At 33.0% G+C, this 72,089-nt stretch overlaps 5 protein-coding genes across 5 annotated transcripts; 2 read left to right on the forward strand and 3 right to left on the reverse strand.

The window, feature by feature from the left end:
• The first annotated feature begins 14,419 nt into the window (after positions 1 to 14,419).
• LOC133036695 (uncharacterized) lies at positions 14,420 to 14,841 on the forward strand. Its single transcript, XM_061113370.1, has 2 exons — positions 14,420 to 14,656; positions 14,764 to 14,841. Exons 1-2 carry the CDS (start codon positions 14,420 to 14,422, stop codon positions 14,839 to 14,841), a joined length of 315 nt encoding a protein of 104 aa, XP_060969353.1.
• A 348-nt stretch (positions 14,842 to 15,189) lies between these two features.
• LOC115711291 (uncharacterized) lies at positions 15,190 to 19,495 on the forward strand. Its single transcript, XM_061113577.1, has 11 exons — positions 15,190 to 15,198; positions 15,468 to 15,530; positions 15,636 to 16,493; positions 16,601 to 16,939; positions 17,019 to 17,249; positions 17,594 to 17,677; positions 17,769 to 17,861; positions 17,959 to 18,257; positions 18,352 to 18,484; positions 18,628 to 19,118; positions 19,219 to 19,495. Exons 1-11 carry the CDS (start codon positions 15,190 to 15,192, stop codon positions 19,493 to 19,495), a joined length of 2,877 nt encoding a protein of 958 aa, XP_060969560.1.
• Positions 19,496 to 19,616: 121 nt separating this feature from the next.
• On the reverse strand, positions 19,617 to 21,625 carry LOC115712562 (uncharacterized). Its single transcript, XM_061113369.1, has 4 exons — positions 21,473 to 21,625; positions 20,785 to 21,355; positions 20,435 to 20,651; positions 19,617 to 20,341 (listed from the first exon to the last, which is right to left on the reverse strand). Exons 1-4 carry the CDS (start codon positions 21,615 to 21,617, stop codon positions 19,916 to 19,918), a joined length of 1,359 nt encoding a protein of 452 aa, XP_060969352.1. The 5' UTR covers positions 21,618 to 21,625; the 3' UTR covers positions 19,617 to 19,915.
• On the reverse strand, positions 21,626 to 23,385 carry LOC115713408 (uncharacterized). Its single transcript, XM_030641891.2, has 2 exons — positions 23,111 to 23,385; positions 21,626 to 22,648 (listed from the first exon to the last, which is right to left on the reverse strand). The coding sequence occupies exons 1-2, from the start codon at positions 23,135 to 23,137 to the stop codon at positions 21,626 to 21,628; spliced, it is 1,050 nt and encodes a 349-aa protein (XP_030497751.2). The 5' UTR covers positions 23,138 to 23,385.
• Positions 23,386 to 28,286: 4,901 nt separating this feature from the next.
• Positions 28,287 to 34,531, reverse strand: LOC115714220 (cell division control protein 2 homolog). The gene is made up of 11 exons (XM_030642813.2): positions 34,225 to 34,531; positions 34,057 to 34,116; positions 33,179 to 33,272; positions 32,898 to 32,952; positions 32,612 to 32,796; positions 31,903 to 32,023; positions 31,480 to 31,653; positions 30,729 to 30,892; positions 29,192 to 29,279; positions 29,038 to 29,091; positions 28,287 to 28,697 (listed from the first exon to the last, which is right to left on the reverse strand). The coding sequence occupies exons 4-11, from the start codon at positions 32,904 to 32,906 to the stop codon at positions 28,608 to 28,610; spliced, it is 885 nt and encodes a 294-aa protein (XP_030498673.1). The 5' UTR covers positions 32,907 to 32,952; positions 33,179 to 33,272; positions 34,057 to 34,116; positions 34,225 to 34,531; the 3' UTR covers positions 28,287 to 28,607.
• Between the last annotated feature and the right edge of the window lie 37,558 nt (positions 34,532 to 72,089).

A 72,089-nucleotide genomic window follows, 5' to 3' on the forward strand; every position in this document is an offset into this window, starting at 1 on the left:
TCAGATTTGCCCATACAAGTAGGAGATTTCTAAGATTGAGGATTTATATCAATTGGGAATAGAATTTCGGGATTATAATCATATACATCATTTAATTTCTTAAGAGAAAATATAATGACATGAAATGATTTATAGACCATTCATCCAATGATATGTTTTGAAGCTAATTCGAAATGAATAAGCTAAGAGGAATTAGGATAATTTCGTTTATAAATAAGAATCCAACGATGCTTCGATTAGAGAAAGACAAAGTAATCTTATTTATGTAATCTTCTTGTTTCATATTGTAAAAATACTAGTCTAATGTGTCATCAATTGATGAACAGTTAGATGTCGCATATACAATACTTATCTTTCGAGATCTTACACTATTATGTATGTCTAATGGTGAAAATCCATTAGGGATTTATCTCATTAGAAAAACAAACATGTTAGACCAACAATGAAGATTCGAAATCAAACTACAACTTAATAACAGAAATAAACATGTTCAATATAAATCCATACACAATTCAGAAATTATAAGCATATAGCAAGTAGGAATGACTAGTGAAAATACTAAAACCTACAATCCTAAATAATTTCCAAGGTTTTCAACAACCGATACAGTGTCCCAGTAGGCGAGAGTCAAAGCATCATTTATTGAATAGAGTTGTCAGCTCTTCTAAAATAGAAACCATTCTAGCAACCTTTTATTCGATCAAAATAAGAATCCAACGTTGTCCCGGTAGGCGAGAGTCAAGGTTATTCTCATTTTATGAGCTTCCACCATTGTTTCATGTTTCATAAGTTTATCTCTAAGTAGTCACCGTAGGGGAGAGTCTAATAGAGACGAAAACTTACAAAACACTTATCAAATGAAATCTTACGGTGTTAAATGCGTTCAACGAATAACCATCCATAGGGGGACGAAGTCTAGCGTCTCGAGGTTATATTGAAAACATTTAACTTTTGTAAGACCAACAATGGAGATCGAATATCTTAATAATAATCAAGCTCATTATTTAAAGTGAGTTGTATTTTCTTTGATTCTCTTTATTTAATCTATTTATTTTAAATATATATTTATTTAAAATTTCCAATTTAGAATGAAAAATTCTAAATATAAATTTTAATTTAATATTTATAAATTTTACTTAGATGGATATGAAAATAATATGAATTATTTCCATCTTAGTAATAATTTCCAATAAATATTTAGAAAAATATTCAATTTAAGTTGTTACAAAATTAATTTAAATTAATTTACAACTCAAATTTAATTTTCTATAAATATATATTGCATTTCGAAAAATTAAAGTATTTAAGAATACAATTTTCGAAAAATGCATATTAAAATAAAAAATTAATCTGGAAAAATTATTCTAATTTAATGTTGGCCCAAAATTAATTAATAAAATTAATTTACAACAAAAAATATAATTTTCCTATTTAATTAAATATATAAGAAAAATTTCAAATATTTAAGTATGATGATGAAAATCAACTTAAATATTAATTTTCTATTTAATTAAATACACTAGAAAAATACTTCAAGCAAAAATATCATCTATCTAGATTTTTCTTTGACTAATTAATTCAATTTCTAATAATATACTTTAATTCAATTTATTTTAAATTAATCAATAAATGAAAAAATCATTGATTTAAGTTGATCCAAGAATTAATTAAAATAATTAATTTACAACTTAATCTATTTTTTAAATAAAATTCGAAATTCTAGCATTTAAGAAATGCAATTTCGAAATTTGATTAATAAAATAAAAAAAATATTTTGAAAATTATTTAAATTTAGTTGAAAAAAATAAATTTCAACTAAAAATAATTTTCTATTTAATTAAATGTCATGAAAAAGAAATATTTAAGTATGATAATAAAAATCAACTTAGATATTTAATTTTCAAATTAATTAAATGTATTAAATTCAAGAAATAAATAATTAAGTTTAGAGAAGGCTTAATTATTAATCTCTAGTTTAATACTAGGAAAAATATACTTAAAATAAATTGTACCAAAATTAATTAAATAATTAATTTCACAATTTATAATATTTTCCTATTTAATATTAGAAATAATAAGTAGTCTAGAAATAACTATCTAGAAAATATCTTATTTGACTAAGTATCTTTTCCACAAAATTTGAAAAAATATCTAATTTAAGTTGTATTAGAAAAAATCTAGAACTTAAATATTTTTTAAATTTAAATTTAATTAAATATCAAAAATTAAGTTGTAACCACTTAATTTGAAAATATTCCATTTTAAGTTAATATTCGAAAAGATATTAACTTAAAAAATATCTAAAGAATCTTAATAACCAATGCCTAAAATTCCTCAACTTAATTTTGAAATTTTGAATTCAAAAGATATTCAGATTTAAGTTGGTTAGTTGTAGATAACTAAATATCAACTTAAATAAGAATATTTAATGAAAAATTTAAATTAAGTTCCAGAAAGAATCTAGATGGTTATAATTCTATATTTAATTAAATACAAGAAAATACATATAGTTTAGCTTAGAATAAAAAATAATTCTTTAAACTATATTTTTCTTAAATTAATTTCAAAATAAATGAAATTAATTATGTTGCTAATCAATTTTAATTAGGTTAAACTAGTGTAATTAACCTAGTACAGTCATTCAAATTAGGCAAATGGGCCTTCACAATTGGGGTGGTTTGTGTGAGGGTGCGGGTTCAAGATGTCGTACCCACTTCTATGGCTCCCAACTCTCACACAAGGCCCAAAAGAGAGGAATTTAACCTTAATAAGAACAACTGTTATTAATTGAATAGGCCCAAAAACTAAATGGGCCTAAATAAATTCTATCAATAACTATGATAATTTATTTTAGCAACATTAACCTATATGCATCTATAATAAAATTAAACACATAGGCTCACACAGGCACACTTTGGATGGGTCCTATCATGTTGCTAGGTCATACACAGATGAAAGAAGATTGTAAATATACCTGTTACAAATTATTATCTTGACCAAGGGAGCCATCAGATCATTAGATCTGGCAAAAAGTAACCATGGCTATTTGCAATCAAGTAATAATAGGTTTTAAAAAAAAACTTACACATAAGCTAAAACACATACTCCTGCAACAAGGTTAGCTGGATAGTTGGATGTAGGATTTATTTAATTTTAAATAAATATTTAATTTCGAAAATAATTAATTAAATAAAAAAAATAAAAAATTTCGAAAATTTTTAAAAAATTTTAAAAAAAAATTCGAAATTTAAAAATTTAAAATTAAACCTACAATTTTTTTGAAAAATTAGGTTTCAACCAACCTAAATATCATTTCAAAAATTTGCTAACTACTTTTAAATTTTAAATGTTATTTTATAAATAAAAATTAAATAAAAAATTAGAAAAGATAAATAAATATCTTTTTCAACTTTTTAAATGTAATTTAAATAAATAAAATAACAAAATTTAAAAAAAAAATAGCAAAATATCTTATATCTATTTAAAATTACATGATTATAAATATCTTATTTTAAATTTAAATATGGTCAAAATATCTAAAAAGATTTAATTAAAAAATCTTAAAAGATAAGATATTTTTAAAATATCTTAAAAGATATTATAAATATCTTTAAAAGATATTATAAATATCTTAAAAGATAAGATATTTTTAAATATCTTAAAAGATATTATAAATATCTTAAAAGATATTATAAATATCTTAAAATATCTGACCTTAAATTTAAAAAAAAATATAATCAAATTTAAAAATAAGATAGATTTTTTAAGCAAAAAGATAAATACTAATTCTATTCAAATTCAAATTACACTAATATCTTGAATTAAATTAAAAAAAATTTAAATTAATTCAAAATGATAATTAGAATTGAATTAGGAATAGTAATAGTATATATGCAAAACCATACAAAAAATTGGAAGTTAATTCCATGAAAAAGTATGAAAAATTGAAGAAAATTGAAAAAATTCGAAACTGTACGGACAGTTCTGCGATCGCAGAAAACTATCAGCACAGCCCCGATTTTGTCAAATCTTCAAAAAATCATAACTAATTCAAATAAAATCCAAATTGAGTTCTGTAAAAGGCTAACTTGCTTAATTTTTTCCATACTATCCAATAAAAATAATTCCAGAAACGAAATCACAATTATTTTTCACGAAAATTTCACAAACATCAATCAATCATCAAATAACACTCAATACAACATGATACCATCCAAAGAACATACAAACAATCGTTTTAAAGTCCAAATTTCTTGCAAGTAAATCAATTACCATGGCTCTGATACCAGTTGTTGGAAATTATTTTACCAGGATCTTAGATCTACTCACAAGTATGTTTATTAACATCCTAAATATGAACTTTCTAAAACGAAGAAATAAACATATATAAAGTTTAGGAAACCTTACATTGGGTGCAGCGGAATAATATGACTCCTTCCGTTCAGATATCTAGCCCTTGATTCCTTTCTGTAGCAGAGCATTATCAATATCTGAACCTGGATCTCTTTCTCTGAATCTTTTATGCTGAAACTCCTTTGCTGATGATCTTTCTTCACGATCTTCCTCACTATGATTGAGGTATCACTTGATGTGTGTGGGCACTACTCTAATCACTAAGGATTTCGAAATTCTCAAGAGGGAAGAGAAGAAGTGACAGCTAAAGATAGGGAGAGAGAAGGCTCAGGTTTTTCTCTGAAGGAAAAATAGAAAATTTAAGTGTAATTTTCCTGAAGCCTTCACTATCTATTTATAGCATTCCACTAGGGTTAGGTTTGAATTATTTGGCATTAAAATAATGAAAAAATCAGTTTAAATTTCCTACAAAAGTGGCTGGCCCTACACTTAGTGGATTGGGCCTTGCTTTTTGCAATTTTGCAATTTTAACACCTTTTGTATCTGATTTTCTCAAAAATGCCAATTTCCTAATTCAACCATTTAAATGCCAATTCTAACTATTTAATAACTATAAATAATTATTAAATAATATTGTCATTTATCATATTTATTAATTGAACCATACAAAGTATCATAATTAACAAATATGCCCCTATAAACTCTTTCTTTACAATTTCGCCCTTACTTAGTGAAAAATTCACAAATAGACATAGTCTAATTTGAGAATTATAATTGATTAATCAAAACCAATTACATGAGTCTTACAAGCAATATTATCTCAACTAGTGGGGGGACCATGGGTCTATATAACCGAGCTTCCAATAAGTAGATCAAGAATTTAGCACTAAAATTCACTAACTTATTAATTCTTCGTTGAATCCACACATAGAACTTAGAATTGCACTCTCAGTATATAGAATGCTCTATATGTTCCACCATATAGACACATCATTAGTTATCCATTGTTATAATCCTAATTTGATCAATGATCCTCTATATGAATGATCTACACTGTAAAGGGATTAAATTACCGTTACACCCTACAATGTATTTATTCCTTAAAACACTTGACCCCGTATAAATGATATTTCAACTTATGTGAAATGAGTACTCCACCATTTATGTTCGTTTGGTCAAGCTCGAAGGAGATCATCCTTTGCTTACTATTCGCCAGATAGAAGCTATAGATTCCATGTTTATGATAGCGCTCCCACTCAATTGAACTACCGTGTTCCCAAAATGTACGTATCACCCTGACCTAAAAGTAGGCTTAACTAACAAATCAAAGAACACGAATAGCCTTTCAAGATTGAGCCTAATCATAACAGGATTAAGATCATTTGATCTAGGATCAACTAGGCGATATTGACTTGAATAGATATTACGGTAAGTTTAATAAATCTAAGTCAAAGTTCAATATCGGTCCCTTCCGATGCATACTCCATGCATCCAACCTGAGCTTTACTTTAACCAATGCTCTGGAAAGAACATAGCACTTCTCCAAATGCAAGTAAACTCTTGTTGTAGATTATCATATCAGTAAAACCCTGTGTCTGATAAATCTAGGAAACTTTATTCACATAGTCATGTTTACTTTCCAATGTGTTGACGGCACAATAAACAGGATCAAGTATGTGAAAAGGGTTTCAGATGAATTTATACATTATGTACATATAATCATGAAATAAATCATGTGAACCATGCAACATTAAATGTTATTTCTGATCTATATTAATAAGTAAATCTGATTATATTGAAATGAGTTTTATTTAGGGCATAAAACCCAACACTCAGGGCCTAAGTATTTCCGTTCTCCTGTTTCGTCCCAATGAATTGGGGAACGAAACTTTCTGCCATAGAGCAACTCATAAGGAGCCATTCCTATGGTACTTTGATAGCTATTATTATAGGAGAACTCAATCAGAGGCAAATATCTGCTCCATGACCCTCCAAAATCCATGACACAAGCTCGTAACAAGTCTTCAAGTATCTGAATAGTTCGCTCAGATTGCCCATCTGTTTGAGGATGAAAGGCCGTGCTGAATTTTAGACTAGTTCCCATGGCCTTCTGCAAACTTCCCCAAAACTTTGAGGTAAATTTAGGGTCTCTATCTGAAACGATAGATTTCGGTACCCTATGAAGACAAAAAATCTCTTTCACATACAAGTCAGCATACTAATCCACAGTATAGGTTACCTTAACAGGCAAGAAATGTGCTGACTTTGTAAAGCGATCTACCACGACCCAAACTGAGTCGTACATTCCTATGGTTCTAGGCAAACCAACCACAAAATCCATTGCAATGTCTTCCCACTTCCATTCTGGAAGTGTTAGTGGCTGAAGTAATCCTGCAGGTCGCTGATGTTCTGCTTTAATTTGTTGACAAGTTAAGCACTTAGTGACATAGTCTACCACATCCCTTTTCATCCCATACCACCAGAAATAGGGTTTCAGGTCTTGATACATCTTGGTGGTTCCTGGATGCAATGAGTAAGGGGTTGTATGAGCTTCATCCAAAATTTCTCTCTTAAGCTCGGTGTTATTAGGGACACATACTCGTGCTTTGAACAACAGCATTCCACTGTCGGAGATTGAAAAGTCCTTAGCTTTGCCCACTAAGACATCTTCTCAAATCTTAACTAATTCAGGATCTTCTAACTGAGCCACTTTGTTTCTTTCCAACAAGTCTGACTGAAGTGTCAGATTATACAATTTCTCAGTCACCAACTCAATGTTTGCCCTAGACATTTCTGAGGCTAACTGAGGAGAAATCATGATCATATTGAGTATCTGATCAGGTCCTTTTCGGCTTAAGGCATCTGCTACAACATTTTCCTTTCTAGGATGATACAGGATTTCACAGTCATAGTCTTTCACCATCTCCAACCACCTCCTTTGTCTCATGTTCAGATCCTTCTGAGTGAAAAAGTACTTGAGACTCTTGTGGTCAGTATAGATCTCACACCTTTCACCATATAAGTAATGTCGCCAAATTTTCAAGGCAAACACCACTGCTGCAAGTTCCAGGTCGTGAGTTGGGTAACGCTGCTCATAATCTTTCAATTGTCGAGAAGCATAAGCTATGACTTTATCTGCCTGCATTAACACACAGCCCAAACCCTGCCTTGATGCATCACAATACACCACAAACTTCTCTTGATCAGATGGCAGGGCCAATACATGAGCTGTAATCAGTCGTTGCTTCAGCTCTTGGAAACTTTTCTCACACTTATCTGACCATATAAACCGTTGGTTCTTCCTAGTTAACTCGGATAATGGCATTGCAATCTTGGAAAAACCTTCCACAAAATGTCGATAATAACCCGCTAAACCGAGAAAACTTCGAATTTCAGTGACTGTTTTGGGTCTAGGCCAATTCTTCACTGCCTCAATCTTCCCTGGATCAACCATAATCCCGTCTTTTCCAACAATATGTCCCAGAAAGGACACTTGTGACAGCCAAAACTCACACTTTTTGAACTTTGCATAGAGTTTATGATCTCTCAATCGCTGCAGAACCATTCGAAGATGTTGCTCGTGTTCTGCTTCTGACCGAGAGTACACAAGGATATCGTCGATAAATACAATTACAAAATTATCGAGGAAATCCTTGAATACCCTATTCATGAGATCCATAAAGGCTGCCGGTGCATTTGTTAACCCGAATGACATAACCAGGAACTCATAATGACCATACCTGGTTCGGAAGGCTGTCTTCGGAATATCCTCTTCTCGAATTCTCAACTGATGATATCCTGACCTCAAATCAATCTTAGAGAATACCGTCTTGCCCTGAAGTTGATTAAACAAATCGTCAATTCTAGGCAAAGGATATTTATTTTTAATAGTTAGCTTATTCAACTCTCGATAATCAATACACATCCGAAGAGTTCCATCCTTTTTCTTTACAAACAGAACCGGAGCTCCCCAAGGTGACACACTAGGCCGTGTGAACCCTAGATCCAACATCCCTTGGAGTTGTATCTTCAGTTCTTTTAATTCAGCAGGTGCCATTCGATAGGGTGCTTTTGAAACAGGTTCTGCTCCAGGAATTAAATCAATGATAAAATCTATCTCCCGCTGAGGTGGTAACCCAGGTAATTCCTCTGGAAATACATCCAAGAATTCCTTAACCACTTTAACCTCTTCAGGTCCAGGTAACACAAGTTTTCGGGAATCCACTGCAACTGCCAGAAATCCAACACATCCACAACATAACAAATCCCTAGCCTTCAACGCTGAGATTCTTGGAACACGAGAACCTTGAACCGAACCAACAAAGACAAATGGTTCCTCATTCTCTGGTTCAAAAGTCAGCATTTTCCGTTTACAATCAATACTAGCAGAGTATTTGGACAAAAAGTCCATACCGAGTATAATGTCGAACTCGGCCAATGGTAACTCCACAAGATCAGCGCTCAACTCTCTATCTTCAATTCTAATTAACACTGATCTAACCCACTTTCTTGAAATAATTAGTTCCCCATTAGGCAATAGGGTTCCAAATCCCGTCTCAAAATCATCACTAGGTCTATCAAATTGATTAAGAACTCTCGATGACACATAAGATCGAGTGGCACCCGAATCAAATAAAACAGTATAAATAAAACCGTTAATTAGAAGCTAACCTGTAACTACTGAAGGGCTGGCGACAGCATCAGCCTGAGTGATAGCAAATACACTGGCAGGTGCAGGTTTGGCTTCAGGCTTAGGTTCCTCTTTCTTCAACTGGGGACAATCTTTCTTGAGATGCCCCACTGATCCACATTGAAAGCAAGCTCTCCGGTTACAAGTCCCGGGATGATGTTTCTTACAGCGCGGGCACTCAGGATAGGAGTAAGTCTGACGGCCCCCTCTATTCTGGTTTCCTCGAAATCTTTTTCCTTGCCCTGAACTTCCCAAAGATGGGAAAGTTCTCTTCTTTTGCTCAAAAGTAGAATCACCACTCTCTTTCCCAGGGCCAGATATAGGGAGAGTAGTGGTCCCACCGACACTAGGAGTCTCTCGAGTTTTTTGCAAAAACTTAACTCCTCCTTTAGCTCGAAGAGCCTTGTCAACCATTTCAGCATAGGTTGTAGTGTCATTGGTAGTGATAACCAAATCATGCTTAATCTTGGCATTCAACCCTGCCAAATACTTCTCCTTCTTACTGAAATTTGTGGGTACAATCCGATAAGCTAATTTAGCGAAGCGATCAAACTTCGTTGTGTATTCGGTTACTGACATACCTTCGCCTTGTACCAACTCAACAAAATCTTTCCGCTTTGCACTGCGGACCGTTTCATTGTAATATTTAGCATTAAATAAATCACGGAATTCCTCCCAGGTCATTCTGGTAACATCCTTGGTGAGGGATACCATCTCCCACCATACCAAGGCATCCTCTTAGAATTGAAATGTGGCACATGCCACTCTGTCATTTCCGACCACTCCCATGAAATTCAATATTCTTTCGATAACGGTCAACCACTGTTCAGCTACGGTTACCAGCAACATGTTGCTCAGCTGGCACCGCAGGGGCTGCAGGAACCGCAGCAGGCGGTTGCGGGGGAAGCTCAACAGGAGCATCCCGCTGCCTAAGTCTTCGAATCTCATCCTCTTGTTGTTCAATTCTGGCTTGCATTTCAGCAAACCTTTGCTCCCAGTCAACTGGAGCCTGAGGTGGGTTCTCCTGGCCACCTCTCGGGGCACGACCGCGGCCTCTACCGCGTCCACAGGGATTTTGGGGATTTCTATCACCCCGACCACCTCCAGTCTCAACCAATTCACCCTGCCTTCTAACGTTTCGCTGGGCGTCCATTAGTTAGGACTTAGCCTGCAAACCCCCAAGGCACGTAGGTCGGACAGTGGTTAAATTTTTTTTTTCAAGACCGCAATTAGGGTATTATAACATCCATTTAATCATATATGCAACATATCTTACAACAGTTTGCAAAAAGAAATAAAGCTTGCGGAACCGTGAGTTGTGCTCGACACTAGCCTAGATTGTACGTATCTTGACGGTCTTCAGTGGACAACCTGGTGGCTCTGATACCAAACTGTAACGCCCGTATTTAAAAATTTACTAAACTCAAAAGATAATCTTAATATATTATAATTATTTAAACATATAGGTCGGGATCCCGAGTATCAAAATATGACTTAAAAGTATCTTATTAGCATATGTATATGTATATATTTTTTTTTTTACAAATTCACGATCAGGCAACTCAAAACACGTACTCAAAATAATAAAAGACTGAAACCCTCCAGGTTGCACTGCCGCGATATGTACAATCTTCGCCGAGCTCCATCTCACTGTTCCTCCATCTTCGCTTTTCCTTTACCTACACCAGGTAGCAAACTGATGAGTCAACAAACTCAGTAAGATAGGCAAGAGATATATATACAATTAATGCAATGCCAGCTTTCTGCTTAAGCCGCCATGAGCTCAATAATTGAGCTCACCAAATGAATAAGAACGTTCTTAAGGGAAGTACGACCTCTGTACCAAATGAACCATAGTACCAACTCTGTACTCGTGTTGGTAGAGTCATCAATGTACTCTCGGGAATTACTAAGTGTTGTACCACTTGCACGACGTACCCCGTGGTACTCGTGTTGGTAACACTGTAATCACACCGATAGCCTACACTATACTAACACTCTTAAAATCATATAAACATTTAGTGTTAGTAGTGTAGATAGTTAAAACAAGCATATATTCATATATACATTCTTATGCTATCTTACCTCGTTCCGTGCTCAAGTGTATCGGTCAGCCTGAATGAAAACGCAGCTCGACGCTTTATAGGGCCCTAAACCATAACGTTCAAAATTCGATGAGAGACACGCTAAAACTCTTATCGGGGATTTAAAATCAAACTAAGGATAACCCTATCGATAAATAGGAGGCTAACACCTTAAATAACACAAAAACAAGGAAAACTAGGGTTCGGGAAAAAGCCCCAACCGGCAGACTGGTTTCCAACCGGAAGTCCGGTTCCTGGCACCGACCGGTCGACCGGTTGCTACAGGCCCCCAGGAACTGGAATTCCGGTTCTGAGCTGGGAACCCGAAAATTGCTCCCCTAATTCCAAAACAACCCCAAACTTAACCAAACTCTCCAGAATACCTGTAAACACTATAGTGAAGCATATTCAAGCACCAATTCACAATAATTCACTTAAATTATAAAAACACCATTAAATACCCAATTAAGGTTCTCTAACTTAAAGCTTGAACAAAACTCAACACCAACCTCCATCCCAGCTCAAAACAACAAGAATAAATCACTCCTAACTACAGAATTACACAACATATCAACTTAAAACATACAGCCAACCAGAAACACAATCTCACATCAAAAACCTAACCTAAAACACAAAACTCAAGAAGGAAAGAAAATAGAAAGAATTACCTTGGCCAAAGCTCTCTAAAATCACTAAAACTCCTTGATTCAATTTCAAAATACCAATCCCCAGCTGCTGCCCAAGGAAATCGAGAGAGAGAGAGAGAGAGAGAGGGTTGAAGAAAGAGAGATGAACACTTTTTCTCTAAATTTTCTTTGTTTCTTCTAACTTAAGTAAATAGATATTTTCTTCTTTTCTTTTCTTTTAAAACACTATCCTATAGTCAGCCTTAATTAATTCAAATAAGAAAAAATAAATCTTGCCAAAAGACCTTCTTGCCCCTCAAGCCAATTAAATAATTACAAACTCCCAAGGGTAAATTGGTCATTTACCAAACCCCAAAAATTCTAACACCTCTAATATCTAACAATGATATCCCTATAATAAAATTTTAAACATATAAAATGTGACTCTCTAAAGGCCCAACGTCATTTTCCACAGCTTCCGAACACCAACATAGAGATTGAGAAGTTAAGTAATTTACATAAAATAGCATAATAAACATATACGAACTTAATTATATTTCCACAACATGCATTTTATAAATATTAATTAAATCTCATATATAAACCCTAATTAATTAATAATCCAATTTGTTAATCTCAAGCGATCTTTACAGATAGCACCCTTTATAGCAATTCATATCAATTGTATGAGATTGAATTGCTAACCTGGTTATTGAAGGGTTACTATCAAAGTTGTTGCAAGGGTTGCTATAATGATTGTTGTATGAGATTAAGTTGTTATAAAAATTGATAACATAGTTGTTGTAAGTGTTGTTGACTTGGTTGCAGTATAAGATTAAATTGCTAATATGGTCTTGATATGAGATTGGGTTGCTAATATGATTGTTGTAAGGATTGTTAAATTGGTTGTTTTATGCGATTGAGTTGTTGTAAGAGTTGTTGCATGAGATTGGGTTGTTATAAGGGTTATAAGAGTTGCTAAAATGTTTGTCGTGTAAGCTTGAGTAGCTAACATGATTGTTGTAAGGATTACTAATATCAAGTAATGGCCTTTAGAGGAATATATATTAATTTATACATGTTTCCACATTAGATAGTGTAGTGATTATGAGCACACACAACCTTACTTATCAAATACTTACATTAATATAATCAACCTTAATGATTATTAGATCTAAAAATATGTGTTTATATATGATAATATAAAGTCATACTAATTTATAAAGAATATCATCACTAAAAATCAAACCATATCACTAGCAAAGAAAGTAACAAACTAAAACATAACTCAAAATATATATCGTAAATTGCACTATAATCAATTAGTATAATAAAATAGCAAGAGATCACAAGGTCCTTATATATATGTCCCAACAACCTCAAATATGGCTAGTTATCTTGAACAAGTACACTATGAGCACTAATATCTCCATACTCATCAAGTAATTTGTTCTATGCAAAGTTAAATGTATCTTTGTATAAAAAAGTTTAAACGTATCTTATAATCTTTGACGCATACAATCTTCAATTCTAAATGAATATTATTGAACACATAACATTAAGGTTCACTGAGGCAATTCAACAAACATATAATGATTCATAATATCAAATACATTCATTATTACAGTTTTAATAATGTCTATCTAATCTAAAAGTCAGACCTATAAGAAGAAAGATACAAATAAATGAACTTAATTCATATTTTCAACATTATCTATTGATATGTAGAAATCCTCCATTATTCAATTAAAATATGAAATGAAATTACACAAACACAAATTTATTTTCAAGAGACATGCAAGCCAACATTGTTATGCATAACTACTCAAACTAGCATTTGAACTACTTAAATGTAAATGCTAATTCGAAGAGTGAGTGGAAAGCCATGATTAAAGCTCGTAATCGACAAATGGGAGTGACTTCAAATAGTCTTCAGCTATACCTTCTCATCATTAGAAATTTAAAAAATGCAAATGAAAGTCTGTACTACAAAAGAAGAACAAGAGGAAAGGATGATAGGAGCTCAGAATCAGAACAAATGCGAGAAACATAATAATAGTCTCACCTTAATGTTGAGGGGAATAGGAGGAAAACCAAAACTGAAATAGTTTGGAAGAAGAAAGTAAAATAAAATAAGAGAAAAGGAAATTAGTGAGGAAACGTAAAAAATAAAATTAAAATTATGTTTAATGTAGAAATAAAAAAAATGAGAATACAAAAGTGAAAATAAAATAAAAGAAACGTAAAAATGAATAAAAAAAAGTATAAAACTCTGTACTAAGGGTCATTTCCCTATATAATTTTGAGATTTTTACACCTCATGTTAAAATTGACACATTTTTTACATTTTTATCCTTACACGGTTTTTTAAACATTTTTAACTTTTACATTTTTCAATTTTACTTTTCAAAAAGTTTAATAATTACAATTTTACCTTTTCCCTTCTTCCTTACACACGTACACGCACGCCACCTCATAAATCCTTTCTTTTTTTTTTTTTTGAATTTTTCATCTACCTTATTCAGCCACTCTTCAAACAGAGCTTCCCACGATCACCATTATCAAGCCCTAACCAATTTTTTCTTCCCACGATCACCTTCTCCAAGCCCTCACCCACGTTTTCCTCAACCTACATTGTCTTCCTCCTCTATTTTTTCTCTATATAAATGGCAACCACTAGAAGTGGTTCGAAATCACCATCTCCGGCGAAGAAAGTTTCTAAAAAATCGAAGAAGGCTCCAGCTGTTACTTCCAAAGTCGAACCTAAAATGGGGTTAAAAAAAATTGCTAAAAATTTAGTGGCTGATGTTCCAGAGACATCGGCCTCTAAGAAAAGAGCCCTTCCTGTTAAAGTAGATGCTCCTAAGACTAAGAGAGCAAAAATTTCCAAGTCTGCACGCGATGTAAGTTTCTCTTTGTTGTTTTTAAATTTTTCTTTAGTTTTTTCCTGGTTGTTTTATTTCTGGTGTTACATTTGATGATTTAAAGTTTTCCCCATTTTTTGTTCTAGGTTTCCTCAGATTCCGATTTTGAGGATGAAGTGCATGGTGAGGACCAAAAGCCCAAAGTTGAATCAAAGGTAATTTAAATTTGCTTGGTTTCATTTTATTGTGTTAATTTTTACATGAGCTTTTTAGGTCACTGGTTTAGGTGTTTATTAGGATGTTTTTATGTTTTTTTGGTGTTCTTTATGTATTTCTGTCATGTATTGTGGTTGATGTTGTTTTGTTGTTTTTATTCAGTTGTTGTTTGGTTGTTGAAAAAAAACCCAGTTCAATTCGTATTTTGTCACAGTTTTGAATTGCTTTTCCCCATTGGTTGGTTATATGTTTTTTGTGAATTTGTTTTCGGTTGTTTTACACACTATTGGTATTGAAAAGCATTTTACTAATTTCAATTGCAACCAGATCTTTCAGTTTATTCTTTAGTTTTGTATATGTTTATTGTCAGTTTTTTCTCGGTTGTTTGTCACACTACTATTATCGACTACCATTTTCGAAATTTCATAACAACGAGTTTGTACAGTGTTGTTTTTATTTTAGTTGTTTATATTTTTTTGAAAGTTGTTTATCTCTTACATTTATCATACTGTAAGGGTTTAGGAAAACGTTGTTTTTAGGTTTTTTATTGGCTGTAATTTGGTTACTACATTTTCATATATTCATTGTTATTGTATCTAAGATTTGTTGCTTTTGTTTTTCTTTTTTGTTGCAGGTCCATGCTAGGACCTCAGTGAAGGTTGAAGGATTTGACCTACCAAAGAAAAATCCTGCTAAGGTGTCTTTTTTTTAAAAAAAAAATATTATTTTTATTATTTGTTTTCTATTTTTTTTTTAGTTTTTTTTGTTTTTGTCCTGATTTATTTTGTTTATATTGCTACAGGAATGGGATTATATATATGACCAGAAGAATCTGTTCATTGCTAAAGCCTTTTCCACTGCTACTTTCCAGGTGATAGAGAACATTAAATCTTGTCTTTCAGATGTACAGCTTGAAATCTTTTCAAAAACCTGTTTTGGTCATTTCCTTGACCTTCCCGATTTTAAAGTTCAACCCCAAGTGTTTCATGGGTTGTTGCTCCGAGAGGTTCAGCAACCTAATGATGCTGAGTTGTGGGTTATGATACGCGGTGTTAGGCTTAGGTTTAGCATTGAGGAATTTGCATTGATTACTGGGTTAGACTGTGAAGGTGACTGTAGTGTCTTAGATTTTAAGCAAGAGGTTAATAGTCTTTGTGAAAGATATTGGCCAACTTCGTCCTCTATCACTAAGGAATCTGTTAGGGAATGTTTTACCACCAAGAGGTGGGGTGATTCTGATGAGGATGCTGTGAAGTTGGCAGTTTTGTATTTCGTGGAGTGGTTCTTGCTTAGTGGCACTAAGCATAAAAATGTACCCAAGTCTATTTTAGATGTTGTAGATAGTGGGAGGTACAATGAATTTGCTTGGGGCCGGAGTTCTTTTGAATTGACTATTTCCTCATTGAAGGGTAAGCTTGATAGTTGGGTTGAGGGGGTTAGGAAGGCAAAGAGTTCGGGAAAGAGGCCGAGTGTTTTTTACACTTTGATTGGTTGTCCTCATGTTCTTCAAGTTTGGTTCTACGAGTGTTGTAAGTACATGAAAGGTAAGTACTGCCAAAAGGAAAGCTCTCGTATTCCAAGGATCACTCAGTGGACATGCAATAGTCAACCTACTTTCAAAGTTTTGAAGACTACTATCTTTGATGTTTCCAAAGATAAGGTATATCTGTTTGTTGTAATTTGGTTTTTCAGTAGTTGTTTTTGTGTTGTTTTTTATTATTATTAATCTTTATAATTGAAATTTTAATTTTGGTGTTTTTTGGTCAGCTGCAACTTTCAAATATGAGGCCCACGGCTGGTGAGTTCAAAGCTTTGAAACTGAGCAGTTTCAAGTTCGACACCGACTTCAACTCTTACAAGAGTCTTCCTGTCCCCGAAGAGCCAACTGTTGCTCAGAGTGACATTTCTGTCAAGCTTGAGGCCTTTTCTGAGAAATTTCATGGGTTGGAGGTCAAGATCGATTCGTTGCATACTTCCCAACAGAAGATTTCATCTGATTTGGTTGAGTTGAAAGAGTTTGTGTCTGCACAGTTTGTTTCTTTTGGTGCTCAGATGGCTTCAATGCAGACACAGTTTTCTACTGTTTTTGCCGATTCCTATGCCAAGGTATTTTAGTTTTTCAATAGTTGTTTTTCGGTTTTTTTTAAGTTGTTTTATACTAATTTAATATGTAATTTCAATATAGGAAAAAGGCAGTGACTCTTCCAATGATGATGATGGAGGTGGTGATGAAGCAGATTTTGATTTAAATGAATCTGAAGAAACTGATGAAAATGAAGAAGAGAATGTTATGGGTGATGACGAAGGGGAGGGTAGTGAAGGTGAAGAGAAGGATGATCAAGCCGATGAAGATTCTGACTCAAAAGAAAAAAATGATAATGGCAGTGATGATGATGCCACTGATAGTGAGGAGAAGGTAGATAAGTAGACAATGTAACTAGGTTTTAGTTACTTTGTGTGGTTTATTTTGTTGTAAGTCCGTTTTAGGTAGTGCTCTTGTAATTCTATGTTATTGTTATGTCTCTTGTTATGTTTTATTTTTCAGAAATTTGCAACTATTTTCAGACTATTTATTTGTATTTATTATGTTATTTATATGGCTGTGTTTGTAGATTTTGTTGTTCGGAATTTATTGTTGGTCTTATTATTTTACTTGTTGTTTTTATTTTGTTATGTAGTTTTTTTTTAGTTGTTGAAGTATTTCACAAAAAATAACTTCACTTTTTTCCATTTTCTTTTTCCTTTATTTTCTGTATCAAGAATTTCGTTGATTTCAATGACGGCCCTACTCAAATAGATGTTGAGGCTACTGTTCAGTCCGGGGTAAAAGCAGTTGAGCTTATGGTAATGTTGCTTTTGTGTTGTTTTTTGGTTGTGTAAAGGTTGTTATTTTTTAACCATGCTCTAATTCCTTTTTAATACCATATATAAACAGATGTCTTCAGATGGAATTGGTGGTGATCCTTGTAAACAGATTTCAGTTTCTGAAAATGTTGAGGTTACGGATCGTCGTCTTGTTTGTTTTGAGGTATATTTTTTTTTTTTTGGTTGTTTTTTAGTTTCTTCATACTTTTTGTGTTTAACACTGTCTATTTTCTTTCATTTTTGTGGAAAAAATATATTAGATGGGTGCAACAGGTCTCAATGTTGATTCTAACATTGAACTTGAAGATGACCCAATTCCCGTTGAAGAAACTCCTCTTGTTGACAAGAGGAAATCTAAGAAACCCATAGCGCTGACGTCTCCGTTTATGGAGTATGACTCTTCCATTTCTAGTTCTAAAGATGGTTCTGGTTATGGAGTTGTTAAGTATGTGGCTGGGTTGTGTCCTCTCGATGATAAGATTGGTGAAGATGTAGAACATAAAGACGAGATTGATTTTGACTTGTGGCTTGGTGAAGGACGCCGATCGAAGAAAGATCCGTAAGTGTTTATTTTCAGCATTTTTGTTGTGTTTTTGTATTTTTTGTTTTTTACTTTACTATTTATGTTTCACTTTTTTTTTAAAAAATGTTAGGCATGATAAGGAGAAGGTTTACTTGAAGGGTAAGGATAAGATTGTTCCCCCTTTTCGTTTTGGCGTGGAAGATGTTGCAACCAAGATGTGGTTCCACAAGCTTGCATATCCTGGCCAATGTTTGACTAATTCTGTAAGTTAATTTATTTTTTCTTTTGATTTTTTTCAAAAATTTCAGTCTATAGTTTTATTCATGTTGTTTGTTGGTTGTTTTTTAGTTGTTGAAATATAATTCATTTTCTGATTTTCGAACATTTCTCATTTTTTATTGTTCAGCATCTGGACATCATTTTTTACTATCTACGTAAAAAAGGAAAGTATGCAAAGGAGCCAAAGGTTAAGTTCACAACCACCGATTGCTTATTCTTCAAAACCATTCATGCTTTGTATGAAAAAATTATTGCACAGAAAAAAAATCTTTCTTTGATAACTGCCCAGCATGCCATTGCTGATTATATAAGAGGTAGAAAAATGTTATGTGGTTCCCCTTGGCATTTGTGCGATCATGTTTTCTTTATCATCCATATGGAGACTGAATCACATTGGATTCTTGGTCGATTGAATATTGAGGAAAGGCGTGTGTACATGTACAACTCCTTGTCGACTGCTATGAAAGATAGTCTCGCTATCAAAGCTTGTCAGCCATTTGCGGTGTTGTTGCCCCACTTTTTTGCTTTGTTTGATGAGTTCAAAAAGGAAAACAAACCGGTTTGTTTAGACCCTTTCGAAGTTGTTAAGGTTGATGGTTTGCCTCAACAAACCTCGAAGTAAGTTGTTTTTATTTTTTATTTTCAAATGTTTTTAAAATTTGTAATGTTATTTTCCTTTTCTAAGTTTTTCTGCTGTTGTTTTTTGGTTGTTTTGCAGTGACTGTGGTTGTTTCGTTGCATCGTTCGCCGAATACTTTATTGATATGAAACCGATTCCTCCCATATTTGATGTTGAGAAACACCGTGATAGGCTTGTCGTGTTGTTCTATAAGTATGCTCGCATGAAAGAAGTGGAATTTATTGATAAAGTGAAGATGAGGCTCCTCCAAAGGGTCCAAAGAAGAATTTGTCTTAGTTATCTATTGGTTGTTGTTGGAAATACTACTTTTTTTTATGTAGCTTTTGTTTTTTCTATTACCAGATTATGTTCATAATCATAGACAAGTTGTTGTTTCTATCATGTTTTTTTCTTAATTGGAATTGGTTTTTAATTTGTTCATATTTTTGGATTTTTAATCTTTATATTTACTCTTACTCATGACAAAAGATACTATTAACAACCTTATTACAACCATCTGATAAACAACTAAATTGCATTTGTAATCACTTTATGTAGTTTATTTTTCCTTCTTATTAATTTCAACCTTCTTCCACTCATTTAATTAGTTATCTATAATATTTGATGTTCTTTTGTATATTAATGATAATAATACCAATTCCCTATTATCAATATCTCTCCACATAAAAAATCACAATAAAAAAATGTATGTAACAACCAATCGTAATATGCAGTATGTGTTTTCTAAATGTTTTAATATAGTTGTTTTTTGGTTGATGTGTAGTTGTTTCCACTTCTATGCTGTAATTCTTCTGCAGGTCTTTTTGTTATGTCCCTTTTGTCCACACTTGCCACACTTGTTTTGTTTCTTTGTTTCCCAAGCTGCTGCCATTCTTCTTTTCCTCGGCCTTCCAGACTTGATTCTCTCCTTTGGAGGCAACACTATGATTTCTTCAAAAAAATCTGGAAGTTCCCATTCTCTTACGTTTCCAACTGGGTATACTGTTTCTTCATATGTTTGCAGCCATGCTTTTGATGTGTAGTATTGTGCACAGTAGTTGTATGTGTTTATGTTCAAGTCCTTCATGACGGCGACTGCATGGTTACATGGCATTTCATCTTTTTGAAATCTATTGCATGTGCACGTCTTCTCCTTCAAGTTTACTATTCTTGTTCTGTCTTCATCTATCACCTCAAACAGGTTCTGGTTTGCTGGTTTCACCTGCAAGTTTTAAACCAACTTTAAAACAACCAAAAAACTATGCAAACACAACTGTTTTAATTTTACTTTATGCGAACGATAATCTGAACTTACTGTTAGTCGCAATGACTGTACATAGTTCCCTATGAGTTTTTTCTCAGATGATGGTGTCAGCCTTGTTGTGCATTTTTGTGCCTCCTTTCTATTATTGTATGTCCACTCTTGCATTTGTGCCCTCAAGCACTCCATTAATGTTGTCACTGGTGTTTCCCTTGCTGCTAAATTTGCTGAGTTCAGTGCCTCAGCTATGTTTGATGTCATGGTAGAGTACCTACAATTTGGACAGTTTCTGTCATAGTTCTACTTTTGGAAAAAAAACTCAAACGCAACGCAAAAACAACGCAAATACAACGCTATAAATAGGTGAACATATCATTAATTTTATCCTCCTTATTAGTTTTCACCTGTTGTTTTCTGAATGATACCTTGACCATTTTTCATGGCCAATTTTCTCCAGGTACGGTCTTATGCGCTTATCCAAGTTGTCTAGCTCCCTCATATGGAATTCAAACTCCATTTCTGTGTAAGCTTTTGCAGCTGCAAAGAATGGCACTCTGAAATGCTTTGCATTTTTCTTGAATTTTGTTTTGAGGTTCGACAAGAGGTGGAAGATGCAGTAGCCATGTGTTATTTCAGGGAACACTTTCCTAGTTGCTTTGATGATGCTTTCATGTCTGTCTGATATTAGGCATTGACATTCTCGAACCCCGAATGCTTCTCTTATTTTTTTTAAGAACCACTCCCACGATTTATCGTTCTCAGAATCAACTATGCAGTATGCTAGTGGAAAAATTTTAGATTCTGCATCTTGTGTGTTGGCAGTGAGCAACGTGCCTCCATACGCGGCCTTTAGGAATGTACCGTCTACCACGATGATTGGTTTGCAGTTTGGCCAACCTTTTATAGCAGCATTCAATGCAACAAATGCATATTTGAAACTGTCATCATCATCTTTCTCTATGTCTATTAATGTTCCTGAATTTTAATCAAACAGGATTGTTTCAAACAACATGTACTCAACGAAATAACAACTCAAAAACAACTGTTTTTCCACAAATATTATCAAAGTAAAATTTTTAAATTTTTTTTTACCTGGATTTGTTTTCTGTAGCATGTACAGGTATCTAGGCAAGAGATTGTACGACTCTTTAGCATTTCCATGTAGCTGGGTTTGTGCTCGCTCTTTACTACGCCATGCTTTCATGTAATTCATCTTTATTCCGTATTTGTCTTTCATTTCTGTCTTTATGTACGCAGGGCTGCACTTTGTTTTCGGTGTTCAAGAATTTTGGTTTTACAAAGTCTTGCTATCAACTTTGATGTAGCTTGTCGTTGATCTCCAAATCTTATTGTAACTGCACATGTGTGTTCTTCTTCGTAGCTCCTTATTATGAATGTTTCGTGTTTCCATTTTTTGTAGCCTTTAAACTCCATTTGCGGTTTGTTGTCCAAACACACTATGTTGTATTCTTTTGTGCAAGATTTCACTACTTTGTATTGAAATGTCTTCTTGATTGCAAAGTAGCATAGTGTACTTATCAATGTTTCTTTGTCCTTGTAAATTTGCCCCTTCTCTATTGTTTCATGTCGTTTGTCATTGATGATCATCATTTCTGTGTTGTCCACTTCCTCTTCTTCTTCCTGGTTGTTTTCTAGTTGCTGTACCATTTCTGCAGCCACAAGCTTTGCATAGTCGGTGAAGTCAAAATCTTCATCTACTGCTGTAGTTTTTTCTCTGTTGTTGTCTGGTTGTTGTATGGTTGATTCTGATGACACTGTTACTGTTTCTAGGAAAAATGCATCAACTTCACCAGATCCCATCGTCTGCGCAGATAGTTGTTGCTTGGAAGTTGTTGCCGTGTTGTTTCCAGGTTGCTGCAAGTCTTCCTGTGCTGCGTTGTTCTCATACGATTCCATGATCATATTGTTCCACACCATTGTTTGGTTAGGTGGTGCCGTGTTACTGGTTTTGTTCACACACAATGGGTACCTTGTGAAATCAACCTCCTTCGTTAATAGCTTTATGTAGAACAACAGACTTTTGTCATCCTTGATTTGTAGTGGTTGGCCTCCTTCCTTCAGTTGATATTTCAGTTGTAGTTGTGTTGATTCATGGTTGCATTGGAGTTCTTCCATCATTATTCTCATTAGTTCCTCAAAAGTGCACTTGGTCGAAATTAATTCTCCACTTGATTCATAATCAACATAGTTTCTGTTGTCATCCCAATGCCCATTGCTCTGCACCAATATTTGTAATGGTTCCGTTTCCTGAAATAATGTAAATTATTTACTTGGTTCAGTTTTTGTAGTTGCAAACAACTATTTTAATCTGTCAAAACAACCAATAAACAACTATTTCCAACAATAACTTATGCATCTAACACTTTCATCTGACCGACTATTTATATAGGTTAAATCAACTATCAAACAACTATTTCAAAACTGATCACCAATTAATAACAGTAGATTCATATTTTCCAGTTTCTAGATCCCAAACAACTATTATTCCACTGTAAAACAACTTGTAAACAACAGTTTCAGAATAAAACACTGTAGCAACTATTTATATGCCTTAATGTTTATTTTCATGCAAACCGTTGTTGTTTTTTTCTCAGATTCATCAATATTTCATTATTTTTTCAATTTAATCCGGTTTTCATCAATTAATATCAAATTTCTATTCATCTACACTAAAATTTTTTTTGCACGTTCATGAAAAAATTTGTTTACCTTCAATTCTCCTTCTGATTCAATCATGGGTGAGTTTCTTTGATTTCCAGCTCTCCTTCTACTCGGTTCTTCTCCTCTGATCGCGATTTCTTTGTTCAATGATTGTTGTTTTTGAGTTTTTTTTGTACATCAATGGAGGTTTCCTGGTTTTTTTTTTCCCTTTTCGTTTTTGATTTTGGATTTTCGGGATTCAGCTGGTTTCCTAGGAGTTCTACATTTTTTTAGATTTTGATTTTGCTGGATTTGGAAGAAAAATGGTTGAGATTGGGTTGTTGGGGTTGGATCGCTGGGTCACGAAGAAATTTCTTGGTACATTTGGAAGAAAAATGGTTGAGAATGGTGGTTTCCGTTTTCTCAGCCGGTATTTTTGTAATTACCAACTTTTTAGTTTCCACTTTTGTTTATTTCCTTTTTTAGGGCCATAAATGTAAATTTCATCTATTTTTGGTCTATAATAGAAAAAATCTCAATAATTTTATTATTACAATATATATTCAATGCTACGATATATCAATTATCAAATATTATTGTATATATTTGATGATATAATATATTTATTCGTTATAGTTATAATATATTAATATGCAATACTAGCAAATTTGTATAATTTAATTTTACTTATATAATTTTTTTAAAAAAAATGACGTGTAATAAAAGTATTTTTATAATTTTTAATTACTTATTTATTACATTAGGTCATCTTGCTAAACTTTTTTTAAAAAAATAGATATTTACTTAACTAATCTAATCAATGAAAATCCTTAGTTGGAATGTCCAAAGAATCGAGAATCCTTGGACATTACGGGCTCTTCAATCCCATGTGAAGGAGCTTAGTCTGAGTATTATTTTTCTTTCTGAAAGTAAATTAAATAGGGGCCAGGCAGAACAGGTTAGTAGAAGTTTACAGTTCGAACACTATTTCTCTGTTGATAGGGTGGGTTTGAGTGGTGGGTTGTTATTGTTGTGGCGTAATGAAGTGAATTTACGAGTTGATTCTAGTTCTCACGGTCACATTGTGGTGGGAGTAGCTGGCCAGGGGTTTTTACCATGGGTGTTTACGGGTTTTTATGGTCATCCGGAGGCCTCGCAAAGACAATTTTCCTAGCAACTGCTGAGGAGAATCAAGGATGAGGTTTTGGGACCTTGGTTGTGTGTTGGAGACTTTAATGAGATTGTCTCATCTTCTGAGAAACTGGGAGGCCGTCAGCGACTTCCTCGTGCTATGGAGAACTTTAGGGAGGCAATTGATGATTGTCGGCTTATTGATTTTTGCTCTAATAAAACTGAACTTACTTGGTGTAATGGACAACAAGTAAATGGGGTAATGGAGAGGCTGGATAGGGGTCTTTGCAATGCTGAATGGTTAACAGAATTTGAGGGTGCGAATATTACTATTCTTGATTGGTTTGAATCAGACCATAGGGCCCTTGTGGTGGATGTTCCAATTAGACAGTTGGATGATTTGTATGGACCGACTAGAAGAAAGGGTAGGTTTCACTTTGAGGAAGCTTAGTGTGAGGAGAAGGAGAGTGTGGACATTGTTGATAAGTTTTGGTATGATGGTATGGAAGTACACTCCATGGGAAATTTTAGGGCAAGGGTGAATAATTGTGGGACAACTCTCCACTGTTGGAATAGGAAGAAGAAGAAGGAGAATGATGAGAGGGTTTCTAAGGTGCGACATTTATTGAATGAATTGAAGGTGGCGCAAAATCAAGGCAATTGGCTAGCTATCAAAAATACTGAGAAAACATTGAATGGGTTGTTGGATAAGGATGAGAAGTACTGGCGTCAAAGGAGTCGGGCAATGTGGCTGGATAGTGGAGATCAAAATACGAGGTTTTTTCATCACAAGGCATCTGCTCGTAAAAAGAAAAACGAGATTAAGCAGTTGTTTAATAGTATGGGAGTTTGGCACAGTGATCGGGTCTTGGTGCAGAAGATTATTGGGGATTTCAGTACTTTATTCAAGGCTTTAGAGGAACATGATGAAGTTATGGATGCGGTATTGGATGCAGTGCTGCATAGAGTTACAGCTGAGATGAATAGCGAGTTCGTGTGAGGTTTTACGGAGGAGGAGGTCACTTCAGCAATGAAGCAGATGAACCCGGCTAAAGCACCAGGTAAAGATGGGCTTCCTGTTCTTTTTTATCAACGGTTTTGGTCTAAGATTAAGGATAATGTGATTTCGGTGTGTTTAAACATTCTTAATAATGATGCTTCTATTGATTGTATAAATGATACAGTAATTACATTATGCCCCAAGGTGGATAAGCCTAAGAAGGTGGAGGAGTTTTGGCTGATTAGTTTGTGTAATATTATTTGTAAAATTATTTTTAAATGTTTGGCTAACCAGTTGAAGTGTTCTCTGGGTTCTATCATTTCTACTTCTCAGAGTGCCTTTGTTCATGGTCGGTTAATTCATGATAATGCTATTGTGGGGTTTGAAGGGTTGCATTGTATGAGGAAAAATTGGTTTCGGAATGGAATGAAGGTTGCGCTTAAGTTTGACATGGCAAAGGCGTATGATCGGGTGGAGTGGCAATTTTTGAAGGCAATGATGTTGCGGTTAGGTTATGATGGTGTGTGGGTGAATAAGATCATGGCTTGTATTACTTCGGTGAGTTTCTCGTTTATGCTTAATGGGGAAGTGGTCGGAAATGTGAGTCCTAGCCGTGGGTTGAGACAGGGGGATCCCCTCTCTCCGTTCTCGTTTCTTTTTTGTGCTGAGGCTTTTATGAGTTTGATTGTACATGCAGAGAATGCAGGTAGGTTAAGGGGTCTTAATTTTGGCCGACATGGGTTGATAGTTTCCCATTTATTTTTTGCGGATGATAGTCTTGTGTTCTTTGAAGCTGATGATAAGGAATGTGAGGCTTTCAAGGAGATATTGGATAATTATTGTAAAGCTTCTGGGCAATTGGTTAATTTCCATAAATCTGAAATGTGCTTTGGGAAGGCGGTTCCTCAAGTAATAAGGGATAGATTGGCTGCGGTCATGGGGGTACGAGTGGTTGAGAATTATGGGAAGTATTTAGGACTTCCCTCGTTTGTTGGTCGTACGAAAAAAGAGCTCGTTAATGTGATCAAAAACAAAGTTTGGAGCAAGGTTAGGGGATGGAAGGTGTCTCTATTTTCAGTGGCTGGAAAGGAGGTTTTAATTAAAGCTATATTGCAGGCAATACCTACTTACACTATGAGTTGTTTTCGTTTGCCTAAGAGTATCATTAATAGTCTTCACCGAATGGCGGCGAGATTTTAGTGGGGTTCGTCTAAGAACGCTAATAAGATCCACTGGTGCAAATAATGCTATCTTTGTAGACCGAAGGAGAAGGGGGGACTGGGATTTCGGGACTTGGGGTTGTTTATTAAAGCTTTGTTAGCTAAGCAGATTTGGCGTTGTATTAGATTTTCGGAGTCGTTATGTACTCAAGTTCTTAAAGCAAGTTATTTTCCTAATGGGGTGGTGTTGGAGGCAAAGTGTGGTACTAATGCCTCATTTGTGTGGAGGAGTTTGGTGTGGGGTAAGGAGCTTATCAAACAAGGGTATAGATGGCGCATTAGTGATGGTAGTAATGTGTGTGTGCTTTAGGATCCGTGGCTGTCGCGGCCGGTGAGTTTCAAGATCCATGATACACCTTTTCTTCCTAGCCAAATGTATGTTACTAATCTAAAATGTGCTGATGGTACTTGGGATTCAACTTTCATTAAAGTTGTCTTTAATGGTGATGATGCGGAGCTCATTTTGGGTATTCTGAGTATTGGTGCGGGCGTTGAGGATAAAGTAATGTGACACTATAGTAAGAATGGTGAGTATTCTGTTCGCAGTGGGTATCTGTTGGCGAGTGATATGTTGGAAAGAGAGGCTCAGTTGGACAATAAAAAGATGATGGAATGGTGAAAACGTATGTGAAAATGAAAGATTCCTCCGAAGGTCAAACATTTCATATGGAAGATTAGCCATTCCTGATTCCAACGAAGGTGGCGCTTGCGAATCGAGGTATGCAAATTGATAAGAAGTGTTTTCGGTGTTTCGAGAATTATGATGAGGATGTTTATCATGCTTTATGGGGTTTTCGGGGTAACAGGGATGTGTGGAGGAACAGTGGGGTATGGGAGCAAATGAAGGTACATAAAAATGTTGATGTTGTATCTTTTTTGGGGGTGTTGGAAGCTGGGTTGTCTGTAGATGGTTTTGATTTGTTCTTGTTGATATCATGGCATCTGTGGTCCATTCGAACTCGGTTCTTCATGGTGGGGTGGCTCCTAGACCGGGTGATGTGTTAGAATGGTGTGGCAGGTACATGAAGGAGTTCCGTGAGGTTGGGCCGCAGAGGAAGCTCCAAGAGCACCGTGCTACAGCTAAGTGGAATTTGCCGGATGTTAGTTGCTGCACTATTAATGTTGACGCTGGTGTTCGAGAGCTTATGGGGGCATCGGGTATTAGAATTGTGGTCCGGAATGATGGTGGTAATGTTTAATTTGCATCTACCAAGTGGTGTGCTTTGCCGACTTCACCGTTAGTTGCTGAACTTGTTGCTATTAGGGACGGTCTGATGGTGGGATTGCAGCGAAGGCTGCCTGTGTTCGGGGTGGAGTCCGATTACCGTGAGGCGGTCCTACTGGTGCACAATAAGGAGGCTCAAAGCTGTCATGAGTTTGATGGTTTATTGATGCAAATTCAAGAGTTGCTTTTGTGCACTAATGCACAGGTCTTCCGTTTGTGTATCAGGAAGCTAATAGAGTGGCCCATTTGTTAGCCAAAAATGCTTTGAATTGTAAAGCTAGTGCTATGTGGATTGGGATGGTACCCTCTTGTGCTAGTCATGCTATTGAGCATGACTTACCTAATCCTTGTAATGTTTGATTTGATTAATGCATTATGTTTCAAAAAAAAAAAACACTAATCTAATCAATGTATTTAGGACTATTTTTCATCTTAATCCAAATATAAAATCTGCACATTGTGAAAATCGAATGTACTATAAGAGAACAGCAAATTTCTTTTTTGCATTAATCAAATGTACTTAGTGTTAACGAACATAAGAAATCTATCGAACAAAATCTAAAAAAATAATTCGACCTGGTAACGATTAATTACTTGCCCAGCTCTCATTTCATCTTATTCATAATCAGTATAGAGTGAAAAAACGAGTGAGCACACATTACCAAAATATTTTTCGATTCCTCAGGGAAAAAATAATAGAGATTTTCAAGAAAACACTGAAACATAGATAGTCCATTACAAACATAATTTTATGTATATATTTCAAGAGACGGAAGAGACCTGAGAGCAGGCTCCCTCACATGACAATGAGGCTAATAATATATCAGCTAAAGGATCAAATCAACATTTATCAGAATTATGTCAAAGAATTTGAGAGAAAAAATAAATCACAAAGCACACAATTCTCACACATCAATATCCACAAGATTTCTAGGCATAAAATTATAGACAATTGTCTTGTCTGCCAAAGAAATGGAAATTGGGTTCAGGTCAGGGCACCAATGAAATATCCTTGAAGTATTCATGCTCAAGGGCACTCCTTGCTGTAATTCTTTTGCTGGGATCCAGGCAAAGCATTTTCTGTCAAGTTGCCAAAAGAATTACAATAATAATTATAATAAACAAAGTACTTACTAAAAACGGCAAACCAAATTAATAATGTATAATATATGACATGATAGAATCTTTGTACTTTTCACAAATGTTTTACTGTATAGTACAAGTGAACTTTCAAGTGTCATCCAAGGATTTCTTTTTAGTATTGAAAAGATAGTTTTGTAAGGAGCAAGAGATGTATAATTTCTTTATCATTTTAACTTCCCCCTCTCAGCAAAGTTCTGATGCTATAAATGTACACAACACTTTTTTAGAAATAAAATAAACATATAACAGTAAGAGACCACTGTAGATCTGAACTTACAGAAAGAAGATCAACACCAGCTGACCCAATATTTGGAACAACAGTTGCCAAGTCCTGCCAATTATATGATACATTATTGAAGGTTCACACAAGTTTTTAGAGAATCACAAAGACAAATATACAACTAATTTAACATAATTAAAAGCAAAGTTACCTTCGAAGGCCACTTTGGAAATGCAGATTTAAAATCAGGCAAAGAACAGACACCAGGCCATGTATCTTCATTTGGAGTACCCAAGATTCTTCACGTAAAAATCAACCATGTTAGAATATATTACATGCAAATTCAGAACATCATTTGTATCTAAATGAACAAATGTCACCAATAAACTCTTTTGCACTTATTCACAACCATATAATGTGAATGATATACAGTCATGAGAGATAAATCAACTTCCACAAGGTCAGCAAATATTTCTTTTCATGTCACCACACTACTATATCCACAATTAGTAATTGAAAACAGAGGTCCTAAGTATAAGCTTACCGCCATTGACCACATGACTGACGTACAGCCATTGGTTGTTGTAATTCTGTTATTTTGAAGGAACTTGGGTAGCAATAGTAGAATAAAAGTTTAGGAAATTATATTTTCTTTTCAATTATTTATAATTATAATACATGATTTAATGAAGTGTGAAAAGAGTTTTGATGTCAAAAGTGAGTTTGTTAGAAGGCTAAATTTCTCAAAAAAATCTATCTTGAGACAACACTAACTCAAAGACTACACATGCATATTATTTGGTATCAGTGCCAACCTACATAAAGGAAGCAAGTGGTCATGGAGCCCAACCCAAGTGCATACAGATATACAAGAAATGGTAAAGTCGACGAGCCTAAAGAAAATTAAATTTACTGTGATGAAAAGTAAAATTCATCATCAATTAGACAAGAGGTTTGATAGACAACTGATGAAGTGGCTCTGATTTCTAAAGAGTAAAGAAATTCAAGGAAAGCAACATATCAACTACATGTGAATGCATTCAAAATGATTAAGATCAAGGTATGAAAATTTTCATTAAGAATCATGAAAGGTATTACTTTCTTTTAAAATTGGTGTCTTTTCTCACCAGTTCTCAAAGGAAAAAGAATTAAAGATTCAGAGATACGAAAAGGAAAAGTTAATTTTTCAGATCCAATACTTCTTATGGTTCATTCTTTAACCATGTGATAAAGGTTATGTTATCAATTTATTTTTTAGAATGTCTAATTTTTAATTGAAATCCTATTTTTATATCTCGTTTTGGGATAGTCATGTTTCTAGTTTGAAAGTAAATTAAAAACACACATTTATGTGTAGAGAGAATTTTCTAGTTTAGTAGCTATCATGGAGTGGAAGTGGAGTTTGGTTGTACAAGTGTTGATAATGAAGTCTATAATTTTAAAAAATATAGCATTCAGTTATTTGTTTAAAAACAACTAATAGTGTTTTCGTAGTCTAAAGTATGTTTTGATGGCCCAAGCTGCTCAAAAACTCAACTTCAGAGGCCAAGACAATCATGAATGCGTATTATAATTTTTTTTCTGTAATTAAATACACACTTGTAAATAGTATCATCAGCAGTTTGATTTGCCTTTTATTGAGTCAAATTAACAATTTTTTGTGCGAAAGTACAATTTTTCACCAAAACAGAAAAGCAAGGAAACAGGGAGGGATTAGGTTTGTGTACTTAAGTTGGAAATATATTCACCTGAAAATCTTGAACAGCTCATCAATTTCAGAGTCACCAGGAAATAAAGGCCGTTGATTCACCATCTCAGCATATATACAACCCACTGACCACACATCAACAGGGGTAGAGTAATGACGAGATCCAAGCAATATTTCTGGTGCTCTGTACCAGAGGGTCACCACCTACACAGTCCATGACAAATTAATTATTTACCCAATCTTGAAAACAACCATTCACTGAAGAAGTTCATTATCTTATATCTCATTAAGATCTTATTCAAGAAAGGCACAAGTTATACACACACACACACACACACAAAAATATATACTCACATTACCAAAAATAAAAAAATCATTGTTGTTTACCCAGAAATTTTTGGTTTATTGTTATAAACCAAGATTCTACAGCCTCATCTACGATGCTTTTGCCAATGCATACAATTCTTGAAATGTAGAAATAATTTTACAAAACCCCTCCTGATTTGTTTCTTAAGAGAACTTCACAAAATCATTTTCATAATAGTAGATTAAACTTGCTAGTCAAGCTTCCATATACCACCTGCTTTACATTTACAGCAGCAGTCTGATCTCTACTAATTAAATACACTTTTAAACATAGCATAGTCAGATTGAGTTTCCATAACCTCATTTACTTATTTTATTACTTTTTGGTTTGAAGGGAATGGAAGTTGATCCTTTATTAATCTCAGCTAGTAGAAAAGAATTATGAGCATGTTAGGAAACCTAAATCCATTGCTAATTAATAATACCTCGTGAGTAAAGGTCCTGACTGGAATACCAAATGCTCTGGCTAGTCCAAAATCTGCAAGCTTTAGTGCATTGGTACGGCGATCTATCAATAAATTCTGTGGCTTTAGATCTCGATGAAGAACTCTATGGGAATGACAATAAGCAATGCCACGGAGAATTTGATAAAGAAACATCTGCAGAAATACAAAATAAATATATGAAGTTCCTATATAGCACCAATCAACAAGAAAACACTTTCATTCAAATTAATGTTATCTACAACCTACAAAGTACAAACAATATACAACTATGACATAAGGAAACATAACCAACAATAATCAAAAGCCTATACCTACAACTTTGAGTAAAGTACTAAATTTCAAGTTCAAACAATAAACCATCACACATAGTACATATGGTGTTAACAAGAAAAGAAAACTCACTTTTATCTGGTGTAGGTCCTTTGCGAAGTCTGGAGAAGAATCCATGTGCTTCTTCAAATCCAAGTCCAGGTATTCGAAAACCAAATACAAACGTTTCTCACTGTGTACTACATCCTGTAACCTGCCAAGTGTCAACCAAACACCCATAACCCATCAACAACATTCCATTGCTCCTCTCTTTAGATGAAGTGAAATTGTTTAAAAAGTGCTGGAACAAAATGGTTCTATAAGAAACAAGATCTATTAAAAAGAAAACTTTAGAAGTACAAGTACAGTTAAATTGAAAAAGTTTCCTTGATTATAGGCCACAGCTATATAGTTTTACATAATAGTTGAATTATTCCAAAAAAATTGTGAAACATCTCTTCCAATTGCTCACAAATTTTAGGATCTGAAACACAAACATTTACTGAATTAACTAGGACACTAAAAACCAACTAGCTAAAATAATTAGAACCTAAAAGATGTTTTGGATCAGAGAACTGTTTGTCTAAACCATGTATGTCATCATTTCAGTGGTAATCATAATTATATTTATCAACTTTAAAATAATGGATTCATTGGTGTCCAAACATTAAGTAGGAATGCAAATTGGTATCTAAAAGAACAAAGAAGCAGAAGAAAGGAAACAAAAAGTGCACTATACTCGGCACTTGCACACGTCTTAATTAAAACTAGCCAAAACACTAATGAATTTCAGTTTAAATACCTGACAATGTTCCCATGCTGCATTTCTTTCAAGAGAGAAATCTCTCGTATAGCTGTACTTGGCACTCCCTCGTCTTCTTGCTCCAGACGAATCTTCTTCAAAGCTATAGTTTCATTAGTAACACGATCACGGGCCTTGTAAACCACACCATAGGTTCCTTCACCAATCTTCTCAACTTTTTCGTACTACACATAAACAAACATTACCAATCAGAGCAAAATTAAGAAAAAAGACTAATTTAAAATAAAAACTACAGAAGATGAGAGATAGAGAATCAACCACTAACCTGGTCCATAGTCAAGATCAGGTTGCGACTATGCTTATTTTGTAAGTAATGAATCCTAAAAGATAGAAAACAATCAGAATGTTGATTTTAAACACAAGTGTCTTCCCTTTCAAACAGTTTATATATGCCATATAGCAGATATATGTGAGTTTATTATCTGTATACAAAACATAAGTACAATAACATGGAAACTGATCCAAATTCATACATAAATGTAATGAAACATATCATAATATGCAGTCCAACAAAATTCTTCAAAAATGTAAATATCAAATACTAACCTTCATATAAAGCCTATGGAGTCATTCAATACAGAGCATGGAGATGTTGAAACCATGGTGAAATCCTTTTTGCTAGTAGCAACCTGATTTATCCCTGTAACAAATAAAAATCAGAATCAACATAATTCACATTCAAGACATTCCAAAACTAAAAATCAATAGATTTTAGTTGACTTTAGTCACTTTACTGATTATTTTTCCCCAATATTAGTTGACACACTATTCCAGCCCGCACTCTTTCTAATTAACGCAAATTTAGAAGAGATAATGGCCGTGGCTCCTTGTTACACCTCTTAGCAGTCTAAATATCATTCTTAAATGTGGAATCCAATAATTATTCATCAATTAAGATAACAGGATCCCACATAATTATGGATCCATGTTTACTTTTTAGACTCATTCTTCTTCTTCTTCTTCTTGTTTCTTAGCAGAGTAAAGTTTCTCACTTCTAAATGTAGAATCCCATTATATTCATTAATTAAGATAACAGGATCCCACATAATTATGGATCCATGGTCTTCTTTTTAGATCCATTCCTCTTTTTTTTTTTTTAACTATTTTTAATCTTAATTACTTGATGAAGAAATACCACACCTAAAAAACCACACTTGATTTGGTCAATCAGTTTCAGTAAAAAAGCAGATATATACATAATGGGCCAAAAATTAAAATAAATAAATTTGCTCAATTTGACCAAGAATGTAAGATCTCACTTCATCAAATAAACACATAAAAGTAACATTATCATCAAGAATTACTATTTTCTTTTTCGCCAACTATTTCTTCCTAATCAGCTATATCTATAAAAATATATATATATATATATATATATATAAATGTTAACTGAATCATATCAACAACTAAAGAAGAAAACATACCTGTGATAGGAATGGATTGTGAATAAAAAGAAGTAAGAAGCACGCGCTGCAGCAGAAGCTCTGTCCAGAAGTTCAGATGAAATGTGAGTACATATGTATATATATACAAACAAATACACATCATGTATATAAAATGTATATAAATATAGGTGCAGAGAGAGACGATACCTGAAGTGCGAGTGAGTGGCCGAGCCGATTGAGCGGCGGTTGACGACGGATCAGTGTGTGCAGACAGCAAACATGGGTGGAAATGGAAATTGAACAAAAATTAGTGTGTTCATTTTATGATGATCTTATCTATTTGGTCTTAGGGTTTTTTTTTTTTCTTTTCTATTAAATGATTTTTTATTTTTTTTTTTATTAGTTTATTATGATTTTTTTTTTCGCCTTAAATTGCTTCGGTCTGTGTGAAACGACAACAAAAAGTTTTGAACTTTTGGAAGTAGAGAATACAGTAGTATACACTAGTCTTTATTGATTAGTTTTGTGTGTTCTTTGGCCAAAATTAAATATTAATTTATTTTAGTGTGGTCTTGGTCATCTTTTGGTTTTTTTTTTTCTTTTGAAAACCAGGTCATCTTTTGTTTTAATGTAGAAGTTGCACTCATGTTATTTCTATTGTATCGTGTAAATACGGGTTGGATTGTTTGATACGGTATAAAATTGGTATGAGTTCAAAAAATACGTACAACTAGATACAAAAAAAAAAAAAAAAGAGAGAGCTTTGATATGATACAATCCGATACTACAAATTGACATAATAGGGCACAAAAAAAATGTACATAAACACGACACGATACAATAGTACAAGAAACACGAAAGGCACAACATGTTATCACGAATAGACTAGTCCAAAATACACAACAAAGTACAAAAAACACGAAAGCCACGATACATTATCACGAATAGACTAGTCCAAAACACACGACAAAGGACAAATTCGAAAAGTATGGCAAGACATATTATAAAACACTAAAATTTACTATTAATAATAATAGATATGTTTGTTAAAAAAAAGGGTAAATACCATTTTAGACCCTGTGTTTTGCAAAAGTTACAGATTGGACCCTGTGTTTTGTTAAATGACAAAATGGACCCTGTATTTTCTAAAATAATAAAAATAGGACCCTGAGTTTAATTTTTGACAACTTTTTTTTTTAATACAACCAACTTGAAGACAATGCTTAATACGAACAGATACAAAAAATGTAAACAGTTTTGTCATAACACTTTTAGATCGAATTATAATTAAATTTTATTTTGACAAAAAATCAATTCAGTGTCCTATTTGTACTATTTTAGAAAATACAGGGTCCATTTTGTCATTTAACAAAACACAGGGTCCAATTAGCAACTTTTGTAAAACAGATGGTCCAAAATGGTATTTACCCTAAAAAAATAATAATAGACATATATTTATCAATTATAAATAACTTAAATAATAATAAAATTTAAATAAAATATATAATTTTATAATTTAAATTTTTAAAATATGTAAAATTAAAATTATATCAATTTATCTATCGAGTGAGATATAAAAATTTGAGTATTTATAAGTAAATATTTAAATTATAATAGAAGTTACATAAATATAACTAAAGTTATAAAATATACATATATTTTACTAATTGTAAAAAAGTAATATGAAAAAGTAAAGTACGAATTCGAGCTCGGATATCATTCGTGTCGTGCTGGGCCTACCCTTTAAAAATATTAGCACTGCACGGTACATCATGACCATATTTTTGTGGTACGACACAACATGACTCATATTTTAAAAAATACAAATAAATATAGGTGCTTAGCAAGATTTACAGCACGTGTACCCCTATAAATAGGTCTACTTGATAGCTCTATGTGTTTTTGGCATTTAGTTAGTTATAATATTAATTTTATTCTATTTATGATAGTTGTTTACCAAGATTTTTGAAAACTGATTATATTTAGAGCTTTAGAAAATAAAAGATCATAAACAATAAACAAACAGGTTTTTTACATGGTTCAGGCGATAATGATCCTTAGTCCACGAGTAAATAGTATTAGCCTCTTTGGGCAAGTGTTTAGGTATTACAAGTGTTTACGGTAAGAGTTTCTCTATTCCTCTTGTTTCTCTTGGGAGAAAGCTCTCTAGGAATTTTAATCTGTAAATGAAAATTGTTCACCCTTTACTCAAAGAAAATAAGAGTATTTATAGGAACACATGGGGTAAAGGGCATACCCTTTACCCACCTAGGGTTTCGTACTTTATACGCTGCCAAGGTCGGTACAGCTTAAAGGACCATCTGACCATTGACTGGTAAAAACCTTCTTCATCGTGTGGTGTACAGCTACAGTGAGGGTTTTCGTACAAACTAGGTGACCCGTCATGCAAAGGTCTCTCCTTTACAAAATACTCTCTAACCAGGTCGTTGGGCAAAAAGCATGTTTGAATGTGCGTACGCGCACTATCATGGCCTGGCACAGGGGACAAAATCTCATCCTGTGTCAGAAAAAGGTATAATTAATGTCTATAGAGCAATCCATGTATGATGTTGACGTGGCCATGGCCTACAAAGCTACTATTGTGCTCCGGGTTCATCACTTAAGGAAGTTCCTTTTAGGAGTCATCCATTCTAACTACCTTCTGTTGGAAATTATTTTACCAGGATCTTAGATCTACTCACAAGTATGTTGATTAACACCCTAAATATAAAATTTCTAAAACGATGAAATAAACACATATAAAGTTTAGGAAACCTTACATTGGGTGCAACGGAATAATATGACTCCTTCCGTTCAGATATCTAGCCCTTGATTCCTTTTTGTAGCAGAGCATTATCAATATCTGAACCTGGATCTCTTTCTCTGAATCTTTGATGCTGAAACTCCTTCTTGCTGAAAGTCTTTCTTCACGATCTTCCTCACTATGATTGAGGTATCACTTGCTGTGTGTGGGCACTACTCTAACACTAAGAATTTCGAAATTCAAGGAAGAAGAGAAAGAGAGTGGGGTCGGCCAAAGATAGGGAGAGAGAGAGGCTCAGTTTTTTCTGAATGAAAAGTCAGAAGAAAAGTGTAATTTTCCTGAAGCCTTCACTATCTATTTATAGCATTCCACTAGGGTTAGGTTTGAATTATTTGGCACTAAAATAATAAAAATATTAGAGGGAAAACCCTACAAAAGTGGCCGGCCCTATACATGTGGATTTGTGCCTCACTTTTTGCAATTTTGCAGTTTTATCTTTTCTGCATCTGATTTTCTCAAAAACGCCAATTTTCTAATTCAACCATTTAAATGCCAATTCTAATTATTTAATAACTATAAATAATTATTAAATAATATTGTCATTTATCATATTTATTAATTGAACCATACAAAGTATCATAATTAACAAATATGCCCCTAAAACTCTTTCTTTACAATTTCGCCCTTACTTACTGAAAATTTCACAAAAAAACATAGTCTAATTTGAGAATTATAATTGATTAATCAAAACCAATTATATGAGTCTTACAAGCAATATTATCTCAACTAGTGTGGGGACCATGGGTCTATATAACCGAGCTTCCAATAAGCAGATCAAGAATTTATCACCTAAATTTACTGACTTATTAATTCTTCGTTGAATCCACGCATAGAACTTAGAATTGCACTCTCAGTATATAGAATGCTCTATATGTTCCACCATATAGACACATCATTAGTTATTCATTGTTATAATCCTAATTTGATCAATGATCCTCTATATGAATGATCTACACTGTAAAGGGATTAGATTACCGTTACACCCTACAATGTATTTAATCCTTAAAACACTTAACCCCGTATAAATGATATTTCAGCTTATGTGAAATGAGATCTCCACCATTTATTTTCGTTTGGTCAAGCTCGAAGGAGATCATCCTTTACTTACTATTCGCCAGATAGAAGTTATAGATTCCATATTTATGTTAGCCCTCCCACTCAATTGCACTACCGTGTTCCCAAAATGTACGTATCACCCTGACCTAAAAGTAGGCTTAACTAACAAATCAAAGAACACGAATAGCCTCTTGAGATTGAGCCTAATCATAACAGGATTAAGATCATTTGATCTAGGATCAACTAGGCGATATTGACTTGAATAGATATTACGGTAAGTTTAATAAATCTAAGTCAAGGTTCAATATCGGTCCCTTCCGATGCATACTCCATGCATCCAACCTGAGCTTTACTTTAACCAATGCTCTGGAAAGAACATAGCATTTCTCCAAATGCAAGTAAACTCTGTTGTAGATTATCATATCAGTAAAACCTTGTGTCTGATAAATCTAGGAAACTTTATTCACATAGTCATGTTTACTTTCCAATGTGTTGACAGCACAATAAATAGGATCAAGTATGTGAAAAGGGTTTCAGATGAATTTATACATTATATACATATAGTCATGAAATAAATCATGTGAACCATGCAACATTAAATGTTATTTCTGATCTATATTAATAAGTAAATCTGATTATATTGAAATGAGTTTTATTTAGGGCATAAAAAACCCAACAAACTCCCACTTGCACTAATATAAAACAAAAGGTGCATTTCAAACAATCTCAACACCTTGATATACAAATCAAGTGTAGTAGTAGTAAACTCCTCGTAATAGGATCTGAAAGGTTGAATTAAACAAAACCTTTTCTCCACCATTACTCTTCCTTAATCACAAAATCACTGATAATGTGAAATTCCTCTTTATATCTCTACTCTCTTGGGATACTGGATTCTATACCTTTGGCAACTACTTCTTGGTTATTCAGGAAGTAACACTAGTAGTTAAGGCAATTTGAAATGGTGCCAAAAATGTATAGAACTTTCCTTAGACTGAATAAGTACCTTTCCTGCAACTTTAACATTCAGTCCCTTCCTGGTAGACCTAGAGACTTCAGATAAGTTTTTACACTTCTCCAAAATCACTATTCCACCCCCAGAGTAATCACCATCTTATCAGAAAGATTTTCTAGCACAAATGCAAATTTCGAAATCTGATGTGGTGTAGTCTAAGAGTTTTAAACACACCCTTATAGACTAACATATAGTTCCTCTTCTTAATCTTAAGATTTACTTGATTGTCTTCCAATGTTCTTCTCCTGGATTAATCTGATACCTACTCATTACTCCCACTCAACAGCAGATGTCTGGTCTAAGGCATACAAAAGCATATCTAAGACCTCTCACTGTTGATTTAAGAAATTCTTTCATGGCTTTATCTTTTCTGGAATAGTTGAGACTTTTCCTTAGATAAATAAAATCTATGCCTAGAAGTCGAGAAGCTTCTATAGATTGCCATTAGAAAGAAAATTCTTCAGCATCTTACTAAAGTAAGTTGCTTGCATTAGAGTAAGTAATTACCAGGTATACCACAAGCCATAGGTTTAGATAAACTCAAGCCTATAATACTAGGAACAGGAAGTTTGTTAAGTCTATAGAATAGACTTATTAACTAAAATTTCCTTTTATGTCCTTGTAATAGAAAACTTTAGGTTATTCCATGTGAATGGATTAAACCATAGTTCTATTGGCTTTTCTTCTTAGTTTCTTATCTTGACAATCCATTACTTGTTTAAACTCACAATGGATTTTAATCACTAGTGTCTCCCAAGTCATAAGAAGGTGAGTTCCTAGAAACTCTCCCACTACGACAAGGTACCGTGAAATATGTGTAAGAAAACTAAATGGTATTAACCTCTTTTGGTTGTGACAAGACAACAGAGGCAGTGGGATCATCATATGTCAAATAAGATGATAGAACACTTTTAGAATCAAGAAATAAATATCTCATTTATTTGCTACTTTATTTTGAGACTTAGTCATTATCTTAGAAAAGTAGTATTTGTTTGAACAAACACTTTCTTATCTATTGACTATGGGATGGTCCACCCCTAATCACTTAGAATAGCTAACAAAACATGGTTAACAGTTCTAGCTTTTCTTAAGATTTTGATTAGGTCATCCATGAATCTAGTAATGATTTACATTAAGTACCCAACCATTACATCATTCTGAAATTGTATTACCATAGAAGGAATTTGGCAACGACTAGTAACTAATCATCAATATGCAACTCGAAATTTCTGGGGAGGTAAGTTTGGATATAATTCAAAAATCAATTTAATGATCTTTGAACTGCATATCTACTAACTATTTCTCCACCCCTATCAGTTCGCAAGATCTTTAACCACTTACCTTAATGGATTTAACCATTGCTAGAAATTTAAGAAATTTTTCAAACATTTCAAATTTCTTTGCATAAGGTATAATCTAGAGTGATCATTTTAAGAATACAACGAAAAACTCATATCCATCCCTGAATGTACACCCATCTGCGAATGAGATGAACTACTTTCAGTGGATATAGGCATATTAACTCTTTGCAGAGATTGATCTTGTCTAATCCACTATGAACAAGATACAAATGCCATAGATTAATAAAAATGTGGTTGTGTCTTTTTGATGACTTAGGTATAGTTACATCAAAGAGTTCTTAGAATAGTGCAAGTGGATCCTGGTCACAGAATACTAAACTCATATTCCATACTTTAATATACAGTTTTGAATCCATTAATATAAGATGGATATTAAACACTTGAAAGTGTAACTGTATTGTATTCTGGAATTAGAAATATAAGAAAATTTCTGTTTGGATTCTAAAATTAAAGTCAAAGACTTAAATTTATACCAAATAAAATGAGTAATTCTATCTTGGACCACCACTACTAATTTAACTCTAAGTCTGATTTGCCCATACAAGTAGGAGATTTCTAAGATTGAGGATTTATATCAATTGGGAATAGAATTTCGGGATTATAATCATATGCGTCATTTAATTTCTTAAGAGAATATATAATGACATGTAATGATTTATAGACCATTCATCCAATGATATGTTATTGAGCTAATTTGAAATGAACAAGCTAAGAGGAATTAGGATAATTTCGTTTATAAATAAGAATCCAACGATGCTTCGATTAGCGAGAGTCAAAGTAATCTTATTTATATAGAATCTTCTTGTTTTATATTGTAAACATACTAGTCTAAGGTGTCATCAATTGATGAACAGCTAGATGTTGCATATACAATATTTATCTTTCGAGATCTAACACTATTATGTATGTCTAATGGTGAAAATCCACTAGGGATTTATCTCATTAGATAAACAAGCCAAGTTAGACCAACAATGAAGATTCGAAATTAAACTACAACTTAATAACAGAAAATAACATGGTTCAATATAAATTTATACACAATTCAGAAATTATTAAACATATAGCAAGTAGGAATGACAAGTGAAAATACTAAAACATACAATCCTAAATAATTTCCAAGGTTTTCAACAAACTGATATCAGTGTCCCGTTTAGGCGAGAGTCAAAGCTATCATTCATTGAATAGAGTTGTCAGCTCATCTAAAATGTTAAACATTCTAGCAACCTTTTATTCGATCAAGATTGGAATTCAGCGTTGTCCCGTTTAGGCGAGAGTCAAGGCAATTCTATCTTATGAGCTTCCACCATTGTTTCATAATTTGCAAGTCAAATATGGTCGCCACCATTAGGGTGATCCATACCATATAAAACACTTACAAACTACTTATCTTTCGAGATTAAACGGTGCGAAATTGCTAATGAACGTTCCTCCATTAGGGAGGATTACTCACTAAAACAAACGCGATGTAAAACCAACAATGGAGATCGAATATCTTAATAATAAAGCTCATTATTTAAAGAGAGTTGATTTTCTTTGATTCTCATTATTTAATCTATTTATTTTAAATATATGTTTATTTAATTAAAATTTCCAATTTAGAATGAAAAATTCTAAATATAAATTTTAATTTAATATTTATAAATTTTACTTAGATGGATATGAAAATAACATGAATTTCTTCCATCTTAGTAATAATTTCCAATAAATATTTAGAAAAATATTCAATTTAAGTTGTTACAAAATTAATATAAATCAATTGACAACTCAAATTTAATTTTCTATAAATATATATTGCATTTCAAAAAATTAAAGTATTTAAGGATACAATTTTCGAAAATGCATGTTAAAATAAAAAAATAAATCCTGGAAAAATTATTCTAATTTAATGTTGGCCCAAAATTAATTAATAAAATTAATTTACAACAAAAAATATAATTTTCCTATTTAATTAAATATATATAAAAAATTTCAAATATTTAAGTACGATGATGAAAATCAACTTAAATATTAATTTTCTATTTAATTAAATACACTAGAAAAATACTTCAAGCAAAAATATCACCTATCTAGATTTTCCTTTTACTAATTAATTAAATTTCTAATAAAATATATTTTACTTCATTTATTTTAATTAATCATTAAATGAAAAAATCATTGATTTAAGTTGGTCCAAAATTAAAATAAATAATTTACAATTTTAATCTATTTTTCAAATAAAATTCGAAATTCCAACATTTAAGAAATGCAATTTCGAAATTTGATTAATGAAATATAGAAAAAATATATTTTGAAAATTATTTAAATTTAGTTGAAAAAATAAATTTCAACGAAAAATAATTTTCTATTTAATTAAGTGTCATGAAAAAGAAATATTTAAGTATCATGATGAAAATCAACTTAGATATTTAATTTTCAATTTAATTAAATGTATTAAATTCAAGAAATAAATAATTAAGTGTACAGAAGGCTTAATTATTAATCTCTAGTTTAATACTAGGAAAAAATATACCTAAAAATAAATTGTACCAAAATTAATTATTTATAAATAATTAATTTCACAACGTATAATATTTTCCTATTTAATATTAGAAATAATAAGTAGTCTAGAAATAACTATCAAGAAAATATCTTATTTGACTAAGTATCTTTTCAACAAAATTTGAAAAAATATCTAATTTAAGTTGTATTAAAAAAAATCTAGAACTTAAATATTTTCAAATTTAAATTTAATTAAATATCAAAAATTAAGTTGTAACCACTTAATGTGAAAATATTCCATTTTAAGTTAATATTCGAAAAGATATTAACTTAAAAAAAAATTCTAAAGAATCTTAATAACCAATACCTAAAATTCCTCAACTTAATTTTAAAATTTTAAATTCAAAAGATATTCAGATTTAAGTTGATTAGTTATAGATAACTAAATATCAACTTAAATAGGAATATTTAAAGAAAAAATTTAAATTAAGCTCCAGAAAGAATCTAGATGGTTATAATTCTATATTTAATTAAATACAAGAAAATACATATAGTTTAGCTTAGAATAAAATTCTTTAAACTATGATTTTCTTAAATTAATTTCAAAATAAATGAAATTAATTATGTTGCTAATCAATTTTATTAGGTTAAACTAGTTTAATTAGCCTAGTACAGTTATTCAAATCAGGCAAATGGGCCTTCACAATTGGGGTGGTTCATGTGAGGGGGTGCTGGGTTCAGTATGTCGTACCCACTACTATGGCTCCCAACTCTCACACAAGGCCCAAAAGAGAGGAATTTAACCTTAAAATGAACAACTGTTATTAATTGAATAGGCCCAAAACTAAATGGGCCTAAATAAAATCTATCAAGAACTATGATATTTTATTTAGCAACAACAACCTATATGCATCTATAATGAAATTAAATACATAGGCTCACACAGGCACACAATTTTAATGGATCCTATCATGTTGCTAGGTCATACACAGATGAAAGAAGATTGTAAATATACCTGTTACAAATTATTTACTTGACCAAGGGAGCCATGATTTAAAATCAGATCATTGGATGTGTCAACAAGTTAACCATGGCTATTTGCAATAAAGCAATAATAGGTTTTAAGAACTTACAAACAAGCTAAAACACATACTCCTCCAACAAGGTTAGCTGGATAGTTAGATGTAGGATTTATTTAATTTTAAATAATTAATTTCGAAAATTAAATAAAAAAAAATTATTTTCAAAAAATAATAAAATAAAATAAAATTTAAAAATTTCGAAATTAAAAAAATAATATTTAAAAATTAAACCTACAATTTTGAAAAATTAGGTTTCAACCAACCTAAATATCATTTGAAAATTTGCTAACTACTTTTAAAAATTTAATGTTATTTTATAAATAAAAATTAAATAAAAAATTAAAAAAGATAAATAAATATCTTTTTTCAGATTTTAAATGTAATTTAAATAAATAAAATAACAAAATTTAAAAGTTAGCAAAATATCTTACATCTATTTAAAATTACATGATTATACTTGTTTTAAATTTAAATAAGGTCAAATTATTTTTTAAAAAAAATTAATTTAGAAAATTTAATATCTGACCTTAAATTTAAAAATAAGATAAGATATAGTCAAATTTAAAAATAAGATAGATAATTAAGCAAAAAGATAGATATTTACTATTTTCAAATTCAAATTACACTAATATCATGAATTAAATTTAAAAAATATTAATTAACTTAATTATGATAATTAGAATTGAATTAGGAATAGTAAATGTATAAATACAGAACAAAATCGGAAGTTAAATCCATGAAAAAGCATGAAAAATCAAAGAAAAACAAAAAAAATGCGAGCTGTACGGACAGTATGCATTGCATACTCTCCATGGACGCGCAAGAGGGGTGCTTGGGCGTGAAACCTCGGCGCTGGTGGAGGCTGCATGATTTCCGCGCGCACGCGGTATGCAGCGACACCACCCCGATATTTTCGAAACTTCAAAAAATCATAACTAATTCAAATTAAATCGAAATTGAGTTCTGTAAAAAGGTAACTTGCTTAATTTTTTCCATACTATCCAATAAAAATAATTCCAGAAACAGATATTCAATTATTTTTAACGAAAATTCACAAACATCAATCAATCATCAAATAACACTCAATACAACATGATACCATCCAAAACATCAAACAATCGTTTTAAAGTCCAAATTTCTTGCAAGAAAATCAATTACCATGGCTCTGAGGCCAGTTGTTGGAAATTATATTACCAGGATCTTAGATCTACTCACAATTATGTTGATTAACACCCTAAATATGAACTTTCTAAAACGATGAAATAAACACATATAAAGTTTAGGAAACCTTACAGTGGGTGCAACAGAATAATATGACTCCTTCCGTTCAGATATCTAGCCCTTGATTCCTTTCTGTGGTAGAGCATTATCAATATCTGAACCTGGATCTCTTTCTCTGAATCTTTGATGCTGAAACTCCTTCTTGCTGAAAGTCTTTCTTCATGATCTTCCTCACTATGATTGAGGTATCACGTGCTGTGTGTGGGCACTACTCTAACACTAAGAATTTCGAAATTCAAGGAAGAAAAGAAAGAGAGTGGGGTCGGCCAAAGATAGGGAGAGAGAGAGGCTCAGTTTTTTCTGAATGAAAAGTCAGAAGAAAAGTGTAATTTTTCTGAAGCCTTCACTATCTATTTATAGCATTCCACTAGGGTTAGGTTTGAATTATTTGGCATTAAAATAATAAAAATATCAGAGGGAAAACCCTACAAAAGTGGCCGGCCCTATACATGTGGATTTGGGCCTCACTTTTTGTAATTTTACAGTTTTATCTTTTCTACATCTGATTTTCTCAAAAACTCCAATTTTTTAATTCAACCATTTAAATGCCAATTCTAATTATTTAATAACTATAAATAATTATTAAATAATATTGTCATTTATCATATTTATTAATTGAACCATACAAAGTATCATAATTAACAAATATGCCCCTAAAACTCTTTCTTTACAATTTCGCCCTTACTTAGTGAAAATTTTACAAAAAACATAGTATAATTTGAGAATTATAATTGATTAATCAAAACCAATTATATGAGTCTTACAAGCAATATTATCTCAACTAGTGCGGGGACCATGGGTCTATATAACCGAGCTTCCAATAAGCAGATCAAGAATTTATCACCTAAATTCACTGACTTATTAATTCTTCGTTGAATCCACGCATAGAACTTAGAATTGCACTCTCAGTATATAGAATGCTCTATATGTTCCACCATATAGACACATCATTAGTTATCCATTGTTATAATCCTAATTTGATCAATGATTCTCTATATGAATGATCTACACTTTAAAGGGATTAGATTACCGTTACACCCTACAATGTATTTAATCCTTAAAACACTTAACCTCGTATAAATGATATTTCAGCTTATGTGAAATGAGATCTCCACCACTTATTTTCGTTTGGTCAAGCTCGAAGGAGATCATCCTTTACTTACTATTCGCCAGATAGAAGCTATAGATTCCATGTTTATGTTAGCCCTCCCACTCAATTGCACTACCGTGTTCCCAAAATGTACGTATCACCCTGACCTAAAAGTAGGCTTAACTAACAAATCAAAGAACACGAATAACATCTTGAGATTGAGCCTAATCATAACAGGATTAAGATCATTTGATCTAGGATCAACTAGGCGATATTGACTTGAATAGATATTACGGTAAGTTTAATAAATCTAAGTCAAGGTTCAATATCGGTCCCTTCCGATGCATACTCCATGCATCCAATCTGAGCTTTACTTTAACCAATGCTCTGGAAAGAACATAGCATTTCTCCAAATGCAAGTAAACTCTGTTGTAGATTATCATATCAGTAAAACCCTGTGTCTGATAAATCTAGGAAACTTTATTCACATAGTCTTGTTTACTTTCGAATGTGTTGACAGCACAATAAATAGGATCAAGTATGTGAAAAGGGTTTCAGATGAATTTATATATTATATACATATAATCATGAAATAAATCATGTGAACCATGCAACATTAAATGTTATTTCTGATCTATATTAATAAGTAAATCTGATTATATATAAATGAGTTTTATTTAGGGTATAAAACCCAACACCTTCTAGGTCCGGGAGACGTTCCTTACCTTATGAATAATTTTGACTAATTCTTTCCACTGTTATATTTTGCCTTCAATTGTGCCATATGTCTTATGCATGAAAATTTGGATAACATTTACCCCAAAGCTTTCGAGACTCATTGAATTGCGGGAGCTTGCTATCTTTCCCATTGATTGTTGACACGTGATGATGATTTAAGTCGCGGATACATCTCTGCATGAGCTATACTCTACTAAGGGCAAATACGGCATTTACCTCCTCTTACGTGGTAATCACGTGGCACTTCAAAAATCTTGCCAAGCCCCTTTCGCGTGTGGTAGGGCGCATTCAACAAAAAAGGTGGAGTGCAACTGACGGTTAAATGACGTGTAGAGAGTCACCTTGATAATTTTGTGGGCCCCAGGCTAATCATACGAGACTTCTCATCACCCTGGTTGTTGGATCTATTGCAAAAATTTGAACCGTTGATTTCGCATTGGCCTATTCTCTTTTAGAACTATAAACCACCTTTAGTGGCGTTCTTTTTACTTTCTCCACGAAGCTTCATATTTTTCCTTATGACCTTTTTCTTCTCTAGTCAGCCTTTGCATGTAAGAAGAGTTAGAGGGCTTGATCCAACGATTACTCATCATCCGCACTGAGCTCTTTCCAGACATCGCACCCCTTCGACTGGACCGACAAAGCTCTTCGTTAGGGGAAGCATTTTATTTTCAGGCTAGCTGGGACTGTTGCATCGACTGGCTTCAAAGCTTTCAGGCAGGCTTTTCCAACACGCCACCCTTCTTTCCCTATTTGACAAGTAAGTACACTAACCCCTTGTCTAAACTTTTGGCATTTCGTGTCTAGGGCAAGAATTTTTGTTCAGGTTAGGGCTAGGAATGTTCATGTGTCAAATAGGAAGGTAGAGTGCATGAGAGAAACTCTATTCTTACACCCGTGAACTGAGAGATTATGTTGCCATGGGCCTTAGTCTGGTAATTATTTTCCTTCCATCCATCAGTCATTTCAAGAGGTTTGCCATTTCCTTCATTTTTGTGTTGGTAGCAATGGGCTTGAGTCAGGACCTTCCCACAAGCATGGTTGCACCTACCGAGGATGTGCTTATCTCTTCTGTTGAAAGTATTTCAGTGAGATAGGATCAAACCATGACTCCTATGGTAACATTTCAACCTGAGGGGGCCTTGGAAACTATTCCACAAAATGAACCCACTGCTGAGAAGGACCCCCTGCAGGAATTAGAAGAGAAAAGGGGGTCAAAACTCCCCCACCGGTGCAGGCCCATAAGAACTCCATTTGGGAAATGGATCAGAAAGCCAACTAATTTCGATCTAATGGGACGCTGTAAGCTTATTCTGACGTCGATGGCCTTCGCAATGTCCCTGGATTAATGTGGCACAGACTTTCTATATGGGAGAATATGCTTCCGTTAGTGCAGAGGGATTCAGTGCTTGGAGTTGGTCCCACATTTCCAGTGGCTCACCTTCCTTTGAGAACTTATTTCGCAGACCTGATTGTGAGAATCGAGATGTCCCCTTTCCAGTTAATCCCTTCGTCATATAGGCTTTTGGTTGGGTGGTACGTATTTTGCAAGATAAACAAGCTAGAGGTCCCTTCTTTGGAGGAAATCCTTTACTTCTACAGCATAAAGGCTAACTCCATGAGGACGGACAGGAAAAAGGTAGGGTTCTTTAGATTGGATAATCGCTCGAATTATTACTGCTCTGTCTGCCATACAGATCGCACTCATGACCTCCGAGAGTATTGGTTCTTTTCTTCCAGATTTCCTACCAATAGGGTGTCGTCTCTTCGTCTAAGCTTTTATTTTCCAGGTATTCTAATTATTTGGCTTGAATTTCATCTATTTCTGATTCTGTTATGTTTTTATAGTCCTACTAACGTGCCTAATTTGCAGTAGAGCTTCCCCCTAGAGCACTAGAACTGAGGAGATAGTCAAGAAAGAAGCTCAATACAGGGCCTTCTCTGAGGAACAACTAAAGGTTGGGGTCTTAATGATGACCTAACTTCTCCGTAGATCTGGCTTGATTACAAAATTCCAGAGCATTGACATGCTCCGCCTCTGAGGACAACGCCAACCCCTAGGGAAGTAAAGGAGGCTCTTGCCACTGACTTGGTCGTTATAATTGTTGGATATTATTTTACCAGGATCTAGATTTACTAACAAGTATGTTTCATTAACATCCTAATATGAATTCTAAAACAATGAAATAAACACATAAGAGTTTAAGAAAACCTTACATTGGGTGCAGCGGAATATAATGACTCCTTCTGTTCAGATCTCTAGCCCTTGATTCCTTTCTGTAGCAGAGCATCACCAAGATCTGAACCTGGATCTTTATCTCCTTCCTTTGATGCTGAATCTCCTTCTTGTTGGTTGATTTTCCACAGTCTTACACACTATGATTGAGATACCACTTGATGTGTGTGGGCACTCACTCATTCACTCAAGGATTTCGAAATTTAGAGAAGAAAAGAAGAGAGGAGGTTTCGGCTATAGAGAATAGATAGAGGCTTAGTTTTTCATCCGACAAAGTTAAGTGTGAATGAGAGCCATCACTATCTATTTATAGGTAACCACCTAGGTTTAAGTTAGAATTATTTGGCATTAAAATAATGAATAAATAAATGATAAAACCCTATAAGTGTGGCCGGCCATGGGCCTTGGATAATGGGCCTCACTTATGCAATTTTGCTGTTTTATCATTCCTGTATCTTATTTTCTCAAAAACGCCAATTTTCAAATTCAACCATTTAAATGCCAATTCTAATTATTTAACAACTAAAATTAATTATTAAATAATATTGTCATTTAATATATTTATTAATTAGACATATAAAGTCTCTTAATTAATAAATAGAATCTCTTTTCTTTACAATTTCGCCCTTGCTTAGTGAAAATTCACAAAGTAGACATAGTCTAACTTTAGAATTATAATTGATTAATCAAAATCAATTGACTGAGTCTTACAAGCAGTATGGTCTCAACTAGTATGGGGACCATGGGTCTATATATCCGAGCTTCCAATAAGTAGATCAAGAATTTATATCTTAAATTCACTGACTTATTAATTCTTCGTTGAATCCACGCATAGAACTTAGAATTGCACTCTCAGTATATAGAACGCTCTATATGTTCCACGATATAGACACGTCATTAGTTATCCATTGTTATAATCCTAATGTGATCAATGACCCTCTAATAGATGATCTACATTGAAAAGGCACTAAGTTACCGTTACACCTTCAATGTATTTTATCCTTAAAACACTTAGCTCCGTATAAATGATATTTCAGCGAAGTGAAATGAGATCTCCACCTTTTATCTCTGTTTAGCCAAGCTCAAAGGATATCATCGTTTCACTTTTAAATTCCTATAGAAGTTATAGATTCCATATTTATGTTAGCGCTCCCACTCAATTATACTATCATGTTCCCAAAATGTACGTATCACCCTGACCCAAAAGTAGGCTTAACTAACAAATCAAAGAACATGTATAATACTCTTGAGATCGAACCTAAACATATCAGGATTAAGATCATTTGATCTAGGATCAACAGGTGATATTGAATTGAATAGATATTACGGTAAATTTTAACAAATCTAATCAAAGTTCAATATCGGTCCCTTCCGATGTATACTCCATACATCCGATGCTGGTAAAATTTGCCAATATCCTAGAAAGGACATAACACTTATCCAAGGTGTAAGAATACCTATCGTTGATTATCATGTCGGTCTAAATCCAGTGAACTGACAAATCAGGGAATAAACTTTCGAACATATAATTAAGATTATATTCCACTGTGTTGACAACACTATAATCATTAACAAATTGATATGTTCTGGACTTAAATAGAATTCATACATTATGTACATATAATCATGAAATAAATCATGTGAACCATGCAACATAAAATGTTATTTTTTATCTTTATTAATAAGTAAATCTGATTATATTGAAATGAGTTTTATTTAGGGCATAAACCCAACAATAATTACCAAAGCAGCCAAAAATGACAATACCCTGAACTTTGATTGGATGTTGCGCCATCCCGATCCTCTATTTGAGGAAAAAGAGATTTTGGAGAGGTTTGTCGTCATGTATCTTAATGTGGGGACTCCAAGAGCCAATACTTCGAGAAGAGGTAATAGACCCTTCTGCATCCTCCGTACCCACAGTCTGAGTTGCATGTCCTGGAGGGATCAGAAAGGATTTGGCAAATATTTCTTAGGCATAAATTGTCATAGATACCCCATGAAGGATTACATAGACAAAGTAGACTAAATCGTTAGAAGCCCTAGAAATCTAGGAACACCTTCAGACACTATTAAATTGGACCCTTTGATGGCTATGTCTCTGCCAAATTTTAAGGAGTATGGTAGCTTCCTTGGTCATAGGGGCATATTTGCCTTTGTTCGTGGGCAACCCTATAGCACCTCATTGGTAGGTTGTACCCACGCACAAGTTTCTTTACCAGATTCCTCTTTTTGTTGTTGCTATTTTTTCTTGTATTAGAATGATTTGTAATTTTCTCTTTTATTCGCTCATATTGTTGCTATGTGAGCAGATACTCCAGAGTCTGAGAAGTTAAAATCTCTAAGCAACCAGATCTCTGGGCAAAGTTGGGAGCTCCCAAGAAAGAGGCAAGGGGAAGACCAAGACTAGGGCTTCCAGGACCCAGAAGCTGCATCCTCCCTCTACTTTTTCTTCATCTAATGTTTGGGAGATCACTCCTCCTATTAAGGTTGGATCTGCAATTCCACGCTCTTCAGCTCTGGCTGGTGGAGAGAGAGACTCTGCCACCTCCCAAGAGGCTTCCAAAGTGCCTGTCGCTCCGGAAGAACAATCCTTAAAGGATGTCCCACCTACGGATGGAATGATCCCTGATACTACACCAAACGTAGGGGGTTCTAATGACAGCCTAAATGGACTCGTCTTTCCCCCAAAAGAAACTTCCATAAAATCTAAGAGCAAGGCACCAAAGACTTCTTCGAGCCCAAGTGCGAAAAGGATCAAGTCTTCAACCTCAGACCTGGGGGCATCTAGTACACCATCAACCACTCCACCGCCATCGCAACAACAACAGTAGCAGCAACAGCAACATCCACAATAACAAGAACAACAATCATAACAATAACAATCAAAGCAACTGCAACTGCAACTGTAACAGTAACAACCGACCTTGTCCCCCCACCAGTTGTAGATTGTGACATCACAGTCCACTCCACACCCATCTCGGTCTTCCTCATTCGAACATCTCCCTGGGTGTTCGAATCCTAGGTCTGCACCCACCAACCCATCTCAGCACACGACTTTGGGTAAGATTCCTCTATTGGATTTTTCTTTCCCCATGAGGCCTCCTATTCTGGGCCTCCTAGGTCCAGTGTTTGATATTGCTGCGGTGAGCCAAACCTTGGTGCCTAAGGTGGGTAAAGCCATTGCTTCTTATGTTGCGGAGATGTTGGATAACATGGGTCTCAGCGTGAGCGAGCTCACGTCCAAAAAATGGGTTGTAAGTAGTAGTGTTGACCCAATACACACTATCGGTGGCCACCAAACAACAGGCAGCAGGGGTAAGTCTTAGTCCTCTAAGAAGTTCTTCCTCTTGATAAAATCTTTAATTAATGAAGGTTGTATGACTATTTTCTATTGTTTTCCTTTTTAGATTGCTTTGTTCGCGGAGAGGACTGCCAAAGAAGTGGATAATATGACCATCGAATTGAGCCCACGTCGCGCCAAAGTCCAATTCTTGACAACTGAAAATGGGACCTTACACACAGAAAATGAGCAAGTCAAGAGCCAGGCTGCCTTAGACATCAAAAAGGCCCAGGAAGACTGTGATGCCGAGCTGGTGGTTAAGGAGAAGGAAATAGATGTTGGGTTGTATGCCCTAAATAAAACCCATTTCAATATAATTAGATTTACTAATTAATAAAAGATTAGAAATCGTTTTATGTTGCATGGTTCACATGATTTATTTCATGATTATGTTTAATTCATAAATTCTATTAAGTCCAGAACATATATATTTATATATTTATTCGTGATTATAGTTTCGTCAGCACAGTAAAATATAGTCATGATTATATGTTCAAAAGTTTAAGTCTCATGATTTGTCAGTTCACTAGATTTAGACTGACATGACAATCGACGATAAGTTATACTTACACCTTGGATAAGTGTTATGTCCTTTCCAGGACATTGGAAAAGTTAACCAGTATCGGATGTATGGAGTATACATCAGATTGGACCGATATTAAACTTGAATAAGATATCATAAACTTACCGCTATATCTTTCTAAGTCAATATCATTGATTGATCTTAGGTCTATGGATCTTAATCCTGATATAGTTAGGTTCAACTTAGTTGCATTATTTATGCTCTTCAAGTTGTTCATGAAAGCTAACCAATGGTTCTAGAGGATACTTACATCTTGGGAACATGGTAGTTCAACTGAGTGGGAGCGCTGATCATAAACATTGAATTTATAGCTTCTATAAGTATTTAGAAGTGAAACGATAATCTTCTTCGAGCTTGACTGAATAGAGATAAATGATTGAGATCTCACTTCAGTAATTATATTAGTTTACTGAAATATCATTTATAGGTAGCTAAGTATTTTAAGGATAAAATACATTGAAGGGTAGAACGATAAATTTGTTCCTATTTAGTGTAGATCATCTATAGAGGATATTGACTATTAAGATTGTAACAATGGATAATTATAACGTATTTATATCTTAGTACATATAGAACGTTTTATATAATTGAGAGTGCAATTCAATTTTGAATCTATAGTGGCGCAAGGAGGAATTAATAAGTTTGGAAATTTACTTCATAAATTCTAGATCTACTTATTGGAAGCTCGGTTATATAGGCCCATGGTCCCCTCACTAGTTGAGATAATACTGCTTGCAGACTCAATTAGTTGGTTTTAAATAATCAATGATAATTCTAAAATTAGACTATGTCTTATTTATGAATTTTCACTAAGCAAGGGCTTAATTGTGAAAAAAAAGAGGTTTTGGGGTCTATTTATTAATTAAGTGACTCTGTATGGTCTAATTAATAAATAATATAAATGACAATTTTATTTGATAATTAATTATAATTATTAAATAAATAATTTTGGCATTTATAAGATTGAAATTGGAAATATGGTATTATTGAAAGAAGAATAACTGGTTGAAATAAAGTGGTAAAATTGTAACTCGAGATTGGTCCTTATGTGGGCGGCCACTCTAGTGATTTTTTGGCCAATATTTTATTCTTTTTAGTCCATAAAATTCAAACCTAAGCCCTAGTTGAATCACTATAAAAAGGAACATGATGCTCTCATCTCATCCAACTATTGACTTCAACCAAACCAAACCTAGTTTTCATTCTCTGACAACTAGTAGATGAGAAAAACCTTCTATACTGACTTCAAAACCTCCTTAATTGTTCTTCATCCAATTCACCCATAGTGATAGAGTGTCATGCCCACACATAGCAAGTCAAGTACTCAATCATAGTGCGAAAGACAGTGGTAACCAAACCCGAAGGAGAGAAAGAGATCCAAGCTCAGATCTTGATAATACTCTACAATAGAAAGAAACAAGGGTTAGAGATCTGGGCGGAAGGAGTCATTATTATTTCGCTGCAATCAATGTAAGGTTTTCTAAACTCTTATGTGTTTAATTTTATTATTTTAGAGATATTCATATTTAGGATGTTAATCAACATACTTGTTAGTAAATCTAGATCCTGGTAAAATATTCCCAACAATTGGCCTCAGAGCCATGGTAATAATTTACTTTCATGAAATATGGATTTAAAACGATTAATATGTTAATTGTGTTAATTTGGATGTGTTCATGTTGGTTTATGTGTTACTTGATGATGTTATGTGAATTACCAAATTGTTCAGTGAAAATAATTTATTTGAATTTCTTGTGAAAAATTAAGAAATTTTAGTTTTTACGAAACTCAAGATGAAAAACGAGAAAATTATGAAGGTTTGAAAAACTGGGTGCACATGGCCCAATCGCACGCACACGAGTCACTTGGACAAGGTGACGTGCGCGCACGGCACGCGTGCCTAAGACAAGTGGTGTCTAAACTCGGTCACGCTTGGGATTCAAACACGATGCACCATGCATCCGCTCGCCCAGCACCCTGCAAGCTCCCGTGTTTGTCGCACATGGGACCCTACCAATCCCTACTTCGTGCGCGCGTAGAGGCTGCCAACAGCCTCCTGCTGGGCAGCCAAGGTGCTTTGCACCAAAATTCAATTTTTGGGGGATTTTTTCACCAATTTCAAATTTTTTTACTTTTCAAACCACAAATATCCTAATAAAATATAATTTTTTACATTTAAACTTAAATTTTAAAATTTTTAAAATTAATAATATTTAGTTTTAATAGATTATTATTAATTTTTAATATTTTGAGGTTAAAATTTAAAATGTAATTATTTTATATTTTAAATTATGGTCAGGCAGAGTCAAGAGATGATGGCAGAGCTTGTTGTCATAATCCGCTCTAAACAGCTTCAACAAGCCAGAAGAGTACTCCTCTTGTGTGAGGGTAGGAAGGGGACGCGACGCTATAAAGAAACAAAAACAGAGAGTTGAAGGGTCATCATGGAAAATTCAGTATCAAGTAATTAACGTAGATACAAGCAATAAAGTCACTTACTGGGCATTCAGAAGACTTTGTGCATGCCCTCCTAGCTAAGCACGAGGAAAAAGTCTTGTTTCTTAGTCTTCCCTGTATTAGAGAGGGAGCCAACCACCGTCGGGTCAGTAGAAACCTTCTTGTGGAGGTAATAACAACCCCTGAACAAAGAGTTGTGTTGGAAGTTGTACACATAATGCACTTCCCTGGCAGTGGGAGCTCTACCGGTAGCCTCCTTGAAAGCAATGTAGAAGCAGGTCAAGATGTTCCACCCATTGGGCATCAGGTGAAGGAGAGCTATGCCAAAGTACTTCAATACTTCAATAAAGAAAGGGTTAAGCAGCCAAGGTACACCCGCCTTAAGAATGGACCCACTCAAGGCCACCATGTCTTTAGGTGGCAAGTTAGCGTGGTCTTTCGGTAAGAGTTTAAAACCCCACTTCACAGCGTATTCATTCACTATCCTCTTAATGTCGGATTGTGCCACAATACTCTAGATGCTAGCTATCCCGTACTAAAGTGACGGGTCACGAATCGGGAAGGGCGAGCAAGGTTTACTCGAGCGATGCGGCTTGTCCATATCTGTAAAATCACAAGGAAAGTTAGAAAGAGAAGCACTGCACTTTATGTTCTTCATTCGGTGGGCAAGGGCCTTCCAGCTCGACCTAGATCTGATCAAAGCTTCGCTGCCTAGGTGACCCTAGGTGGCGGCGGATGGTCATGAGAGGAGTAGCCTCCTCCACCTGACTGACGGTTAGGTGACTCCACGACCAAAAGTATAGGTGCCAAGCACAAAGAAGATGGTTCGAGTGAGAAAATGTGCTCCAAGTAAGTGAGTTCCCCGTTATATCAGTGTAAAGTCGCTTGAGGTGGGTGTTGGAATATTTTACCAGGATCTTAGATCTACTCACAAGTATGTTGTTTATGTTGGGTTTTATGCCCTAAATAAAACTCATTTCAATATAATCAGATTTACTTATTAATATAGATCAGAAATAACATTTAATGTTGCATGGTTCACATGATTTATTTCATGATTATATGTACATAATGTATAAATTCATCTGAAACCCTTTTCACATACTTGATCCTGTTTATTGTGTCGTCAACACATTGGAAAGTAAACATGACTATGTGAATAAAGTTTCCTAGATTTATCAGACACAGGGTTTTACTGATATGATAATCTACAACAGAGTTTACTTGTATTTGGAGAAATACTATGTTCTTTCCAGAACATTGGTTAAAGTAAAGCTCAGGTTGGATGCATGGAGTATGCATCGGAAGGGACCGATATTGAACTTTGACTTAGATTTATTAAACTTACCGTAATATCTATTCAAGTCAATGTCGCCTAGTTGATCCTAGATCAAATGATCTTAATCCTGATATGATTAGGCTCAATCTTGAAAGGCTATTCGTGTTCTTTGATTTGTTAGTTAAGCCTACTTTTAGGTCAGGGTGATACGTACATTTTGGGAACACGGTAGTGCAATTGAGTGGGAGCGCTAGCATAAACATGGAATCTATAGCTTCTATCTGGCGAATAGTAAGCAAAGGATGATCTCCTTCGAGCTTGACCAAACGAACATAAATGGTGGAGTACTCATTTCACATTAGCTGAAATATCATTTATACGGGGTCAAGTGTTTTAAGGAATAAATACATTGTAGGGTGTAACGGTAATTTAATCCCTTTACAGTGTAGATCATTCATATAGAGGATCATTGATCACATTAGGATTATAACAATGGATAACTAATGATGTGTCTATATGGTGGAACATATAGAGCATTCTATATAACTGAGAGTGCAATTCTAAGTTCTATGCGTGGATTCAACGAAGAATTAATAAGTTAGTGAATTTTAGTGCTAAATTCTTGATCTACTTATTGGAAGCTCGGTTATATAGACCCATGGTCCCCCCACTAGTTGAGATAATATTGCTTGTAAGACTCATGTAATTGGTTTTGATTAATCAATTATAATTCACGAATTAGACTATGTCTATTTGTGAAATTTTCACTAAGTAATGGCGAAATTGTAAAGAAAGAGTTTATAGGGGCATATTTGTTAATTATGATACTTTGTATGGTTCAATTAATAAATATGATAAATGACAATATTATTTAATAATTATTTATAGTTATTAAATAGTTAGAATTGGCATTTAAATGATTGAATTAGGAAATTGGCATTTTTGAGAAAATCAGATACAAAAGGTGTTAAAATTGCAAAATTGCAAAGCCCAAGGCCCAATCCATTAAGTGTATGGTCGGCCACCTTTGTAGCTTTTTTAAATGATTTTTTCATTATTTTAATGCCATATAATTCAAATCAAACCCTAGAGGAATGCTATAAATAGATAGTGAAGGCTTCAGGAAAATAACACACTTTCTGAATCAGAAAAACCTGAGCCTCCACTCTCTTCTCTAGCCGCCACTCTCTCTCTCTTTTCTTCCTCAAAATTTCGAACCTCTCTTAGTGATTAGAGTAGTGCCCACACACATCAAGTGATACCTCAATCATAGTGAGGAAGATCGTGAAGAAAGATCATCAGCAAAGGAGATTCAGCATCAAAGATTCAGAGAAAGAGATCCGGAGTTCGGATATTGATAATGCTCGCTACGAGAAAGGAATCAAGGGCTAGATATACGAACGGAAGGAGTCATATTATTCCGCTGCACCCAATGTAAGGTTTCTTTAACTTTATATGTGTTTATTTTATCGTTTTAGAAAGTTCATATTTAGGATGTTAATAAACATACTTGTGAGTAGATCTAAGATCCTGGTAAAATAATTTCCAACAACTGGCCTCAGAGCCATGGTAATTGATTTACTTACATGTAATTTGGACTTTAAAACGATTGTTTGTATGTTCTTTGGATGGTATCATGTTGTATTGAGTGTTATTTGATGAATGATTGATGTTTGTTAAATTTTCGTGATAAATAATTGTGATTTCGATTCTGTAATTATTTTTATTGGATAGTTTGGAAAAAATTAAGCAAGTTAGCCTTTTACAGAACTCAATTTGGATTTTATTTGAATTAGTTATGATTTTTTGAAGATTTGACAAAATCGAGTTTGTCTTGATATTTTGCGATCATGAGAACTGTCCGTACAGTTTCGGTTTTTTCCCTTTTTCTTCAATTTTTCATACCTTTTCATGGAATTAACTTCCAAATTTTTGTATGGTTTTGTATATATACTGATACTATTCCTAATTCAATTCTAATTATCATTTTGAATTAATTTTATTTTTTTTTAAATTAATTCAAGATATTAGTGTAATTTGAATTCGAATAGAATTAGTATTTATCTTTTTGCTTAAAAACCTATCTTATTTTTAAATTTGATTATATTTTTTTTTAAATTTAAGGTCAGATTTTATAAATATTTTAAAAGATATTTTGACCTTATTTAAAATAAGATATTTATAATCATGTAATTTTAAATAGATATAAGATAAAAAGTAGGTTTAATTTTTTAAATTTTTTTTAAATTTTCGAAATTTTTTTTAATTCCGAAATTATTTTTTTTGAATATTAAATTTTTATTTAATTGTTTATTTATTCGAAATTTATTATAAAAAAAAAAAAAAAAAAAAAAATCCTACTTCCAACTATCCATTAACCTGTTGCGGGAGTATGTGTTTTAACTTATGTGTAAGTTTTCAAAACCTATTATTACTTGATTGCAAATAGCCATGGTTACCTTTTGCCGAGATCTAATGATGCGATGGCTCCCTTGGTCAAGATAATAATTTGTAACAGGTATAATTTACAATCTTCTTTCATCTGTGTATGACCTAGCAACATGATAGGACCCATCCAAAGTGTGCCTGTGTGAGCCTATGTGTTTAATTTGATTATAGATGCATATAGGTTGTTGTTGCTAAAATAAATTATCATAGTTCTTGATAGAATTTATTTAGGCCCATTTAGTTATTGGGCTTATTCAATGAATAACAGTTGTTCTTATTAAGGTTAAATTCCTCTCTTTTGGGCCTTGTGTGAGAGTTGGGAGCCATAGAAGTGGGTACGACATACTGAACCCAGCACCCCCTCACACAAACCACCCCAATTGTGAAGGCCCATTTGCCTGATTTGAATGACTGTACTAGGTTAATTAAACTAGTTTAACCTAATAAAATTGATTAGCAACATAATTAATTTCATTTATTTTGAAATTAATTTAAGAAAAATATAGTTTAAGGAATTTTATATTCTAAGCTAAACTATATGTATTTTCTTGTATTTAATTAAATATAGAATTATAACCATTTAGATTCTTTCTGGAACTTAATTTAAATTTTTCATTAAATATTCCTATTTAAGTTGATATTTAGTTATCTTCAACTAACCAACTTAAATCTGAATATCTTTTGAACTTCAAATTTCAAAATTAAGTTGAGGAATTTTAGGCATTGGTTATTAAGATTCTTTAGATATTTTTTAAGTTAATATCTTTTCGAATATTAACTTAAAATGGAATATTTTCAAATTAAGTGGTTACAACTTAATTTTTGATATTTAATTAAATTTAAATTTGAAAAATATTTAGGTTCTAGATTTTTTCTAATACAACTTAAATTAGATATTTTTTCAAATTTTGTGGAAAAGATACTTAGTCAAATAAGATATTTTCTAGATAGTTATTTCTAGACTACTTATTATTTCTAATATTAAATAGGAAATATTATACATTGTGAAATTAATTATTTATTAATTAATTTTGGTACAATTTACTTTAAGTATATTTTTCCTAGTATTAAACTAGAGATTAATAATTAAGTCTTCTCTACACTTAATTATTTATTTCTTGAATTTAATACATTTAATTAATTTGAAAATTAAATATCTAAGTTGATTTTTATCATCATACTTAAATATTTCTTTTTCATGACATTTAATTAAATAGAAAATTATTTTTAGTTGAAATTTAATTTTTCAACTAAATTTAAATAATTTTCAAAATATATTTTTTCTTTATTTTATTAATCAATTTTTTTCGAAATTGCATTTCTTAAATGCTAGAATTTCGAATTTTATCTTGAAAAATAGATTAAGTTGTAAATTAATTATTTATTTTAATTAATTCTTGGATCAACTTAAATCAATGATTTTTTCATTTATTGATTAATTTAAAATAAATTGAATTAAAGTATATTATTAGAAATTGAATTAATTAGTCAAAGGAAAATCTAGATAGGTGATATTTTTGCTTGAAGTATTTTTCTAGTGTATTTAATTAAATAGAAAATTAATATTTAAGTTGATTTTCATCATCATACTTAAATATTTGAAATTTTTCTTATATATTTAATTAAATAGGAAAATTATATTTTTTGTTGTAAATTAATTTTATTAATTAATTTTGGGCCAACATTAAATTAGAATAATTTTTCCAGGATTTATTTTTTATTTTAATATGCATTTTTCGAAAAATTGTATTCTTATATACTTTAATTTTTCGAAATGCAATATATATTTATAGAAAATTAAATTTGAGTTGTAAATTAATTTAAATTAATTTTGTAACAACTTAAATATTTTTTCTAAATATTTATTGGAAATTATTACTAAGATGGAAATAATTCATATTATTTTCATATCCATCTAAGTAAAATTTATAAATATTAAATTAAAATTTAAATTTAGAATTTTTCATTCTAAATTGGAAATTTTAATTAAATAAATATATATTTAAAACAAATAGAATAAATAAAGAGAATAAAAGAAAATACAACTCTTTTCAAATAATGAGCTTTATTATAGAGACATTCGATCTCCATTGTGGGTTTTACACCGCGTTTGTTTTAGTGAGTAATCCTCCCTAATGGAGGAACGTTCATTAGCAATTTCGCACCGTTTAACCTCGCATGATAAGTAGTTTGTAAGTGTTTTGTATGGTATGGATCACCCTAATGGTGGCGACCATACTTGACTTGCAAATTATGAAACAATGGTGGAAGCTCATAAGATAGAATTGCCTTGACTCTCGCCTAAACGGGACAACGCTGAATTCCAATCTTGATCGAATAAAAGGTTGCTAGAATGGTTATCATTTTAGATGAGCTGACAACTCTATTCAATGGATGATGCTTTGACTCTCGCCTAAACGGGACATTGTATCAGTTTGTTGAAAAACCTTGGAAATTATTTAGGATTGTAAGTTTTAGTATTTTCACTTGTCATTCCTACTTGCTATATGCTTATAATTTCTGAATTGTGTATGAATTTATATTTGAACCATGTTATTTTCTGTTATTAAGTTGTAGTTTAATTTCGAATCTTCATTGTTGGTCTAACTTGGCTTGTTTATCTAATGAGATAAATCCCTAGTGGATTTTCACCATTAGACATACATAATAGTGTTAGATCTCGAAAGATAAATATTGTATATGCGACATCTAGCTGTTCATCAATTGATGACACCTTAGACTAGTATTTTTACGATATAAAACAAGAAGATTATATAAATAAGATTACTTTGACTTTCGCTAATCGAAGCATCGTTGGATTCTTATTTTAAACGAAATTATCCTAATTCCTCTTAGCTTATTCATTTCGAATTAGCTTTCAAATATATCATTGGATGAATGGTCTATGAATCATTTCATGTCATTATATTTTCTCTTAAGAAATTAAATGACGCATATGATTATAACCCCGAAATTCTATTCCCAATTGATATAAATCCTCAATCTTAGAAATCTCCTACTTGTATGGGCAAATCTGACTTAGAGTTTGTATTAGTAGTGGTGGTCCAAGAAAGAATTACTCATTAAATTTGGTTGAATTTAAGTCTTTGACTTTAATTTTAGATTCCAAATAGAAATTTTCTTAAATTTCTAATTCCAGAATACAATACAGTTACACTTTCTCAAGTGTTTAATATCCATCTTTTATTAATGGATTAAAGCGTATGGAATGTGAGTTAGGTATTCTGTGACCAGGATCCACTTGAAGTATTCTAAGAACTCTTTGATGTAACTAAACCTATGTCATCATAGACACTACCACATTTTCTTAATCTATGGCATTTGTATCTTGTTCATAGTGGATTTGACAAGATCAATCTCTGCAAAGAGTTAATATGCCTATATCCACTGAAAGTAGTTCATCTCATTCGCAGATGAATGTACATTCAGGGGTGGATATGAGTTTTTCGTTGTATTCTTAAAACGATAACTCTAGATTATACCTTATGCAAAGAAATTTGAAATGTTTAAAAAATTTCATTAATTTCTAGCAATGGTTAAACACCATTAAGGTAAGTGGTTAAAGATCTTGCGAACTGATAGGGGTGGAGAAATAGTTAGTAGATATGCAGTTCAAAGATCATTAAATTGATTTTTAAATTATATCCAAACTTACCTCCCCAGAAATTTCGAGTTGCATGTTGATGATTAGTTACTAGTCGTTGCCTAAATCCTTCTATGGTAATACAATTTCAGAATGATGTAATGGTTGTATACTTAATGTAAATCATTACTAGATTCATGGATGACCTAATCAAAATCTTAAGAAAAGCTAGAACTGTTAACCATGGTTTCTTAGCTATTCTAAGTGATTAGGGGTGGACCATCCCATTGTCAATAGATAAGAAAGTGTTTGTTCAAACAAATACTACTTTTCTAAGAAAATGACTAAGTCCGAAAAACAAGTAGAAAATAAAGGAGATACTTAATTCTTGATTCCAAAAGTGTTCTATCATCTTATATGACATATGATGATCCCACTGCCTCTGTTGTCTTGTCACAACCGAAGAGATCAATACCATTTAGTTTTCTTAGACATAATTCACGGTACCTTGTCGTAGTGGGAGAGTTTCTAGGAACTCACCTTCTTATGACTTGGGAGACACTAGTGATTAAAATCCATTGTGAGTTTAAACAAGTAATGGATTGTCAAGATAAGAAACTAAGAAGAAAGCCAATAGAACTATGGTTTAATCCATTCACATGGAGTAACCTAAAGTTTTCTATTACAAGGACATAAAAGGAAATTTTCGTTTATAAGTCCATTCAATGGACTTAACAAAACTTTCTGTTCCTAGTATTATAGGGTTGAGTTTATCTAAACCTATGGCTTGTGGTATACACAGTAATTACTTACTCTAATGCAAGCAACTTACTTTAGTAAGATGCGAAGCTTTCTTTCTAATGGCAATCTATAGAAGCTTCACAACTTCTTAGGCATAGATTTTATTTATCTAAGGAAAAGTCTCAACTATTCCGAAAAGATAAAGCCATGGAAAAATTTCTTATATCAACAAAGTGAGAGGTCTTAGATATGCTTTTGTATGCCTTAGACCGGACACTGTTGAGTGGGAGTAATGAGTAGGTATCGCATTAATCCAGGAGAAGAACATTGGAAGACAATCAAGTAAATCTTAAGATAAAGAAGAGGAACTATATGTTAGTCTATAAGGGTGTGTTTAAACCTCTTAGACTACACCATATCGAATTTCGAAATTTGCCTATGTGCTAGTAAATCTTTACGATAAGATGGTGGTTACTTCCGGGGGTGGAATAGTGATTTTGGAGAAGTGTAAAAACCTATCCGAAGTCTCTAGGTCTACCGAAAGGGACCGAATGTTAAAGTTGCGGGAAAGTTACTTATTCGGTCTAAGGAAAGTTCTATACATCTTTGGCACCATTCCAAATTGCCTTAAACTACTAGTGTTAATTTCACCGATTAACCAAAAGTAGTTGCCAAAGGTATAGAATCCGGTATCCCAAGAGAGTAAACATATAGAGAGGAATTTCACATTATCAATGATTTTGTGATTAAAGGAAGAGTAATGGTGGAGAAAAGGTTGTGGTTAATTCAACCTTTCAGATCCTATTACGAGGAGTTTACTACTACTACACTTGATTTGTATATCAAGGTGTTGAGATTATTTGAAACGCACTTTTTGTTTTATATTAGTGCAAGTGGGAGTTTGTTGGGTTTTATGCCCTAAATAAAACTCATTTCAATATAATCAGATTTACTTATTAATATAGATCGTAAATAACATTTAATGTTGCATGGTTCACATGATTTATTTCATGATTATATGTACATAATGTATAAATTCATACGAAACCCTTTTCACATACTTGATCTGTTTATTGTGTCGTCAACACATTGGAAAGTAAACATGACTATGTGAATAAAGTTTCCTAGATTTATCGGACACGGGGTTTTGCCGATATGATAATCTACAACGAGTTTACTTGTATTTGGAGAAATACTATGTTCTTTCCGAACATTGGTTAAAGTAAAGCTCAGGTTGGATGCATGGAGTATGCATCGGAAGGGACCGATATTGAACTTTGACTTAGATTTATTAAACTTACCGTAATATCTATTCAAGTCAATGTCGCCTAGTTGATCCTAGATCAAATGATCTTAATCCTGATATGATTAGGCTCAATCTTGAAAGGCTATTCGTGTTCTTTGATTTGTTAGTTAAGCCTACTTTTAGGTCAGGGTGATACGTACATTTTGGGAACACGGTAGTGCAATTGAGTGGGAGCGCTAGCATAAACATGGAATCTATAGCTTCTATCCGGCGAATAGTAAGCAAAGGATGATCTCCTTCGAGCTTGACCAAACGAACATAAATGGTGGAGTACTCATTTCACATTAGTGAAATATCATTTATACGGGGTCAAGTGTTTTAAGGAATAAATACATTGTAGGGTGTAACGGTAATTTAATCCCTTTACGGTGTAGATCATTCATATAGAGGATCATTGATCACATTAGGATTATAACAATGGATAACTAATGATGTGTCTATATGGTGGAACATATAGAGCATTCTATATAACTGAGAGTGCAATTCTAAGTTCTATGCGTGGATTCAACGAAGAATTAATAAGTTAGTGAATTTTAGTGCTAAATTCTTGATCTACTTATTGGAAGCTCGGTTATATAGACCCATGGTCCCCCCACTAGTTGAGATAATATTGCTTGTAAGACTCATGTAATTGGTTTTGATTAATCAATTATAATTCACGAATTAGACTATGTCTATTTGTGAAATTTTCACTAAGTAATGGCGAAATTGTAAAGAAAGAGTTTATAGGGGCATATTTGTTAATTATGATACTTTGTATGGTTCAATTAATAAATATGATAAATGACAATATTATTTAATAATTATTTATAGTTATTAAATAGTTAGAATTGGCATTTAAATGATTGAATTAGGAAATTGGCATTTTTGAGAAAATCAGATACAAAAGGTGTTAAAATTGCAAAATTGCAAAGCCCAAGGCCCAATCCATTAAGTGTATGGTCGGCCACCTTTGTAGCTTTTTTAAATGATTTTTTCATTATTTTAATGCCATATAATTCAAATCAAACCCTAGAGGAATGCTATAAATAGATAGTGAAGGCTTCAGGAAAATAACACACTTTCTGAATCAGAAAAACCTGAGCCTCCACTCTCTTCTCTAGCCGCCACTCTCTCTCTCTTTTCTTCCTCAAAATTTCGAACCTCTCTTAGTGATTAGAGTAGTGCCCACACACATCAAGTGATACCTCAATCATAGTGAGGAAGATCGTGAAGAAAGATCATCAGCAAAGGAGATTCAGCATCAAAGATTCAGAGAAAGAGATCCAGGTTCAGATATTGATAATGCTCTGCTACAGAAAGGAATCAAGGGCTAGATATCTGAACGGAAGGAGTCATATTATTCCGCTGCACCCAATGTAAGGTTTCTTTAACTTTATATGTGTTTATTTTATCGTTTTAGAAAGTTCATATTTAGGATGTTAATAAACATACTTGTGAGTAGATCTAAGATCCTGGTAAAATAATTTCCAACAGTTTAAACACCCTAAATATGAACTTTCTAAGACAATAAATTAAACACATATAAAGTTAAGAAAACCTTACATTGATGCAGCGGAATTAATGTCTCCTTCCACTCAGATCTCTAACCCTTGTATCCTTTATGTAGCAGAGTATAATCAAGATCTGAGCCCGAATGTCCTTCTTCTTCAAGTTTGATCCTTCACAGTCTTCCAATCTATGATTGAGTTACTGCTTGCTGTGTGTGGGCACTTACTCTTTCACTAGGGTCGAAATTGATCAAGGAGAAAAGAAGAGAGAGGGTTTCGGCCAGGTATAGAAAGTGGGGAAGGCTCAGTTTTTCTGAAGAGAGAATTTTCTGTCAGATTACTAATGAAAGCATGTTTTGTGATTGAGCCATCACTTTCTATTTATAGGAAACTACTAGGTTTAGGTTAGGAATTGTTTGGCATTAAAATAATGAAAATATTAATTTGAAAAACCTCATTTAAGTGGCCGGCCATGGTGTGTTAGTGGGCCTCACTTGATTTTACAGTTTTATCAAATTTTATCTCTATTTTCTCAAAAACGCCAATTTTCCAATTCTAACCTTTTAAATGCCAAAACTAATTATTTAATAACTAAAATAGATTATTAAATAATATTGTCATTTAATTTAATTATTAATTAGACATATAAAGTCCATTAATAAATAAATAAACCTAGAATCTCTTTTCTTTACAATTTCACCCCTGCTTAGTGAAAATTCATAAAATTAGACATAGTCTAACTTTAGAATTATAATTGATCAATCACGAATCAATTAATGACTCTTACAAGCAGAATGTTCTCAACTAGAATGGGGACCATGGATCTATATGCTGAGCTTCCAATAAGTGAACCAAATTTACCAAGTAAATTCCTACTTATTAATTCTTCGTTGAATCCACTCTTAGAACTTAGAATTGCACTCTCAGACTTATATAGAGCATATTGTATGTTCCACGATATCAATATACTATCTCATTTAACCATTGTTATAATCTTATTGTGATTTAAAGATCCTCTATATAGATGATCTACATCGAGATGGGATTTCTTTACCGTTCTCACCCCTCAATGTATTTTGCCCCTTAAAACACTTAGCTACCTGTAAATGGTGTTTAGTGATCTAATAATTAGTCAGTTAAACAAGAGCTCATCCATTTACTTCTATTTGCTAAGCTCGAAGGGAATCATCACTTGACTTCTATACACCAGTAGAAGCTATAGATTCCATATTTATGTTCAGCACTCCCACTCAATCATACTATCATGTTCCCAAAATATACGTATCACCCTAACCCAAAAGTAGGCTTAACTAATAAATCAAAGAACATGAATAGCACTCCTGAGTTGAGCCTAAGCATATCAAGATTTAGATTCTTTTAATCTTAAGATCAACTACTGATATTGACTTGGAAAGATATGTATAACGGTAAGTTTGTAATATCTTAACTTAGTTGCAATATCGGTCCAGTCCAATGTATACTCCATACATTCGAAACTAGTATACTTTACTAATGTCCTGGAAAGAACATAACACTTACTCCAAGTGTAAGTACACATCATCGTTGATTATCACATTAGTGTAAATCCAATAACACTGATGAAACAGGGACCAAGTCTTTTGATTCATATGATCACAATCACATTCCACTGTGTTGACGATACTGTAATTGTGAATAAACACATGATCTGGATTTAACTGATTTTGTGTGTATGAATGTAATAAACATATCAAACATATTAAACCATTAGCATGTAAAATTCATGCAAACATCAATCACTTCAAATTTCTTATATTGATAACTAATCAGATTGTAAAGAGTTTTATTTAGGGCATAAAACCCAACAAACTCCCACTTGCACTAATATAAAACAAACTGTGCAAATAGGTCAATCTGATGTCTTGATCTTCAGATCAAGTGTAGTATATTTGAATCCACCCAAACTTCTGAAACTAGTTCATAAATACTCTTATGAAACATCCTTTACTATATGCTTTACTCATCAAGGAATACTGAAATCTTTTACTGTTTTAAAAGTACATCTGAATAAACAGAAGACATATCTCTCATATTTTAAAATATGTAATTGAGATAATACAGTGTAGACTTTTCTTCAGTGATATAACTTTCTTGGATTTCGAATACACAAAGTTATAATTCTTCTCTGGTAGAGCTTGAATTATTATTCAATAATTCCTCCACCCCCAAAGTAAGCACCATCTTATAGAAATCGAAATTAGATGGTGAGATACAAGGATAACTGATACACAGTTCCTTAATATCTAACATATAGATCACTTTCATAAATCCTTCTTGAATATCTTCTAATGTTCCCTATTTGATTAAATCTCAGATAGCTCCCACTCAATAGCAGATGTCTGGTTAAATAATACTTTTAACCTCTGATTGTTTGGAGAGTTACCTAGTTGTGACTTTTGTATTAGTCTAAAACTTTAAGTTAAGACTAAGTCATCAACATAGCAGACAGACTAGTATTTGAAGTGAAAAATACATGCCAGAGATAAAGTAATCAAAATTAAGATACCATAAAATTTTATGAGGATTAAGAATTCTAAGTTCAAGTCATTCGAATGGACTGAACTAGAGTTCTTTATCTTATTCTCATAATTCTGATAAGCTATACCTATCCATGTGAATGGTTAGATTTACTTTTCAGTAGTGTTCTTAAGTACCTATCACAATTATCAACCTAATGAAGATAGGTATAGAACTTTAAAATTCTCCCACTCAATTAAGGTAGTGTGAAACTTTATCAAAGAACTTTCAAAGGTATCAATCTTTTACTTACAACAGTAAAAACGAAATGGAACATACAATCAAGATCAAGAATTTATATTGATAATAGCTGACTCATTATATTACTTCCATGTTTAAAGAAGATATGTGTTACATAGGGAATTGTGGAATGGACTCCACCCCTAAGAATATACATATAGGGTACTTTGGATAACCTCCACCCCTAAGTATATAGAGATTATGATCCACCCCTAAAGGTTGTAAAGATCATGAATCTCTTAGTGTGATAGAGTTTATGTGGAGTTGAATACTATCCAGAGTTCATTAGATATAAAAGATCGTTGAACTGCATAGTTTTCTTAACTTTTCTCCACCCCTATCAGATCATAAGATCCTTTTATTAAACAAATTCTTAATAATTGTATGAGAGTTAACAATTATTGATAAACATAGAAATAATTTCTAGTGTTTATTTAATATAACTCTATGAAGAGTTGTAAATATTATAGAATTTGCATCAATAATAAAAACACTTACACAATATAATGTGGTAATTGTTGATGAAGATAAAATAAATGAAGCTCAATCTCATAATTTGCAATGGTGATTTCGAAAATAAAGAAAACTTTATTAATAATAAAATAAAAAATGTATTGCAACAATATGAGAAAAACAGGGATAAATATCCCTAACTAAAATTTCAAATCCAAATTGTCTTTAAACTAAAACAATTAATTCAAAAATAAATTGAAGAGCTTCATCTTCATCTGGACGATTTCACCCTTGGTCCAGCTTGCTGATCCAACTCATCTGAGTTCAAGTAGCTTGGCCTATAAGAAGAAGAAAACAAATAAACAAAGTTAGTCCAGAATCATAAATCCAATTGGATAATAATTCACTAAAACTCTTAAAGTTTATAAATGGAAATTCCTTGTTTCTTTGCAAGAAGTTTAGGACACTGGGGTTTCCAATGACCTTTCTCATTGCAGTAGAAACACTTTCCTTTAAGTGTAGCATCACCAGAAGGAGCAGCCTTTTTATTCTGCATGGCTTTAGTTCGCTTCTTGGTGTTGTTCCACTTCTTCTTCGATTTGGGCTTCGAAGCAGAGGCAACATTTGCTTCAGGTTTCATCGTCCCATTACCATTCCCAGGATTGTGAGGTTTACTCCCTTTCTTCTTGGGTCCTCCAATCAAATTTTCATAAGTTTGAAGGTCATTGACTAATTCATGAAAGTCAATTTCCTTCTTATTCATGACATAATTTGAAGTGTATGGTAGAAATGCTGGAGTCAGGCTATTCAAGATAAGACTTACTTGAGTAGCACTGTCCATTTCAGCACCATGATCCTGGGCTTCTTGGAAATAACTTGACATGAGGAGAACATGGTCACGCACGTTTTGATGAGGTTCCATCCGTGCATTAATGTACTTCTTAGTCGCGTCGAAGCGTGACTGAAGTGATGCCTTACTGAATAGCTCATTTAACTTCGTCATAACTTCAGCAGCCTTCTTAGTTTTAGAAAACCGAGTTTAGAGGGTGTCAACCATGCTAGAAAGCATAAAGTATAGAGCTTTGTCATTTGCTTTCTGCCAACGCTCATACTTTTCTTTCACAGCTTTGGAAGCATTGTCCTCAGGCACTTCAGGTGACGGCTCAGTTAAAACAAACAAGGTACTTTCTCCTATGAGAGCAATATTAATGTTCTCATTCCACTTATTAAAGTTAGATCCATTCAGCTTGTTTTCAGTCAACAGTGATAACATGGGATTCATTTTGATAATACAGGATACTACAAAATAATAGAAATCAACAAATAGAAATTAATAATGGTTTAACACAAAATCAATTCAGAAATTATAAGCACATAGCAAGTAGGAATGATATGAGAAAATACTTAAAAAATTTAATCCTAAATAATTTCCAAGGTTTTTCAACAAACTGATATCAGTGTCCCGTTTAGGCGAGAGTCAAAGCTACCATCCATTGAATAGAGTTGTCAGCTCATCTAAAATGTTAAACATTCTAGCAACCTTTTATTCGATCAAGATTGGAATCCAGCGTTGTCCCGTTTAGGCGAGAGTCAAGGCTATTCTATCTCATGAGCTTCTACCATTGTTTCGCAATTTGCAAGTCAAATATGGTCGCCACCATTAGGGTGATCTATACCATATAAAACACTTACAAACCACTTATCATGCGAGATTAAACGGTGCGAAATTGCTAATGAACGTTCCTCCATTAGAGAGGATTACTCACTAAAACAAACGCGGTGTAAAACCCACAATGGAGATCGAATATCTTAATAATAATAAAGCTCATTCTTTAAAATGTATTTTCTTTATTATTCTAATAAATAAATTCTCATTAAATTCGAAATTAAGAATTAAAATTCAAAAATAAGAATTTAATATAATATTTATAAAATTATACTTAGATGGTGATTGAAATAAAATAAATTATTTCCATCTTAGTAATAATCTTAAATATAAATATTAAGGAAATTAATTTAAGTTGAATTAAATTAAATAATTAGCAACTTAAAAATTTCCTTTGAGAATATATTTATTGAGTTCGAAAATTAAGTATATATATAAAAAATATATATATACAAATTTCGAAAAAAAAATAATAAAAATAGAAAAGAAATACTTCAAGCAAAAATATCACCTATCTAGATTTTCTTTTGACTAGTTAATTCAATTTCTAATAATATATATATATATTTTAAATTTATTTATTTTAAATTAATCAATTAAATGAAAAAATCATTGATTGAAGTTGGTCCAAGAATTAATTAAAATAAATAATTAATTTACAACTCAATCTATTTTTCAAAATTAAAAATTCAAAAAATATTGCATAAATAAAATGCAATTTTCGAAATTGATTAAGAAAATAAAG

The sequence above is a fragment of the Cannabis sativa genome, chromosome 4, assembly GCF_029168945.1.
Source record: "Cannabis sativa cultivar Pink pepper isolate KNU-18-1 chromosome 4, ASM2916894v1, whole genome shotgun sequence".
In the NCBI taxonomy this organism is placed as follows: domain Eukaryota; kingdom Viridiplantae; phylum Streptophyta; class Magnoliopsida; order Rosales; family Cannabaceae; genus Cannabis; species Cannabis sativa.

Excerpts from the sequence above, each read along its gene's own strand:
- LOC115714220 (XM_030642813.2), bottom strand. Across the intron at positions 29,280-30,728 it reads GAGCTGTTCAAGATTTTCAG|AATCTTGGGTACTCCAAATG; the intron begins GTGAATATATTT and ends TTTTACGTGAAG. Across the intron at positions 28,698-29,037 it reads CTGGTGTTGATCTTCTTTCT|AAAATGCTTTGCCTGGATCC; the intron begins GTAAGTTCAGAT and ends GCAACTTGACAG.
- LOC115713408 (XM_030641891.2), bottom strand. The coding sequence starts at position 23,137 with ATGATTGAATCAGAAGGAGAATTGAAG. Across the intron at positions 22,649-23,110 it reads AATCAGAAGGAGAATTGAAG|GAAACGGAACCATTACAAAT; the intron begins GTAAACAAATTT and ends ACATTATTTCAG.
- LOC133036695 (XM_061113370.1), top strand. The coding sequence starts at position 14,420 with ATGGCAACCACTAGAAGTGGTTCGAAATCACCATCTCCGGCGAAGAAA. Across the intron at positions 14,657-14,763 it reads TTTCCAAGTCTGCACGCGAT|GTTTCCTCAGATTCCGATTT; the intron begins GTAAGTTTCTCT and ends TTTTTGTTCTAG.
- LOC115711291 (XM_061113577.1), top strand. Across the intron at positions 15,531-15,635 it reads CAAAGAAAAATCCTGCTAAG|GAATGGGATTATATATATGA; the intron begins GTGTCTTTTTTT and ends ATATTGCTACAG. Across the intron at positions 16,494-16,600 it reads TTGATGTTTCCAAAGATAAG|CTGCAACTTTCAAATATGAG; the intron begins GTATATCTGTTT and ends TTTTTTGGTCAG.
- LOC115712562 (XM_061113369.1), bottom strand. The coding sequence starts at position 21,617 with ATGAAAGACAAATACGGAATAAAGATGAATTACATGAAAGCATGGCGT. Across the intron at positions 21,356-21,472 it reads GCTACAGAAAACAAATCCAG|GAACATTAATAGACATAGAG; the intron begins GTAAAAAAAAAT and ends ATTAAAATTCAG. Across the intron at positions 20,342-20,434 it reads TACAGTCATTGCGACTAACA|GTGAAACCAGCAAACCAGAA; the intron begins GTAAGTTCAGAT and ends TAAAACTTGCAG.